This window comes from Telopea speciosissima, chromosome 8 (assembly GCF_018873765.1).
Source record: "Telopea speciosissima isolate NSW1024214 ecotype Mountain lineage chromosome 8, Tspe_v1, whole genome shotgun sequence".
Taxonomy (NCBI): Eukaryota; Viridiplantae; Streptophyta; class Magnoliopsida; order Proteales; family Proteaceae; genus Telopea; species Telopea speciosissima.
The window spans coordinates 25,103,734-25,168,567 of NC_057923.1; the positions used below are offsets into that span (position 1 = coordinate 25,103,734).

Sequence of the window (64,834 nt, forward strand, 5' to 3'; positions counted from 1 at the left end):
TAAACTACAAATTTTATTCTAAGGCTCATTGATGACCAAACATATATTCAAGAAAATAAAATCTGTCAATCTCAGAGATTTCAAAATTATGAAAAGCAACAATTCATTCTTGTTCTCTCCAAATCTATGTATGTATCCTATAAAAGTACGTACTCAACTTTTTTTGTAAAATTTTTTCAACTCCCAAAATACCCTGAGTCCTCTTTCCAATTCCTATAATGACCCTGAGACCCCTTTCTTGAAATGCCCCTGAGATCCCTTCCACGAGTTTTTTTTTTCCCATGCGAACAGACACATCTTTCCGCTAACGCAAAGTACCTCCCCTCCTCTCGCAAATAAATCACGAACCGCTCTTTCTTACCATTCTCAGACATGTCCCGTGTACTGTTCCATTTTTCTCTCTTACGTTAAGAGCTTGGAAGCTCTCCCTATTCCCACCAATCGAGACCATCTCTCACCTCTCCCTTTTTTTCCTCTGCCCCGGGTGGGGTGAGGTCGTCATTTTTGCCCTCCTATGAGAGGAACCTACGAAGCTGACCGGACAGGGAACCCGAGAGGAGAAAAATTCCTACTTCTTCTTAATAGAATGGAATGATATCCTTAATTGATAAGATAATCCCAATGGGATATATATACAGATGTACAATGTAAATCATAAATCTTTGTGAAGATGGTAACCCAATATTGGGTAATATACAAATATATTCAATTAGGATTGATTGCTTGGAGTTGCCATAGCTGGACAGATCCTCAAATATTCTGTTGTAAGTGATTGTCTGGACTTGCCATAGATGGATGACTGATTGCTTGGAGTTGCCATGGATGAATGGATTCTTATCACATGTGATAATATCCGAGAAAGGAAGGTAAGTGAGATTCTTTCTCTCATTACACCCCCTCAAGGTGGAGAATCGGGCAACCGAATCTGCAGCTTGTCACGAAGAGTTTCAAACCGGGAATGAGCCAGTGGCTTGGTCAATGTGTCAGCAATCTGGTCTTGAGAAGAAATGAACTGAACCTGTAGCTGTTTCTTTACAACCCGGTCTCGAACAAAATGGAAGTAGACCTCAACATGCTTTGTCCGAGCATGAAAAATCGGGTTCGCGGAGAGGTAGGTGGCACTGAGATTGTCACACCAAAGGATTGGAGGACCAGACATTGTATAACCAAGTTCATTCAATAATAACTCTAGCCAAACCAATTCCGCAGATGTGTCGACCAAAGCCTTATATTCGGCTTCTATGCTGGAGCGTGCCACTGTGCGTTGCTTCCTAGAGATCCAAGAGACCGGATTTGGCCCTAGATAAATTGCAAAACCTCCTGTGGATTTGCGATCCGATCCATCACCTGCCCAGTCAGCATCAGTGAATGCCTGCAGGCTGTTGGATTTGGAGCGTCCAATTAATAAACCTGCAGTTTGTGTGCTTTTCAAGTATCGAATAATTCTCTTGACCAATTGCCAATGTTCCTCTGTGGGAGCGTGCGTAAACTGGCATGCACGATTAACAGCAAATGATACATCGGGCTGTTTAAGAGTAACATATTGTAGTGCCCCCATGGCCGATTTGTACTTTGTTGGGTCTGACATTGGTACACCCCCTGACTCAGAGATTTTTGTAGTTGCTGCCATGGGGGTTTTCACAGGTTTGCAATCCACCATGCCTGTACGCTCTAACAGATCAGATATGTATCTAGACTGAGATAGAAACAGCCCATTCTTGCTGCGACGCACTTCAATGCGTAAGAAAAAGTAAAGATCCCCCAGATCTTTGATGGAAAATTCCTTTGAAAGCTGGTGCAATAAATCAGAGACCATGGACGGGTCACTACCCGTGACTATGATATCATCACATATATTAGAGTGTAACAGGTAAGCCCACCCATCTTGCAAATAAATAATGATGTATCAGTCTTCGAACCAAAGAACCCCAGATTGAGCAAAAATTCTGACAATCGATGGAACCAGGCCCTTGGAGCCTATTTGAGTCCATATTGGGACCGGTGTAGGCAACAGACATGATTAGGAAAGTCTGGATTAATGAACCCCTGTGGTTGGGCCATGTAAACTTCTTCATCTAGAAGCCCATGAAGAAAGGCATTTTGGACATCCAACTGCCGGATGGGCCAATCATTGGAAATTGCAATAGACAACACACATCTGATGGTGGTGGGTTTAACCACTGGGCTGAAAGTTTCACCATAGTCCAAGCCCTACTGTTGATGGTAACCTTTGGCAACAAGTCACGCTTTGTAGCACTCAAGAGACCCATCGGCCTTGCGCTTTACTCTATACACCCATTTATTTCCAACCAAGTTCATCTGATCCTTTCGAGGTACAAGAGTCCAAGTACCATTTCTTATCAAGGCATTGTATTCCTCGGCCATAGCTGTCCGCCATTCCAACACCTTATTGGCCAGCGAAAAAGAGGTTGGTTCAGTAATAATTGTAGTGGCATTAAGTACCTGTGGGGGATGCCCATGAGAGCGTAGTCGCATGTGGTGGTTGGGAACAGACTGGTTGGGTAAAGGGTCATTTGCAGGCTCCGCTAGAGGTTGTAATGGTGGTGGTGGTGAGGTTCTATAGAGGTCAGTCACGGCCTTAGTTCGCAAGGGTGGGGAGGTTGATGAGGTTATAGAAGGGGTTTGGTTGGATGTGGGTGATGGTTGGGCCAAATGTGGTGGTGATGTTAATGGAGTGATGGGTGATGGTGGAGATGCTTGTAATGGGGAGAGTGGTATTGGGGGGGGATCTTACAGAGGTTGGGCTGGGCTTGCAAGGAATGGCACAGAGGCCCATGGTTGGGAGAATGTGGGCTGCACATTTTGTGGGTTAAGTGGTAGAGATGTGGAGAAAGGAAAGCCCATCTCGTCAAACCGGACATGACGAGCAATAATGAATTTGTGAGATTGAAGGTCAAGGCACCTGTAGCCCATGTGTGAAGGGCTGTAACCAAGGAAGACACACGCCGAAGATCTATAGTCCATTTTGTGGTGATTAAAGGGACGGAGATATGGGAAACAAAGACACCCAAATACTTTTAGAAAATTGTAGTCTAGGCGTTTATGGAAGACTAATTGAAAAGGGGAGATGCCATATGAAACTGAGGAAGGCATTCTATTTATTAAAAAAATGGTGGTTTCAAAGGCAAATGTCCAGTAGATTTGAGGGACAGACGCATGGGCAAGAATGGAGAGTCCCGTCTCCACAATATGACGATGTCGTCTTTCAACTGCCCCTTGTTGCTCATGCATATGTGGAGCAGACAAGCGATGGGTAATGCCCAATTTGGCGAAATAGGCAGGTAGAGTACAAACTTCACCCCCCAGTCTATTTGTAATGATTTTATTTTTCTACCAAATAGACGTTCCACATGGGATTGGAACTGTTGAAAAATAGTAAAGACCTCTGATTTTCGAACCATGGGGTAGAACCACATAAATTTTGTGTGGTCATCAACGAAGACCACAAGGTACTGATGGTTAGAGATTGAAGCAATAGGGGAGGGTCCCCAAACATCACTGTAAAGTAAATCCAAGGGATATAAACTACGACTAGGGGAAGCATTCAAAGTAAGCCGGTGGGCCTTGCCCATCTGACAAGCCTTACAAACTTTATTATAACTAGAAGAAGTACTTGATAAATTATTTTCTTGGACCATTATTTTTAAAAGCCGCTCATGCGGATGTCCAAGACGTTGATGCCATAGAGTTAAGGAACCATGAACAGCAGAGAAAGCAGAAGGTGACTTTGGGGAATCTAGGACATATAGACCATCCCTACTCGGGCCGGGCAGTAGCGTTTCCTTGGTTACCTGGTCCTTCACAAGAAAAGCGGATGGGTGAAATTCAAAGAATACATTGTTATCTTTACAAAATTGCTGAACAGAAAGTAAGGATTTCGAAATGCTTGGAACATGTAAAACATTGTGCAAATAAAATGAACGGGAAGATAGAGAGGGTAAAGATGTAGATCCAACATGCAAGATTTTTAACCCCTTACCATTACCTACGTGAACTTGCTCTTGGCCATTATAGTCATCGTATTGGGAGAGAGATTGGATATCTGGGGTTACATGATGCGAAGCCCCAGTATCCGGGTACCAAGTGAGTGTGGTGGATGGGTGTGGAGTGGGTAGAAGTGGCGGGTTATAGGTACTAGTTTGGTTTGGGTATGTGTAATGTACTGCAGGGTTGGGAAGGGACTGCATACGGTATGGGTTATGGGTGGGATATTGGTTTCGGTAAAAACACCTATCAGCAGAATAGTTCGTCCATTTACAAATTGAACACCAAAAGCGTCCATATCCAGCAGGTTGATAGCCACGACCACGGCCAAAGCCACAACCACCACGTCCACCATGGCCACCACGGCCCCCACGGTTTGGAGATGTGGAGGAGCCAGGGATGCCGGATGGAGTGGTACGGTGAATAGTATTAGCAGTAATAGGAATGGTGCTTGGTGTGTCTGCAACTGTGAGTTTCTTCAATAAGGTGCCATGAATGAACTCATGGCTAAGGAGCATCGAATGAAGGTCATCATAGCCTATGGGATCCGTCCGTGTGAGAAGAGAGGACACCATGGACTGGAATTCGGATTTCAGTCCTCAAAAAACATGGAGATTAAATGAACTTGGGCGCAATGGGTGCCTGGCAGCGGAGAGTGCATCAGCAATGGTCTTTGCACGTTGCAAGAACTTTGAAACTGGTTCATCTGGTTTCTGCTCAAGATCAGTCAGGGCCATATTGAGTGCCATCAATCGGCTTTCAGATGTAGAAGAGAAGGTCGTGGACAGTGTGTCCCAAATTGCTTTACTAGATTTCTTTACAACCACTAATGGAAGCACCTCCTCAGAGAGAGAGAGGAGATAAGAAGGCTGCGAATCAATGAATCCTGGCGTCTCCATGTAGAAGCTGCAGTTGGATTGGCTAGACAAAGAGTGGACCCATCGACATGTCCAAGTAAGCCTTGGCCATCCAGAAATGGCTCAACTTGAGTCTTCCAGAAAATGTAGTTTTTAGTATTAAGTTTTAAAGAGATAAAGTGGTGTGCATGGTGTAGGGAAGAAGCAGGAAGGGGACTTGCAGTCTCAGCCGTGGCAAGAGGGCCAATGGAAAAGTTGTTTGAGATATCATCACCCGCCATGGAGAAGAGAGAAAAAAAAAATTAGAGAAAGCTTGTTGGAGCTAGTGTGGCTCGTGATACCATAATAGAATGGAATGATATCCTTAATTGATAAGATAATCCCAATGGGATATATATACAGATGTACAATGTAAATCATAAATCTTTGTGAAGATGGTAACCCAATATTGGGTAATATACAAATATATTCAATTAGGATTGATTGCTTGGAGTTGCCATAGCTGGACGGATCCTCAAATATTCTGTTGTAAGTGATTGTCTGGACTTGCCATAGATGGATGACTGATTGCTTGGAGTTTCCATGGATGAATGGATTTTTATCACATGTATATCACATGTGATAATATCCGAGAAAGGAAGGTAGGTGAGATTCTTTCTCTCATTACTTCTCCATTAAAACAATACCCACCCTCCCTTCACGACACATGGACCTCCTTGCTGCTGTGCACACAACTCCAACTCAAACGTGGCCTCAATACTACACTCATGGATGTCTCCCTCTCCCATGTAAAAAGGTAAGAATAAGAAGCCCCCACTCTCTCTTTCTCTCTCTCTAACATCGCTTATTAACTAAGATATATCCTATGCACATGTACCTTGCCCTGGTCAAAGCTACATTAGTACATTGAAATTGGAAAGGAAACCCACTAATCCTTTCCCATTAGATCTGATAGTAGAGATTATTATTACATCCTCCTCGCCACCTTGAAACCCATCAACAGTCCAAACACTCACAGAGAAGTCCTTCTGAGTATCATATGTGCCCCTAAGTTTTTCTTTAATCGCAAAAACTTGAGCCATGTATGTGGATATTACACCAACACTAAGCTTCTTCGTTTAAGCAACCGATGCTGTAACAGTGAAACATGGGTCATGTACATGTGCGTTCACATAGTATGTCGATATAAAAGAATGAGCTTTTCTAATCATTAGGTAAAAAAGAAAAAAAAAAAAAAAAAACAGTTCAAAGGAAAGTATTCAAAGAATTAATGGTGAAATATACCTTCGAAGAGGCTTTCCACAATCTCAGAAACCACTGCTACCTCCACAGTGTTTTTCTTGCCATGGCCACCATGTTCCCATACATATTACCTTGTAGGAAGTGTCTTTCATGGCTTCTTTCTTTCACCTTTGGAGCATCCAAAATCTGTTTTCAATCTCTACGTTCTTTCTTCCCCCAGCCCTTTTTACTCTGTTTTGTTTTCTCTCACTTCCTCCCTTCTCACCCTCTATCGGTTTCGGTTAAAAAAACCAAACTTTGCTTTTTTACCTTTTCTCTCGTTGAGCATAGGTAGATGAAGCAGGGTCACAAAATATTATAAGGGTATTTATGTAATATCCCTTCATATGCTCTAATATAATCCTACTTGTATTAATGCCCAGGCTGTGAGGGGCAATCTAGTAATTAGCCCATCTGACCTAAACCCTAGTTTCCTATAAATACTAGCGGGAGGCAGCAGTTTGGGTATTCCAAACTAGATACTCAGGGTGTAATGCTTTAAGCAACCTTGTGCTTAAACCCTAAACCCTAACAATCTTAAAGCATTAGATTAATTTTGTTTCCCTCTTTGATCGGTTTTAGAGTTTGTGTGATCAGCTTTTGGTGATCGAATTCACGGAATCGGCTTCACGGTTGCGGTTCTTATATAATCGACCTTGGAGATTGAAATCACAGTGGCGATTCTTGTACGATTGACTTTGGAGATCAGATTTGGCGCCGCTCACCATTCAAGTTTGTAGGATTTATTCCTCTTTATCCAGAAGCTTTGGTAACCAAAAGTTTTCTGGTTGTTCGTTTGTTTTTTTTTTTGGAAAAAAAAAAAAAAAAAAACAACTAAAGTGTGGCGGGCTCCACCCACAAAGAAGAACTTCTCCCCTCTGATAGCAATCGTCGTTGCCAACTATGGCGGCTCTATAGCGCTGTCATCAGCTGTGGTGGGAGGAGGGTTATTCCTATTTCAACCGAATACAAGCAGTGACTTATTCGGGGTTTTGGTCTTGGTAGCGTTGGAATTCCTTAATTTTGAAGTTTCAGTTTCAGTTGCAGAGAGGAATCCCTCTTTTGGCCGAAAGCCTTCTTTGTCCAAACCTTTGTCAAGAGAAATTACTCTTTTGACCATAAGGTTTATTCAAACCTTCTCTTGATTTGACAGTTTGATTGAAGAAAAAAAAAAAGCATTGTTGATTTGATAAAAAAGAAGAGAGAGAAAGGAGATTTTACAGAATAAAAATTTTGCAAAATTCGTTGGCAGAAAGTTTGCTATTTTCTATTTCCTTTGATTTGACCATTTAAAAAAAAAAAAAACAAAGGAAAAGTAGAAAAAGACAAAACAGAAGAAGACAAAAGACAGAAGTTAAAAGAACTTGTGAGAATCTTATTTCCTCTTGATTTCGGCTGCACAAAATCGAATCGGATCTACACCACTAGAGTCAGCACCAGCGCCGACGTCGTCGCACTGTCGTGATCTTTTCTTTCGCCGTCTAAATCCAGGGTTCTTCATTCCAGGTGTGATTGTTCTTTGAAGCATTTATTTTTATTTGAATTTTTTCTTGGGATATAAACAAATCACTTAACAATAGAGAAACATGTTGTTCCAATTGAGATGATCAAATTGGAAAGCTTTAGTGGCTCTGAGTTCAGTTCTTGGAAAAGGAGGACTCAGTTTGGACTGAAGTACCTCAATATTTTCTACACTGTAATAAATTCTTTTTTTGATTGTACGGACCTAACTGAAGCCCAATGGATAAGTGATGAAGACTTTTGCAAAGACTACCTATTGAACTGCCTGTCAGATAGGCTGGCAGAGACCTATAGTAAATATGAGACTGCAAAATAGATTTGGAAAAACCTAGAAGCCCAATTCAAAAAGGAGGAGGACCTATCAAAGACTCACTTGGTTGACAAGTTTATGAATTTCAAGTTTCAAGAAGACAATGAAATACTTCCACAAGTAACAAACTTTGAGAACTTGAGAACAAAACTGAACCAAGAAAACATCATTGTTGTTGATGCATTCTTAGTGGGTGCAATTATCTTTAAGTTACCCTCTACCTGACATTCCTTTAAAACTGAGATGCATAGGAAGAAAACACAAGTGGGGCTAGATGATCTCAAACGGTTCATTAGAATCGAAAATGAGAACAGAGCTAGGAATAACTTGGAGATGGTGAAACAACAACAGGTATCTGCCAATTTCGTTTCACAACCCAAGAAAAATCCTAAGCAGATTAAGCCACCTAAGAAAGAACCCCAACAGTTGGAGGCCAAAAAGACTAACTTTAAAAAGAAGGCAAGTGCCGCAACCGTGGAAAATGGGATCACTATGCATCTGAGTGTAGGGGTCCTAAGAAAAGGAACACTGACACACCACAGAAGGAAGTTCACATGCTGGTGGACAAGACTGAGCCTACTAATTTTGTTGCCATGGTTGGCAAGGGTAAGGGGTTGGCCAGTACATCTTCAGATTGGTGGTTAGACTCTGGAGCGACTTGTCATGTTTGCAATAGCAAGAACCTGCTCATTGATGTTGTTCAAGTAGCAGAGACTGTCACTGTTGCAAATGGAGACATCGTGAAAGTGATTCAACAAGGGACAGTGAACCTGGTTCTTTCATCAGGTAAAATACTTACTTTGAAAAATGTTAAAATCTTTCCTGGTTTTGAAAAAAATTTAATTTCTATTGGAATTTTGTTTGATGCTGGCATGTCTATTACTTTTAGTAGTGGTAGAGTAACACTGTCTGTTAACTCTTTTTATTTTGGATGTGCTTACAATTTGAATGGTATGTTTAGGTTGAGTTTAGCTAATGAGACAATAAACCAGGTTAACCATACTTCACTTGATCCAAAAATACTACACTGTAGGTTAGGACATGTGAACTATAGAAAAATGCTCAAATTAGCTAAAATTCTTAATTTACCATTAGACACTTCAATTAGATTTAACAGATATGAAGTGTGTGCTCAAACCAAAATAACTAGAAAACCTTTCAGACCGATTTCTAGGAGCCCTCAACTTCTTGAACTTATACATTCTGACATTTGTGACTTTAAAAGTTACACAACTAGAGGTGGTCGGAAATATTTGATAACATTTATAGACGATTTTTCTAGATATTGTCATTTATACCTGTTAAAATCTAAAGATGAAGCATTTTAAAATTTTAAAATTTTTAAGAATAGGGTAGAAAATCAGTTAAAACTTGAAAATTAAAAGATTTAGAAGTGAAAGAGGAGGAGAATACAAATTGACAGAGTTCAAGAAATTCTGTGCCTCTGTAGGCATAATCCTTGAAACTACTGCTCCTTACTCACCTCAATCAAATGGCATCACTGAAAAAAAGAACAGGACATTAACAGAGATGTTAAACTCCATGTTATTGACAGCAGTCATGCCCTCTTACTATTGGGGGGAAGCAGTGTTGACTGCAAATCACATTCTAAATAGACTACCACATTCAAAACTGACTTCTACACCTTATGAACTATGGCATAACCATCCCTGTAGTTATGACACTCTTAAAGTTTGGGGCTGTATAGCTTATGTTAGGATACAAGACCCTAGGAGACCTAAGGTGGAACCTAGAATAAGCACTTGTGTGTATTTAGGCTGTGTAGAAGATAGTGCTCCAGACCGATTTTTGGATCTATCAACCAATGTGGTGATAGAATCTAGGGATGCCATATTCTTTGAAGATAAATTCCTCAGAGATAAAGGCTTGACCTTGCCTAGTTTGACTGAAATGGTTACAGGATCACCTTTGGAATCTGAACCAATTGTTTTTGACACTACTCCCATAATGCTCCCTGAATCAGAACCTAGAAGAGTATCTACTAGAGATTGGGTATCCAAAGATTTTGGTGAGGATTTTGTGACCTACCATTTAGAGGTTGATCCATTCACCTATAAGGAAGCGATGAGATCTAGGGACTCACTGCTATAGAAAGAAGCCATTGATGAGGAAATGAGCTCTTTAATGCAGAATGAGACCTGGCACCTTGTTGATCTACCTAAAGGGGCCAAGACAATAAGGTGTAAGTGGATACTGAAGAAGAAACTTAATCCGGATGGGTTTATAGCCAGGTATAAAATACGGTTAGTAGCTAAGGGTTATACCCAGGTGAGAGGGATAGATTATTTTGACATCTACTCCCCCGTCTGCCATTAGAAAACGATAAGGATTCTTCTTGCCATAGCATCTATTGAGCATTATGTCGTCCATCAAATGGATGTAAAAATAGCTTTCCTAAATGGAAACCTAACAGAAAAAATCTACATGAACCAACCTGAAGGGTTTGTCATGGAAGGTTCTGAAAAAAGGATTTTGTAAATTAAACAAATCTCTCTATGATCTTAAACAATCACCTAAATTCTGGCATGAGAAGTTTGACAAGACAGTAAAGAGCCTTGGTTTTTGGACCAACAACTCGGATAAGTGCCTTTATTTTTTGTCTAAGTCAAACAAAGTCGCGATTATTTGTTTGTATGTAGACGACATATTGATTCTTGGTTCTGATCTCTCTATAGTGAGTGACATTAAAGAAACCTTGTCTAAAGAATTCGACATGAAAGATCTTGGTGTGGTAGACACCATTCTTGGAATGAGAGTAAACTTCAGTGAGCAAGGGATCACCCTTAGTCAGTCTCATTACATTGAGAGACTACTTTTTAGTTGGGGATACAATGATTGTAAACCGATTGAGACACCCTATGACTATAACAAATGGTTGAAACCTAATACAGGTGACACCATGAATCAATTAGAATATTCTAAACTGATTGGTAGCCTCATGTATGCAATGAGTTGCACTAGGCCAGACATAGCCTTTACAGTAGGCATGCTGAGTTGTTTCACTAGTAATCCTGAAAAAGAGCATTGGGATGCCCTGATGAGGCTGATGAGATACCTTAAGGGTACTCTAGATTATGCTCTATGTTATTCTGGGCATCCTCTAACTTTGAAAGGATATTTTGATATATGCAATAAGTTGCACTAGGCCAGACCATTTAGTCAGGTCTTAACTTAACCCAGTATTATTTTGAATTATTCGAATCTCATCTAGCCTTGGAAAGCATTCGGGATAGTTTACATGTTTCAGATAACTTAGTTAGGTTACTAAGTAAGGGGGTTTGTGAAACCATTCCAAACTTGATGGTGTAGCAAATTTTCATGTGAAGTTTCCTTACTTTGTTATTCCACAAAGGAATATGAAAAATGTCTGATATGTTTCAATGATATTGTGCTAGTCTTTATGTCATTCCATATTTGATGACATGTCTTTCATAGTATGGTGTACCATTCCAAATTTGATGATACAACATAAATCTATGACTGATATGACGAACACAGTATTCCAAATGGAAACATGGTATGGTCCTTGTAATAGAGACTATATAGGATTGAGTTCTTGTAAAGAAACTTGATGATGATGTTTATTGTTTTTTATTTACCTTCAGCCTTATATGAAATGTACTAAGTTTTTATTGTTGAACTAGATACTATTGTGCAAATGATTGAATTCATATTATCTTATGAAATTCATATTTGACAAATTACAAAGAATGGCGAAGATGGAGGAGAACGGTTGAACCTGGATCTCGATGAGGATGACTTACTTGATTAGTGAAGTCACATGGATTGCAAGGACTTTTCCTTTTGATTACTTCTTTTGGTTTAGCCACTTGCATGTGGAACTTCGGATTTATTGTTGAGTTTAGTTTTGATCTAAAACCCTAGTTTTATTTCTTGAAGTTTACTTATTGCTTACTTGATTTTTTGGATTATTGATATTCAATGTATTCAATTTATATTGATTCAATTACTGATTGAACAATGGTTTTCTATACATGTGTGGTGGATATATGTAGAACATAGGAGGAGATTGTAAGGGTATTTATGTAATATCCCTTCATATGTTCTAATATAATCGTACTTGTATTAATGCCCAGGCTGTGAGGGGCAATCTAGTAATTAGCCCATCTGACCTAAACCCTAGTTTCTTATAAATACTAGCTGGAGGCAGCAGTCTGGGTATTCCAAACTAGATACTCAAGGTGTAATGCTTTAAGCAACCTTGTGCTTAAACCCTAAACCCTAACAAATATCTATGGGGTATTTAATCTCTGTGTTCTTTCTTGTCCCACCCCTCTTTTCTCTATTTTGGTTTCTCTCTCTCCTTCCCTCTACACCCACAATCAGTTTTGGTTGAAAATGAGAAGTTGATTGATTGCAGAATGGATCATCTGCACGTACCAACATGTGAACGTACATCATAAAGACAATCACATTTTATTGTTGTTTCCATAAAAACCCCTCCTCCCCTTGTAAATGGCAAAAATAGGACAGGTGGTTGGCTCTCCATGTACGTTCACCTGTTGGTACAAGCGGTGGAATCGATCTCGATTGATTGGGCTATAGTGGGTGTTTTTTTTAGGCCTACAAAAAGCTTTTCTCCCTTTTTTTAATTTCATTTTTTGAACCCTATTGCTTTAAGAATTGAAATTTCAAGGAAAATGCTAATCGAACTTGAGACGGGTTCATCTCTATTTTCTATCATTGAGTGCAAACAAAACTCAGACTTGCAGAGTTGTGGAATTTTTGCCCTTTTTTCCCCTCTTTCAAAGATTTTAGGTATGACTTTTCAATTTTTTATTATTTCTGTTGCAGCCATGGGTTATGCATATTGGCTTTCTCTATTTTTGGGACTTCTTTTGATCTTTTTCTTTCTCATTTTCAGAGGTTCTAAGCCGGAAATTCAGTTCTTTTGGAGTGTTTACTTCGTTTCTTCTAATTTGAAGTAAGATATGAGAAAGCGATTGGCTTATGTCCAAACTTATTGTTTTCTTAATCATTACATTTGTTCCGATTTCGCTCCATGTTTTGGAAACTTAGTTGTCTTTGCTTTTGGCACGACTAGCTTTAATGGATTTCAAATAGAGATTTGTATTTGTGGCCTTCTCTAAATTGCACTGGATTTTTTTCTCCCCTTCCTCGGTGGTTTAGCTCAGAGGCTGGTAAACTTCTATGGGGTTAAACAGATACAAGGAAATTGGGTGCAGAAAGTGAATGGGTTTACCGAATGGTAAGCATATGAGATTCTCTGATCACATATGAACTCTATGGGTTGCAAATTCATCTCTATTGTGTTTATAGCTCTTGTTTACAAACCTTTTCTGTTTCCTACTTTCCGTTAATTTGGATTACAACAGAACAACTTATATCTGCTCCGCAACTTTTCTTTTCTTATTGGATTATGAACTTGGAGTCAGCAAAGATATTTTCTTGTAGTCTCTTTAATTTTTTCTGTGGATAAATAATAAAAATAATGTTTTTTTGCAAGGGCTTGTCTCTTTGAAATGTTGCACATCTTCAGGTCCTCAACCAATACAACCCTTCAAATGCCCCACTTCGACATGATTTTCCAAATCTTAACCCTCCATCGTATAAATCCACACTCCTTGTATCTATATCTCTCTCTCACAAGCCAATGCATCCATCAACTGTTCCAGTGCAGAACGATTTTGAATTTTCTGCAGAAGTGGTGAATACCGGTGCAATCTTTGATTTAGCGAGGCATCTTGAAATGCAATTTGGGTCCTCTACTACCGCCATCTTTGAGCGATAAAGGATATAAGCAAAAGCTGTTCAAGAGCATGAGGTCGAAAACTGGGTACTCTTTTCCTTGACTTTGCTTCATTCCATTCTCAGTAAGATTCTACCCAAAAAAAATTCTCAATAAGAATGATCTTCTTTATGAAAGTAAATTGAAATTTTTTTTAGTCTTTTAAAAGTGAAGTGTGTTCAATAATAGTGTGCAACTTTATTTTTTGACACATGAGATATGGAACCATGTTTCACCCTGCCTCTATTAGCAATACATTACAAAGGATATTTTGAATATTTTGTTTTTTTTATTACGCTAATCTTTTCACTCTTGGTTTCATCCACTGGGGTTTTCATCAGGTATAGAAAAAGAAACCCTAGATCAGAAAGTGAAGGTTGTATTGAGAAGAAGAGAGGCTGAGGGACAGAGAACTGATCAAAATAATGGCAGAGCATTTGGGATCTATATTCGAGATATAAGGATCAGGTGAATTGCCTTTTACTTCAAGATCAAAAATAGTTATATATTTTTTTTTTATAAATAATGATCCTTACTGTTAGAACCAACGAAACAAATTACTGAGAGATGAAATAAAGGCTGATGAATTAGTGTGGGATCCAAACTTTTAAACTGTTCAACTTACTATCGTCCACAAGAAGGAATGATCAACCTTAATGCCACACTTTCACTCAAGCCTATTAACTTGTTTAACGGACCTTCCATCAAGGATGCATGGTCGAACCGATGGCCTATAAAGATGGATTATTAAAACAATGGGCATCTGGAATATGCGTACTTTGTACATTGTAACTTGCTATTAGCAAGTTTTGAACATATCTAACCCATTACAACCTGAATACAGATCAAAAAGCAACAACACTTTTATTTGTGTTACACATTTACCTTTATTATTAGACATATCTCTCAATATTTGTACATTTAATTTTTTTAGCTTTAAGGGTCAAAGCCATCTTGACCTGCCACCAGTCCAACTGGTTGAACAGGGGGGGCCAATGAGTGAATACTAGATCAGAAGTGTTGGTATGTCTTCTTTGCAAGATCAGTGTTCTTAACAACATAAGCCAGTCAACATGGTTTCTTGGCTGAACTTTATTTGTGTTCTCACTCAAGAGCAACTGCCTTGGTGAACGTGTGGGTGATAACCCATGATGAAGCTATTCGGTCAAAGCCTAATGAGTTCAAGCCTAAGCAATTCATGGATGAAGGGGTAACCATTATGGGTTCGAATATGAGTTTGGCACCTTTTTCCTCCTAAAATTTGATCAAAATGCTATGCAACTGCAGACAAGGTTTTCCTTCTCATGCCATCTCAAATTCTCAATAAGCGACTGATAGAATGACTTCAGATCCTTGATATCATCACTACCCTAGACAGACCATGGGGGTAAAACAAAAGAAAAAGAAAACAGTTGATGAAGAACAACAACGAATATTGCAGGTCCGGGTCAAAAAATCGTGAACAAAAGCATGGTTTTCTTTAGGTTTTATTGATTATACAGTCAAAAATAGATAATCAAATACTTACAACAAAATATGTTTTTCATAGATGTTCTCTTATATGTAAAATGAACTGTATTATTTAAAGAATGTGAAAAGTTACAAATAATGGCAACTTAAAATGTCTTCTATCCTTGTTTGTTTAGCATCTTTAATATCTAGAGCAAATACCATTCCTTGCCATACCATTTGCCCTGTGGGTATGAAACAAAAGGTTTCCTTGACCTGTAGACATTAAGTTGGCTAATAAATCTGCTACTTTGTCCTTGTAATAATATCAAAATTTTGAGGATCAGCAGTAAAGAGAAGAGAAGAAAAGGAATTGAAGAGAAGAGAACAAGAGGAATCAAAAAGAGAAGAGAAAGAATATACTCTTAGAATAGTACATAACACTCAACAATCCTCCCTATAGAGCAAATTCAAAAGCTTAACTAAGACCTCATACATTGCTTAATGTATTACAACTTTACCTAGAATTCTCTACTTATACACTCTTAGAATAGTACATAACACTTAACAATCCTCCCTATAGAGCAAATTCAAATGCAATGTTTCATTATATAGGATTACAAGACAGCTTAATTTGCAATGATATCACTGGGTATTCCAAAGGGTTTAAGTTGTTATTTCAATCTGGATTCACCTTTAATGTTTGTGCATAGTCATTCACCTCCTCACTCCAAGAGCAACTTCACATTGAGAAAGTAGCAAGAACTTTCTTCACACCATGCTAAGAAAATGTAGGGATTTTGAATTATAATGAGTAATATGATATTATTTGCATTTGCATGAGAGAGAGAGAGGGAATGAACCCCTATTGATAGCACACAATTGTGGAACAAATTATCTTCTTATCATTTTCAGCTCATACAATATGAATACAAGAATAATGATAAAAATGCAACATCTGTTGGCTTTTTCCCTTTCATGTAGAGAAGATATAAAAAAAAATAGTGCAAGGATAAAATGCTAATGATATGAGCCTAGACAACATGCTTTCTCTCTCTCTTTCCCTCTCCCTCTCCAACATATGGAAATGCACGTGTGAGTTTACTAGTACCATTAAAGAACCAAACTGCTTAATAAAATTTTTACATTAGAAACATGACGAAATTCCCATCTTATCATTCTCCCATTAGGACTATTTAATGGACATGCAGAGAGTACTGAAATCCAGTCTGAGGAAGAATAACTGGTTGTTCTCCTATAACCCTAATTCCCCTGCTAGAAAGAAATTTTAAGTTAAAAATATTTGGGAAAATTACATTGTGACCCCTTGAGGTTTGTCTTAAATACAATGCAACCCCCTGTGTTTCTACATTAGACACCTAGACCCCCTAAGTTTAGGTTAGTTGTTACAGTCGGGCCCACTCCCTTAGACAATTCCAGTTAAGTGTTATGGTGTTTGTGATTGATGCCTTGAAATGACTAAAATAACCCTAATGGGCATGAGCTGATGAAACGCTAATTTCATGAGGAGTTAGGGTTCTGGCGATCTATTCAGCTGATGAAACACCACCGTCGCCTTCATGAGCTCAGAGATGCAGAGAGTTGGACGGTGGTGTTCTGTGAAGAAGAAGAAGAGTGGGGGCGGTGGTGTTCAGCAAACCTTTGAAGCGGTGAAGCGGAATTGAAACTGAAAGGTGCAGAACAATACCAACACCTGAGACTGAAACACCTGAGACTGAAAATAGGGGAGGAAAAGAAATGTCCCCAAAGAACTTTCCTTTCCATTCTATATTGATATAACTTGGAAAAAAAAACTTCCATAAGGTTTTTAGGTCTCAGACTAAGGTCTCAGATGCTCTCGAACTTGCCCCAAATCGTTTAGGGTTTGAAAGTACGATTCAAATATTTACAATCCATTATTTCTAGATTCATTTTTTTCAGACTTCTGATTCTTCCAATGAAGATCTCATGGTCCAAGACTATGATTAGAAATGGTTCAATATAAAGAGTAAAACTGAAAACTTCCACGCTGATGATATTGTTTACGAAGGTGGGTCCTTGATTCTATTTGTTTTTTCTCAAATATCTGAATCTCATTCAACTTCAGGATCTTTCTGAGTTGGGTTCTTTTGGTTGTTGGAAATTACGGTTTCTGATTTAAACAATATTTGATTTGGAGTTGGAGTGTTACCTTGGTGTTTGGTGATGGATTTTAGCCAGCTGTGTTTCTCCTTGTTCTTCCCCTCTCTATCTCACTTCTCTCTTCTTTTCTTCTTCTCCCTCTTAGGTCCGTTTCCCCCTTAACTCCTCTGTTTCTTTAATATATTACTTTTCTTATGTTACTATTACAACTATCTTGTTGTACCCAACCTATGCTTTTTTCTGGTTGACACTTGCAGCCAGAAAAGAGTGGATTGATCTCCTTTCAATCTGCTCTAATCAATCTGAAACTTTGTATGTTGGTTACCCTCCAATGGGCGAACCTACCTGCACGGTTCCATCAGAGACCCCTTCTGGAATCAAGAGGTTATGAACTGAAGTTTCACCCAGTGTTCCCTATCATCTGTCAAGACTAGTTGTGGAATAAAGTTAGGGTTTTAGTGCTGGGAATCGTACCCTTAATACCAGAATGGAAAATTAGTTTTTTCTCTGCAACAGAATTTTTGTTTGCTTCTCAGGTATTTGCGTCAATCAATCTCTTCCACCTCAGGGTACACAAGGGTTTGTAAGATTCAATTTCTGATTACAAATTTTCCGAAATGCTAATCCCAAATTTGACATCTAAAATTCCAGCGCTCTTTCTCTCACTTAGGTTTGGATCCATTTTAATATTTCGAGTTTGAATTTTTCATGTTCCGACGATGGACAAACTGATGCTACGCGAGGAAGAAGCATTTGGGTTTGTTGAAACTTTTAGGGTTAATGGCGATAAGGGAGAGGCGTGAGAGAAAAAAAAAAAAACGAAATACGACAGATAATAGAATGGAAATACGAGATAGAAGAAAGGGTGAAGAGATGGGTAGTTGAGATGAGGGAGAGAAGAGAGAGATAATGGCAGGTGGAGTCGTAGGTCCTGCGACTTCAGTCTTGGGGAAGAAGGCAATGGTAAAGAGGTTTGAATAGGTTTTTGGTTTATGATCTTAGAATAGGGCAAAGTTGGTATTTTAGATTGTATTATTTAATACTGCCAACTCCACGAAACACAGGGGGTCGCTCGTATTTAAGAAAAATCTCAGGGGGTTGCAATGTAATTTTTCTTGAATTAATTTACTATTCCTCATTAGATTCTACTTCTTCACCAAAAAGAAGTCCATCATGTTTAAATAAGTTTAAGTCAAAGATGAGCGAGAGAAACAAACTCTTACTGGGTTTATTCAAAATAGGATTTTAAATAATAAAAAAGAATAATTTACACATACCACCCCTGAGGTTTAACGAAAGGATAATTTTACCCCCCTGAGGTTTGTAAATAGTAACAAATAAGTCCATTCCGTCAGTTTAAGACAAACAGTGTTAAAAATAAGAGGTGAACTGACAAAATTACCTTTGCAAAAAAGAAAAAATGATTGAGGAAGATGAGTTGCAGGTACAACACCATGGATGTGGATCCGATGGGATCAAAGTTGACACCATAAGAACCAAGCCGCTTATGAGATCCGTTTGCTTGCAAGAATTGCAGAGTACTGGAAACTGAACATGAGTTCTCGGCATTAATGGCGGAAGAAGAGAAAACTCCAAAATCTAGTGGAGAGAGAGAGAGTGTGTGAAGCTCTTTGTCGGTGAGGTCCCAAAGCACATGACCGAAGCCTCAGCTTCTCGCAATGTTCAAGGAAGTTGCTCTGGTGGATGAGGTCAACATCCTCAAAGACAAGTCTACTCGTGATTCCAGAGGTTGAGAAAACTCTGCCTTCAACTCTTGTTCTTCAAATTGTTTTTGCATTTTGTTATCATATCTTGACTCTGGACGAATTACGAATGCCTGTTTTGAGCGATTTAAGCGTGTGTGATTTTGAATGGGTACTCGCGGTTGTTTAAACCCTATATTGACATTTTAGTTTATTTCTATGTTTTTATATCTGGTTTTCGTTTTACAGGTTGTTGTTTCTTGACATGTCCGTCCAAGCAGGAAGCAGATAAGGCAGTCGATGCGTGTCATAACAAGCGAGCGCTTCCAGGGGTGAGTTGAAGTCTCATCTAACCTATCTTTGCGCACCTGCAACTCTGCGGAAGCTTATCCAGCAGTATTGTTCCGATAATGGGATTTCAATGGCGGAACATGGCATTCAATCGTGACATAACAAGAACAATTCTTGCCGGCAGTAACGCAACAGCAAGCCATGAATCAGCTCGCCAACTATCTTGCTCACACGCTTGTGGTCAGAACAGGGGAAGAGAAGAACCAAGCCGCTTATGAGATCCGTTTGCTTGCAAATCCAGTATTTTCAACAGTTCTTGCTTCGCCGAAGTTGATACAATCCCTCCTCTATTGATGCTTCTTTCTTTTGTGAACATTAGATGCAGCAATCAATTGAATGTGTAGCTGGTTTTGCGTAGGGTAGGGTTTCATTTTTCAGATTGGCCGAATTTATAGGTTTCCATTTATTTTCAAAACTTTCCCCTTTATAACCAGCTTTCGATGCTGCCAATCCTTATTCTAAATCATCCCATTACGGTTTGTTATGGTGTCAGTTTTGATCCCATCGGATCCACATCCATGGTGTTGTACCTGTAACCCATCTTACCAATCGATTTGGGGAAGATGAGTTGTGGGTTTTTTTTATTTTATTCTTTTCTTGCAAGGGTAATTTTATCAGTTCACCTCTTATTTTAAACACTGCTAGTCATGAACTGACGGAATGGGCTTATTTGTTACTGTTTGCAAACCTCAAAGGGGTACGTAGAATTTTTTTAAACAAAAAAGGTAAAATTATCCTTTCATCAAACCTCAGGGGTGGTATGTGTAAATTACCCTAAAAAAAATACTAGAAAAACAACATAAAACGTGGAGGGGGGGGGGGGGGGCTTAGTTTTTAAGTTTTGGACGGTTTTGGGTGCTCCCCTCTCTCCCATGTTTTAGGCTCCCTCTCTCTCTCTCCTTTTTGCTCTCTCTGGCTTTTGACAGTTAGGGTTTTGAAAACCTAAATCTGTACTTGAAAATTTGAAAAAGATCTAATTTTGACTTGAAAAACCTTAGCTACATCATTGGAGGTTTAGATCTATTTACCTGATGTACTCGTTGGACGAAGAACCACTGTCTATTGGAGAAGCAACACTTGAGACTCATTAGTTTAGTAAGTTTCTATTAATTCATCTTATTTTAATTATATGATTATTCATGGGATGTGAAAAAAATCTGAATCGATCTATTTCCGCCGCGCATTTGGGTATGGGATAAATCCCTCTTTGCATTGAATGAAAAAGAAGTGAATTTTCTCTCTTATAAATCCCATAATTTTATGGGACATGAAAGAGAAGAATTGGGTTTTGATTTTGCATGCCAAACCCTAACAGGGTTACAGTAGGACACCCATGGGCAACCCTAAAATTAAAATAAAACGCCCTAGACCAACCTGACTTTCCAATTCTTATGAACATGTTTATCGATGTTGGTTTCCCAAGGGAACCAAGGATATGATCCCATAGACTGTTATTTGACTAAGAGGGTACACCCTCTCTCACACACATATGAAATGACCTCACTACCTTCCTATGTATGAAATTGTTCTGCAACACCTCATTGGTGCACTCCTCTGCAACTTGCTCAGAGAACCCACTTGTTTGTTTTCATTACTTAACCTTTTTTTCCTTTTCAACGCAACGGCCCAGTGAGTGGATAATGATAACATTTCATGACAGGTTAAGACACCAAAAAAAAAATCATTATTATCTTTACAATACAACAAATGATTATCAACACAAACAATATAGCTAAAAGATATATAAACAAGGGTTAGGGATAGGCACGCTGCCCGCTCCAGGTATGCCAGCGGGTGGCAAGCACAAGGGAGGGCTGGACAAGGGAGGGCAGGGGGTTTTTTCACTAGGAGTAGGGAGAGAGGTAGATACAGGCTGGTCGCCCTGGCAGCATGCCCAGCCTTGACCTTGTACCAATCACCAATCATCAGATAGACCTTATGGACCCCTGGAGAAACAACCAATTGAACTGAACATTTCTCAAATTCTATGCTGATCCAAACTCTGAAAACCACTTTTCATGGCGTTCAATGTCTGCAGTAGAAACGCTTCGCTGGACCTTGGTTATAGCTTCTTCAAAGTCACACATGGCAACTGGGTCCTTCGAGATCTCATCCTTTGACATGTTCTTGATCTCATCACGAGTCTTACCAGCTATCTTACGCCTCATGCCATTCAAGGAAGCATCACGGCAAACATTCGTGAGATCATCCCCACTGTATCCCTTCGTTCGACGGGCCACTTCATCAATGTCAACATTAGGAGCCACCTGATAGGAGAATAAAGAGTTTGTATAAAAACATGGTACAACAGTCTGTTTTATTAGAAATTCTCATCCAGCAGAGGAAGGTTAGTAGTAGGGAATGAAGAAGACTACTTCCAAAATAATATGGATTGGCCAGATAAAGTAGTAATCTTCAGAACTTAAATTGAAGATATTTCCAACCCTCATTTAGTAACTTAATAGTGGTGGTAGAATGAAGACATCCCTGTCACAGGAGCAAATGCATCTCAGGATATGGATTACCAGGTAAACCAATCCTAGATATGGATTCTCCTTCCCCCATCTCCGAAGTAGCTAAATAGAATTTTTTTCAAAAAAAAATAGATGCCAAGGAGGTATTTTTTAGAAATAAGAGATTGATTTTGCTGAGTTGGGAATGTAAGGAGAACAGAACATGACATGCAATGGCTGTGGGCTGAACCATTATATAAGTTCCAAGATGGAAGTTATCTAAGAAATATAACACAATTTGAACTGAAGCATAAACAACTTGTGATACAAACAAGACATACAGAGCATGAACAAAGTGGTTAGGAAAAGTAATTTTTACCTCAACAGTTTTAAGGTTAATCCTTATAAGCTCCTTCCGACTGTCAAAATTTGGAAGAGGAATATATATTCTCTTTTCCAGCCGCCTCCTGTGTTAATCATGTAAACATCAAATCACAAAAAACACTAACATATAAAACAAAATTTGACTTCAATGATGATAAGTTGCTTGTTTTGTGCATCATTGAAAACAAGTACTAGAAATTAGAAACAATATTTCACTAGTGATTCAAAGATTTAAATCTTCAGAAGAGTTGAAATGATGCTCAACCTAAGTGCCTCGTCTATATCCCATGGAAAGTTGGTGGCTGCCAAGACCATCACAATTTTGCGACTACCATCTTCACCAATGGAGCTGTTATTAACACCATCTACTTGTACTAGAAGTTCAGACTTCACCCTTCTGGATGATTCATGCTCTCCTGAAGCCCTGAAAAATCAATGCATATTTCATCATTATTTCCATGAAATTTGACATCAAAATTAGGAAGTACATCTAACCAAAGATGTTATTGTTAATTCACATTTAGAAGATAGAAATTCAAAGGCAGCTTTGGAGAGCACATTCACAAGAAATTCTTTTGACAAGAAAAAAAAAGTATCAATGTTGAAATAAGTAGTTATAGAGGCAGAAGAGTCTTTGTGTTTTTAGTTACTTGCTCTTTTATTATGTCGTTTAAAAAAGGGCATACTTGTCCTTTTTTCCCTCTTTGACTAAATTATAAATATATTGGAGCAGACCTGCGGCAGATTATTCTATTTTGTCTGTAGGTCCTCTCCTCTCTTTTGGGACTTGTGTGTTTCTTCCTTCTTTTTCTTTATTCTCTGATCTGGTTACTAAGTTCTGGTTAACTAACATGGTATCAGAGCTTTTTTAATCAGATTAGAGCCCACCTCCACGATCTTCTTCTGATTTCACTCTATCGTTTTTAGCCTGTGGTGTGCAGCCACCTACAGCGGCCTTTACTATAGTGTAAATCCACTCCTATAGAAGAATTAATGGAGTGATTTCTACTACTATCTACCATATTTGATGATTGAGTAGATTTCTCCTTTACCTACTCTTGAAGGCTGCTACAATCGATGTCTGGATAAAACCCTGACAATTATCGATTTGTCCCTAGGAAGGCTGTTGTTGAAGTCCTGCGGTTCAAGGCTGCTTCTACATATTATTTATTGCTCCTGGAAGTTGTTGCAACCTGGTTTGATTGATGAGGCTGTTTATTTGAAGGTCTACCTCTCCTTCCCAGAAACCCTGAGATCGACTCTGTTTTTTGTTCTTGGCTGTCTTCATTGAGTGTGGTATTGCTTCTGTTCTTTGCTTCTCTTATTGCTGCCGATTAGTTATCTTCTTATTGGTTGCTGCTGCCATCTTTCTCTTACTGCTGGATCGACTACCATTGTTGTTTGTCCTTATTGGTTCCTAAAGTATACTTATCATGGCTTATTCGAAGACACCTCATGACAATGTTAATGTTCAGATTACCTCCATTAAATTGAAGGGGAATTCCAACTACCTACTGTGGGCACAAGCTGTCCGGGTTTACATTATAGTTAAGGACAAGCTTAGCTACATTACCTCTCCTCCTCCAGAACCTGACTCTAAGGATTACAGCACATGGAATAAGGAGAATGCTATTATTTTAATTTGGTTATGGAATAGCATGGAGCCGGACATCGCTGCGAATGTTATGTTTCACACCACAACAAAGGTAGTTTGAGACGACCTCAAGGAGACATACTCTCAAGAAAAGAGTATGACATGTATCTTCGACCAGTGTGAGAAATTGTTTCAATTTCAGTAGGGAGACAAGTCTCTCCAAGACTATTATAGTTCTTTCAAGGGCATGGTTGAAGAGTTAAATGTCTTCCAGTCTCTTACTACTGACATTGAAAAGTTGAAGGCCTAAAGGAATGAGTTTTTTTGTTTATAAGTTTTTGGCTGGTTTAAGTCCTAGTCTCAACACTGTTAAAGGACATCTATTGGCTGGTGAAACTGTCCCTACTTTGAATGACACCTTTTCTAGGCTGCAACGTATTGTCTCTCCTAGCTCCAAGCCTGAAACAAACCCCAAAGAAAATTCTGTTTTCACTACTACTAGAGGCCGTGGCTTTGGTGGTCGCAATTCTGGTAGGCAGCATATTGATAAAGCAGCCCGATTGTGTTCTTATTGTGGGAAGACTAATCACACAGTTGACACACCGTCCAAGCATGGGAAACCCGAATGGGCTCAAAACTTGGCCAATCATGCAGCTTCTGAAGATGGTACTGATTTTGTTACGCCTAGTGATACTAAGGCTGGTTCTACTGTGGGAGATTCGTCTACCAACATCCGTGATGAGATGCAACAACTCATGCGTCGCATCAAGAGTTTGGAATCATCCACTTCCACTTCTGGGGCATCCACCACTGCTGCCACTCTCGCTCATGCAGGTACACCTGCTGCTCTCTTTTCCACTACTTCCACACCTGGATTATTGATTCGGGGGCTTCCATTCACATGACTGGTAAGTCATCTGTTTTTGGTACTATTACTTCTAGTTCTCACACCCCTCCTGTTGTTGTGGCCAATGGTTCCTCTACTCCTGTCACCGGACATGGTACTATTTCTCTCATAGTTGTCACAGTGCCAAGGCAAACCAAGGCGGTGGAGGGTTGTCTAAGCGCTTAGGCGACAAGTCGCCCACCTAGGTGTTGCCAAGGCGCTCAAGGCGAGGCTAGTATTTTTAATATATCTATTATATCTAGTATAACAATAATATAATTTTTACATCGTTTATCAAGAATCAACACTTTAAGCTATATCACAAAATACAAGAATCAATATTTTAAGCAACATCATGGGAAAAAACATCAAGTGACAAGAATCAACATTTATATTTTTTCTAAAATGAGAAACACAACAACAATTGAACAAAATATATGACATAAAATATATTCATAAAAAGAACAAAGCTAGAAAATAAAAAATGCATACTAACATATAATTCCTAATGCAAATTATAAAGAATATAATATTTAATTATTTAAGTATGTAGTTAAATATAATTACCTCTATGCTGTCCAAAGTCCAAATGAGCTATTTGAATTCCACCATAGACCATGATATTTCAATTTTAAACCCCCTTGTCATTCAATACATAGAAGTTAGTGACACTAAGCAACAATCTCATTGTTCCTTAGTACACATCTCCATACCCACCAACTAAATGTTGCTTAAGCCTTTTGATCCCTCCTTTGACATCTCTTCCACAAAGTGTGTATCGCACTAAGTTCTTATCTGCAAGATCTGGCCAATATCCATACTTCCACCCGGGGTCTTTTGATTTGGCCTTCCTACTTGGATCTTTGCTTGGATCAGTATTTGATGCACCAGTGCTAGCAATGGGTCCTCCACTACCACTAGCATCCATTATCTACTTCGATAAACTACACAAACACATACAAACCAGAAATAACTTTAAATACATTATATTAAGTATAAACATAATATAAAGAGCAGAGGACAGCGAGAGCAACAGCAGGAAAAAAAAAGAAAAAGAAAACCATTAGTCCACTCCATTACCGTGAGGAGCAGAGGACAGAGAGAGCAACAGCAGGAAAAAAAAAACCACTAGTCCATTACTCCATTACCGTGAGGACTGAGGAGCAGAGGACACTAGGACAGAAAGAGCAACAGGGAAATACTGCATACAAAGAAGAGTCAAGTGACTGTGTGAAGTGAGACTGTGAGAGAAGAAGAAGGAAAAAAAACCACATACATAATTACATACCGTAGAAGAAGAAGAAAAAAACACAGATATACGGTAGAAGAAGAAGAAGAAGAAAAAAACACAGAAATACTGTAGAAGAAGAAGAAGAAAAAAAAACACAGATATACGGTAGAAGAAGAAGAAAAAAAAAACATACATACCTTGAGCTTCAATGAGTTCAATCACTGCCGTGAGTCCTTGAGAGTTGAACTTGAGACTTGAGAGGTCGCGGTTGAGGGTTTCTCAACTTCTCGTGGAACAGCTGAAGACGAAGAGTTGAAACTTGAAAGGTCCTTTCACAATTAGGTTAATAGAATACTAGTTTATGTTTTGACTTAGTTTCACTTTTTGGTTTTTTTTTTTTAACTTAAAGAGTTGATCCCATGCATCTCACACACTTAAAAACCTATGAGAGTTGAACTTGAGACTTGAGAGGTCATGGTTGAGGGTTTCTCGACTTCTCGTGGAAGAGCTGAAGACGAAGAGTTGAAACTTGAAAGGTGCTTTCACGATTAGGTTAATAGAATACTAGTTTATGTTTTGACTTAGTTTCACTTTTTGGTTTTTACTTAAAGAGTTGATCCCATGCATCTCACACACTTAAAAACCTATACATCATCAAATAGGAATGTTAAAATAAGAATAAACCAAAAAACAAAAAAGTAGCTATTTTAAAAAATAAAAAATAACAAAAAGGGCATAAGGCAATCGACTTGGACACTAAATCGTCCTAGGCGCCCAAGGTGACGCCCTACCAACCAAGGTGTACGCCTTACCAACCAAGGTGTACGCCTTATGAAGTTAAGATAAAACGTCGACCGCCTGGCTTAGGGAAAACCGCCTGGACGCCTAGTCATCGCCTAGGCGACGCCTTGACAACTATGGTTTCTCTTAATTCTAACCTTTCTCTTTCTTCTGCCTTACATGTTCCCCAATTTCCTTAAAGTCTTCTTTCCATTAGTCAACTTACTAAAAATCTGAATTGTTCAATAACCTTCTTTCCTTCTTACTGTGTTTTTCAAGTTCTTCACACGAGGAAGAAGATTGGTGGAGGGTGTGAGAAAGATGGACTATATTATCTGAATGGTGCTACCCCGTCTGCTTCAGATGCAACTACTTCTGTTGGTGGAGAGTCTCGATTTCGATGGCATTGTAGGCTAGGCCATTTATCTTTGTCTAGGTTAAAAGTTGTTTTCCCCCGGTTTAAGGCTTTAACTAAAGTGTGAGGGTTGCGAGTTGGGAAGGCATCATCGTGCTACTTTTCCTTCTTGTCCTATGCCCCGTAGTGATTCTTTATTTTCCTTAGTGCATTCAGATGTGTGGGGTCCTTGTCGTGCAAGCAATAGACATGGTTTTCATTATTTTGTCACTTATGTGGATGATTATTCCCGAACTACTTGGTTGTACCTCTTAAAGGATAGATCAGAATTTTTATCTGTGTTTCAAAATTTTTGCAATGAAATAAAGACTCAGTTTAATGCCTCTGTTAAAATTTTTCGGTTTGATAATGCTTTAGAATTTGTTCAAATTGAGATCTCATCTTTTTGTATTGCTAACAGAATGATTCATCAAACTAGTTGTTCTTATACTCCTCAACAGAATGGAGTAGCGTAACGAAAGAATAGGCACTTACTTGAAGTTGTCAGGGCCTTCGTGTTGCATATGCAGGTGCCCAAACATTTTTTGTGTGATGTAGTTCTTACTGCATGTTTTTTTATTAACCGAATGCCATCTTCTGTTCTTGGTGACAAGTCACTATTTTCTATTTTATTTCCCGATGTTTCGATTTTTAGTTTGTCTTCTCGAGTTTTTGGTTGTGTTTGCTTTAATCATAATCTCCATCTCCATGGTGATAAATTGGACCCTCGGTCAACCAAATGTATCTTCTTGGGTTACTCTAGGATCCAGAAGGGTTATTGGTGCTATGACCCTCTCACTAGAAGGCAATTTGTGAGTGCGGATGTCACATTTTTCGAAGGTACATCCTATTGTTCTGCTCAGCCCATCGTCTCCACTAATCCATTAGCTGTGTCCGACCCTCCTCTCATCCCTGCCATCGTTCCTTTGTCTACTTCTCTACTACAGGTGTATCGGCGCAAGAGGCATTTTGGGCAGCTCCATAAAGATCAGCCTGGCCCTTCTGCATCACTTCCTGTACCTTCCTCGACCTCTGGTGGAGATCCAGTCTTACATATTCTTCCTGACTTATCAGCTGATCCGGATCCTGATGACTTACCCATTGCCACTCGGAAAGGTAAACGTTCATGTACTCAGAAATCCTTAATTAACTATCCTATTGACAAGTTTGTCTCTTTATCCCATCTTCCGGCTTCTCCTCATAGTCTTGCTACCTCTTTGTCTTCTTATTCTATTCGTCAGACTCACACTGAGGCTCTTAAAAATCCTACTTGGAAAAAACCATGGATGTGGAAATGGATGCTTACTGACTCGACATACATGGGAGTTGGTAGATATACCTCCTGGTAAAGAACTGGTTAACTGTCGTTGGGTGTACACTATTAAGTATCATTCTGATGGGTCTGTTGAGCGACTAAAAGCCCGCCTGGTTGCTAAGGGGTACACCCAGACTTATGGTGTAGATTATTGAGACTTTCTTTCCTGTGGATAGGCTGAATTCTGTTCGCCTCATTATTTCTCTGGCTGTGAACTTTGATTGGTCCTTATACCAATTAGACATTAAAAATGCCTTTCTTTATGGTGACCTGCTCGAAGAGGTCTATATGGAGCAACCTCTGGGGTATGTTGCTCAGGGGGAAAATAGTAGACATGTCTGTAGGCTGCACAAAGCCATTTATGGGCTGAAACAGTCTCCATGTGCTTGGTTTGAGAAGTTTAGTTCTGTTGTGACTGGTTTTGGGTTTACTCAGTGCTTAGACCATTCTGTGTTTGTTCGCCGCCAAGGAGAGAGATTGGTGGTTCTTGTGGTTTATGTTGATGACATTATCGTATCAAGAAATGATGAGAGTGGGATCAAGGAGGTGAAGAGTTTTTACAGTAGCATTTTCAAACTAAAGATTTGGGCCAGCTGCACTACTTCCTTGGGATTGAGGTTATTCGAAGTAAAAAGGGAATCAACTTGTCTCAAAGAAAGTATGTGTTAGACCTCTTGACCGAAACTAGTACACTTGCTGCCAAACCAGTAGATATTTTGATGGATCCTAATCACAAGTTTGGCTCTAATGATGGTGAGGGTCTTAAGGATGTTCACTCTTACAAAAGCTTGGTTGGAAAGTTGTTATATTTGACAATCACTAGGCCAGACATTTCCTATGGTGTTGGGGTTCTCAGCCAGTTTATGCAATCCCCTTGCAAGTCACATTGGGATGCAGCTATTTGGGTTCTTCGGTATTTGAAGGGAGCCCCTGGAGAGGGGCTGATTTATTGGCCAAATAAACACATGGAGCTTGTTGCCTACTTTGATACAAATTGGGCAGGTTCAGCTAGTGACCGTCGATCTACTACAGAATATTGCACCTTTGTGGGAGGAAATCTGGTTGCATGGTGAAGCAAGAAACAGATCACGATTGCGAGATCCAGTGCTGAAGCAGAGTATAGAGCCATGGCTCATACCACTGCAGAGTTAATGTGGATTAGATCTCTCTTGCTTGAGATGGGTTTTCCTGTTCCAACCCCTATGAAGATGTTTTGTGACAACTAGGCTGCTATCTATATTGCTAGTAATCCGATCTTTCTTGAGAGGACCAAGCATACAGAGGTAGATTGTCACTTTGTTCGCAACGCCGTCTTGAAGAAACTGGTTGAGACACCGTTTGCCTCTTTGTTTGATCAGGTTGCTGATGTGTTCACAAAGTCCTTGTTTGCTCCTGGTTTTAAGTCCTGTTGTAACAAGCTGAGCATGGGTGATGTATATGCTCCAGCTTGAGGGGGAGTGTTGAAATAAGTAATTATAGGGGCAAAAGAGTCTTTGTGTTTTTAGTTATTTGCTCTTTTATTATGTCGTTTTTGTATAAGGGCATACTTGTCCTTTTTTCCCTCTTTGACTTATTTATAAATATATTGGAGCAGACCTGAAGCAAATTATTCTATTCTGTCTGCAGGTCCTCTCCTCTCTTTTGGGACTTGTGTGTTTCTTCCTTCTTCTTCTCTCTTTTCTTCTGCTTTTTCTTCATTCTCTGATCTGGTTACTAAGTTCTGGTTAACTAACAATCAAGATTTACCTCAAAGACATAGGAATCAGTAGGTACATGCACACATATATCACTTAGAGACTATGCATCAGAAAATATATCAACTAGAAGCTAATGCAATAGAAAAGAAATCAGAGCTTTTGAAATCTCTTGAAAACAGGTGATTGCAAACAGAAACATATCTCAGAACTTCAGAGTAGAGAAAGTTAAAATAATAGTAATAATAATAAGAAGAATCAAGCCCGGCTGGTGGCTGGGTGGCTCATTCAGCTAAGCCTGGTTGGCGAGTGCTTTTCTGACCACTGGATCTGGCTCATGCTTAGACATTACTGCACATTTGGAATTTTTCTTTCAGATGAATTAAAAGGCGTTTGATGTGCTAAAACTTATATAGGAATGGAAAAGAGGCTTCATTCATATTCGTGTTCATCTTCTTCCCCATGAAATTGTTGCCTCCTACAGATTTCTTGATGAGTATCTAGAAAAGCCTAAAGTGATAGATTCTGAAATCCAATGATAAACCAGAATCGCAGTAGGTTAAGAAACCAGAATTCAAGAGATTTACAATAACAGACAACCCAAGATTCTGCTTTAGTCCAAAAGCTGGTTGAAGGTCAGAAATATGGAGGAGAATAACTCCTCAAAGTCTGACTGAGATCTGATGGTCCGATCTGGAGTTATAGACATATCCTATTAGCAATAAGATTCCAATTCTAGGGTTTCCAGAACAGTAAAAGAAAACAGATTCTTAAAGAGTCAAACCACTAATAAACAGATGATCAGAATAGCAATAGAACTCAACAACAGTAACAGAATATCAATCTGAACAGCATCTAATTTCTCTTTTGTCCTTGTAGAACAGTCAATTTGCACCATATTGTTCCTTCTCATTGTGTGACCAATCTCATTTGACGTCTCCTCGTCTTCGTCACCTTTTAATGTTATCTTATGTTCCGACAGATGAATCGGTTTCTAGTTTATCCTTTCTAGTTTTGTCACTGATCCATATGCACCTTTTCTTTCTGTTTATTTTTTTTTTAAATCAGATTTGGAAACCTGAATAGGTTAAGAACTTAATCCGATTGATAGATCTGAAAAAGATTCTTTGAAATCGAGGTAAAAATAGTCTTGATTACCGATTTTGAAAACAGATCCTATCACTGATCAATTGAACTTAGATCAGAAGTTTCAGAATTAGAAACACAATCAGCTGTATAAAATGATCTGAGAACAGATATAGAAAGTATGCACATGAACAGAAAATTCCAGAATATTAACCTGATAAAAAATTAAAAAAATAGGGCGTACCCAGTGCACAAGGCTCCCGCCACTGCGGGGTCTGGGAAGGGTCATATTGTACACAGCCTTACCCCTGCTTTCGCAAAGAAGCTGTTTCCAGACTTAAACCCATGACCACTTGGTCACAATGGAGCAACCTTTACCGTTGCAACAAGGCCTGCCCTCTTCCAGAATACTAACCTGATCCGATAGAGAAATAATGAAAAGAAAAAGAATAGGGAAGAAGGATATGAATCAAGCTTCTCACTTGATCCTGGACTGGAATTTCACCAGCCTTACCTCAACATCTCACCAAGGGCCTGCTGCATCTCACAACAGAACTCTGAATCTCATAGTACATAGGGGCAAAATCCATATTCATTTAACTACTAAATCATGGGGAGGCTCTTTGGCCTTTACATTATTACATAGAATTGTCTTAGGAAAGAAAATAAATTGAAACAAACTAGGAAACACCCTCCATGCATGAGAGTGTTGAAGATGTGTCTATCGGCTCCTAGGGTTAGTGTATCTCGGTTAGGGTGCTCCTAGTCCTAATCAAGATACCTTGCTTCTAGGTGTCTCATAATATGGCTGTAATAGTAAGTCCTAGTTCTAGTTGGTTAGTCTTAATCCTAGTCCTAGTAGGTTTCCTAGTTCTATTATGATTTCTGTTATTTCCTAGTTCTTGTAATTCCTAGTAGGATTAGGAATGATTCCTAGTTAGACTAGGAGTCTTATTTGGTATGCTGGTTTCAGATATAAATAAAGGTTATGAGAGGGGACTGGACTCGATCACTTCAATCTCCAGTCCCCTTCTCTCTTCTCCACTCTCTCTCGGCCTTGGTTTTCTGTTGTTTACTCTGTTACAGGGAGAAAGAAGGTATCCTAAGCAGGCTAGGACTCTATCTTATCTAAATAGAAACCAACGCTTACAAAGAAAGAATATAAAATAAAACCAATAAAACTCGAATACTAATAACCCACAACTGGATTTGAGTGAACCAGCTAACACCTAAGCCGTATGGCTTGGCCTGAACCAGAATCTGGTTCAGTTGAACCAAAACTGGTTCTATGGAACTGCAGGCTTATTTTTAGCCACTGCAGGCCTGTTTTAAGCCCTGTTCCTGCGCTGGTACTTCAAGGAGTACCTAATCTGATCTGGATCATTTCCTGGGTTTTGTTGGTTGCAGCGGAAGGGTGGGGGGGGGGGGGGGGGGGATAGGAATGGTGTGTGCGTTTTAATGGCATTCCTTTGAACCCAGATTTGCAATCCTGCAATTTCACTCCTTTGATGGGTGATGATGGTGGCAGGGATGAGTCGGGCCTTGAATAGAAGTGTGACTAAATCAGTGGAAATTGTGTACGATGCCAGCTGTAGGACCGTTAGAGTGGAATACCCTGATTCTCTTTTCTTTTATGCTCATCCATCTGGTTTCTCGGCAACATTGTTTTCCAAAATGGCAGAGTTCTACCCTTCAATGACACCTCCAGACAACAAAACTGTGCGGCGTGTACGATCACTCTCTCTTCTCAAGAACCAAGGGCTTAAGAAATTCTTTTATGTCAAGTGCAGATGAAGAAGGTAGTGATGACTGGAATTCCTATTTCTAAACTTACGAAGATTATAAACACCATGGTTCATTCTTCACTACAACACGAAACATCAACCAAGTGACAAAATTAAGTAATGCAATCTGAAAATCCAGATTCTGGATCTCAGATGCATGCAGGCCCAAGGATCAAATCTGTTATCAGATCTGAAATAAAGGAAGCAACTACGTTGTTAAGGGAAGAAATCAGATCGATAAGGGGAGGGAAAGTCTTAGGAGGAAGAAGAGAGAAGAAATCAGGTTTTGGATACCAATCTGTAAGCACTGCTCATTAGCACCAAAACTCTTTAAAAAAACACATATTCTTTAGTTAAATCATTTCTCTAATTAATTAGGGTGAATTACATATATAATGACCTAAAATTCCTAATTTGACTCATAAAAGAACTACAAATCACTATCATACACTCAATAAAATAAATAAACTCAAAACAACATTCTATCTAACTATTAAGTATCCTAATCTAACTCAAACACTTAACTACTAATCCCCTGTACTAACTTTATCATCACTTTATTAGTTTATAAATTAGCAAATTACAATGAAATCCAAATAAATGAATAAATAAATAAAGGCCCAACATATAATCTAACTACCAAATGTCAATTTCAGCCCATTGGACTGCCACCAACACCTTATTGGCCACCCAGGCTTGCGCGTAGGCCTCCATATGGGATTAATGTCTAATACAACTGGATCATTAACCATGCAATGATAGACACGTAAATCCTTCACGCCTTAATGTAGAGCTAAGTCACAAGTGACCTAACCCCATGTCAGATCTCTTATACCAACCAATCAGAACATTTAACACCCAATTCCAGCAACAATACATACAAGAATCACCCAACAGTCTCTTATGAAGAGGTCTAATCACAATAGGAGATAAAACAGTACAATGTTAAGGGCTATTAGCTGGGCTGTTTTAGATTAAAATCCAGAAAAACTCAACTGATCTCAGAATTAGCAACTAGGCTATTCTGATGGACTTCGTTTTTCAGTCAAAGGCAAGGTAGCACTACATTAGGCACAACTCCTCAAAATTATAACCAATTCTAATGGCCAGATGCTAAGATAACAAGGTGTCTCAGAAATAGAAACTAAAGATCAGAATTAGAAACTCACTGGTTTAGACCAACCTAGCCACTGGATGTTCCTCAGATTACAATCGAAGGTAGGACCCTAGATGGGTATTCAACCAAAGATTGGGCTGGATTGGTTGGCTGGATCTGAGGTTGCAAGCCTTCAAAGTTCTCAGCATAAATCTCCAGCAACAGTGAGCCTCAAGGATAGTCTCCTCCTGAACTGAAACTCGATGACTGGTCTTCCAAGGTCTGAACAGCACTACCAGTATGTTCCAAGGCTTCAACAATCACTCAAGAACAGAAAATAGTACTGAAGAATCGAAGGAAAGAAGACGAAGAAATAGAAGAAGGGATAGGATACTGGCTCGAGTCTCTCACTCTCACCTAGGCATCTCACCTCACTGTTTCACACAAACATTACTCCATTAGTAAAAAGCTATAATCTCAAGCTTCACTAAATCAAACAAAACAAATTAGAAAGGCTCTTACAAAGCAATATTGAAACTTGTACAAAAAGCTAACTAATATCTTAGCTATTAACCAAGATAGAAGGTAATAAAATTTAAAAATTAAAAAAAAAAGAAACTAAGCTAATAGCAGCCCCCACTATCTGGTTTTGAGGGTTGGCCCAAGGCCCATCGAACTGAGGCTCCTATTAAGTGTGAGGGGCCTGGTTCTTAAGGCTCCTGCGGCTGTACTTCCCCAGGAACATATCGACATCACGCCTGCAGGTCCAACCGTCAAGAACTTGAATGAGAGTGCGGGATTAAGTGGGAATGTGGGATCTTCACAACCACAGGTCCAACCGTTGAAAACTGGAATGAATGAGGAAGACAAGGAATACATCACAGCTGCAGGTCCGACCATGCAAAACTATAAATTGCTCATCCTATGGTTTCGATAACACATTTGAACAAGACGCCAGAGGTTGAAGACGAACTTTACTTTTGTTGTCTTGCTTGGGGTTACTTTAACATATTATGTAACCACATGCTTATAAGGGATTTTAAGTTCCCAGGTGCATGTACACCAATACCTTCTTCTACCACCCAAGGTTTGCGGCGATTTCCTCCTCTCCAATCCAACGGTTTTCATTTTCACGTCCAACTATGTCTAGCTTGGTTGCACACCTTGCCAACCTTTTGCCTAATAATATAATAATACTAACAATGATAATAATAATAATAATAATAATAATAATAATAATAATAATAATAATAATAATAACAATGATAATAATAATAATAATAGCAATAATAATAACAACAATTAAAATAATAACAATAAAAAAAATAATAATAATAATAACAATAAAACCTTACCCCCGAGAATTGCAAAGAGAATCAATCTCATCAATGAAAATTGTACTTGGAGCATAAGCTCTCGCAAGATCAAACAAGCACCGAACCATGCGCTCACTCTCACCACGCCACTTCGAAGCTAAGGTAGCAGAAGAAACATTGAAAAATGTTGTCCCACATTCTGTAGCAACTGCCTTGGCCAAAAGAGTCTTCCCAGTACCAGGGGGGCCAAACATAAGAACACCTTTCCATGGTCTCCGAATTCCCTGAAAGTTAAAGGCAGTATGTATCAGCATGGCCATCATATATATATATATATATATATATATATATATATATATATATGGGATTGTCTGAATGACATCTCGATAGGTGAATTTAGAACATGTAACCTTCTTTTGATTGCCACTTGTCTTATTCCCATAAGTTCTTTAAGTCAAGGACACGTGTTTCGAGTACACATTATCCCTCACTGGAAGAAGTGTGATATATTAAAAGAGCAAACAAAAATAAGGTTAAGGAGTGTCAATAAGAATATATATATATAGGGAGAAAGTTCTCTATCCGGGAGTGTGGCCTACACTAGCATTCCCATGAGTCTATCTCTCTCCTCCCCATAAGAAAAGACACCTCTGACCCCTTGTTTTGAGGAGAGAGATAGACCCATGGGAGTGCTGGCATAGGCCACACTTGACAAGGTTCACCAAGTCTAACCTGGTAAATACCTTTAATTGGTTGTTCAACCAAGTGGAATTTGAAGATTTAATACTCGATAGACTCAAATCTTCCTCACCTATAGTACTATTTGTTTCAGTTTCAAAATTCTATAACACTGCTCCTCTCCTCCTTCAACTCAGTCAAAGTATAGAGGCTCATCCGGTCCAGGTTACCCAAAATAATGCATTGGAACACACCCTAGATGCTCATTGTTAATCACAATTAATATGGTTTAAGCCAGCCAATATACTTGAGAGTTGACAATACATTGTTCACCAAGCACACAGTGTTTCTCTGACACACTGGCACTTAAGAAATAGGAATACTTGTCGATATCACTGAATAATCTCAAGAGGCTTCCAAAGAATATGTATACCTGGAAATACTCAGGCATCCACAAGGGTAGGACAACAGCTTCTTCCAAAAGTCTTTTGGCTTCACTCAGCCCTGCAACATCATCCCATCTAACTCCAGGGCTCGTCTCCAAGACATCCCTTTCCAACATTTCGGCCAAGTCTGGATCAGGTCCTTCATATTGTGCCCTTCTTGATTTTCCATCTTCAGTGTCTCCATTCTAACAATTGAACATACAAATCAGTAACCAGAAAACAGATGTTCGGGATATAGCATTATCATTTAATACAATTGCAAAGCAAAAAGCAACAGAAAGGTAAGTTAATATACTGCTTTAAAAACATTAATATGAAGAGAGTTTATTTCAGTAGTAACATACTAACACTACTGCAATAAGAGCAGAGCTGACATTAGATATTCCAAAAACATTGTCATAAGCATTTAATCGCATCTGTTTGAAAGACATTCAAAATAACCATTCATCGTGATGGAACTTGCCAGTCTAACAACCTTGGCCAGTTCATCACCCAACAAGTGAAATAATGTAGTAAAGCCAAAATAAAAGTATTGTTCTGCTTAACATATCTTACTGTAGTTTTAATAAGTAATGATTTTATCAAAACAGTAAATAGACACTGAAAAAGCTATCGTACAAAAAGCCAGCATATGCCTAATCTCTTTAGAATCTTTATCGTGGATAACTCTTTAGAATCCAATTTAATGCCCAAAGTCAAAAGTTCTATATTCTTGTCCTTTTTTATGCAAGCCTAGATATATGTCACGACTACAACCTAAACCATGTGGACTAGGCCTACAACCAAATGTTACATTTGGTTGCAAGTCTGAATCATCTCAGAATTTCTGATCCATAATTTCTTCTCACTTAAGTATCTCCTCATATTTGATTAAAGACAACAACATTCCACTACCTCTCACTCATGAAATGTTCCTCCCTTCAACACCATCAATGAAAATCCCATCCAAGGACTTTAGACTCTGATTCCTCCAGTATACCAAACACATTCATTCCACCACTTTGCATTTGATCCCTTATATATTTTCATCATGTTGTACCCTTCCCTACCCTCAAAATGAGGCTTGGATCACTACCCTAGAAAATGCTTCAAGTTTCCCTCAATTGAGTCTGAGTGGATAAAAGTATTAAACAACCAAACCAGGGGTGAAATATTTGCAGTTCTAGAACAATTTCTTTTTTTTTTTTAAGCATAGCTTTACTTTGTACTTTGTCTAGGCATGGTTAACCAGCTATTCATCTACTTTCCCAGAACCTAAATTTTTAACATAAGAAGTTCTTACGATTGTTACTTAACATCATATTAATCAGGCAGTTAGTATATATGATAAAATTCCATTAACCTTAAATTGATACCCATATGGTACAATAACAAAATTCACTATCTTCGGACTTGAATTGACCAAGAGAACAGCTGAGTAGTTACATAGATGTGGAATTTGAGATTTAACGATAGAAGGAACTGCCATGTTGAGATAAGTAGTTGATACAACCAAACTCATCAACTCCATGCCAATTACTAACATTTCACACTAGAGCAAATTGTTCGTCCTCAGCTCCTGCTAGCAGAAATAACTTTAATCCCAATAATAGAATGACTCACATGTTTTGGGAAGCTGTTCATTCCTACGGTTGTAGGATATTTTGTATGAGGAAGAAAAACAACTCAATAAGCCTCATCTTTGCAACCAACATAAAATCAAAGGCTGAATATTTGCGGCTGTACAAAGATCTGAACATCTCAAACACAGATAAATGAAAATAAAATCTCAGGAATAAACTTACAGCTGACTCTGTCTTGCTGGAGTTGGACTTGCCAGATGCGTTGCCTTTTTTCCCAGGTCCGGAAGCGCCGGAAGCTCTGACTCCTGAACCAGTTCTACCTGAAGAACTAGTCTTTGCTCCACGACTACTTGCACCTGCTTTTGTTGAACCACCACGAGCCCAAGCACCATCTTGTGGAGACTTCCTCATACCCACTTGGCCAGCCCTGGTAGGCCTTCTGCCTGCTGGATCTCGGCTTGGAGGTCTCCAAACATCAGGATCATCCATCGGAGCACCTGAGGAAGTAGGGTACTCTTCTAACGGTTGAAAAATAAATGATGAGTTAGTATTAATAGGAGGTGAGGAAGAGCGTATAGTCCCCGGAACCTCCTTGAAGGCCCTTCTCTCCGCATCCAACTGTTTAACTATATCTATTTCTTCAGATAGACTTTTCTTCACATTCATCCATTTCGCTCGGATTAAAGGGTCATCAAGCGTGCTCATGTGCCTGTAAAGAGTAAACAAAGAAAGCTGAGAACTTGCCCCTCAGTAACGGCCATATAAATTACAGCCTAATTTGAAAAGTAAGCTTAAACAACTCACAATAGTTAATCAAAACCCCACTCATTTGCAAACATACTGCAGGAAACATGACTTTTCAAAATCCTTCACCAATTAAAAATCTGTAAAAGGAAATGTTCAGACGATAGACCAAGATCATAAACCCAAATCTGCTTTAAAAAGTCCTTTTTTTATTTTTGTGCCCTTTTCTGGAAAATTTCTTCCGGGCAGAAAGATCTACATGTGACACGGCTTCGTTCCTCCCGAAAAGAGAGAGAGAGTCTCCGATTCACAAATCAGGAATAGCAAAAATTCTTAAATTTTCTTCTAAAAGGGAGAGAAAAAAAAAACAGAAATTCAAAAGCAACGTCAGAAACAAAAGCCAGAATTATAACTAAAACGATATGGGTAAAAGAAGTAAGTACTTGTTGATCTGAGCAATGGCGCCATCGAAGAATATGATTGCCGTGTCGTAGAGGCCTTCCAGGGCGTATTCCTTAGCCAATTTAACATGTTCATGCAATCCTGCAACAGCTCCCACCATCCTCAAAATCTAGGGATTCAAAAAGCTGTGAAGATCGCAATCCAGGATTATGAACGTTGAAATGCTTTGAGTAAAAGCAGCTCTTCAAAGTTTTCTGCTTTCCACTTTGTTCTTTCACGGTCTCTGCCGGTTCAAAACTTGAATTAAAATCGCAGTTGCAAATTTTTTAAGTGAAGTAGCTTCTCCCTCCCACCCTCTCCTTCTCTTCTCAACAGTTGAGATGACGGAGACGTTTTAACGCTCGACAGGAACGGGGAGAGAAGAATAAATTTACTCTACCAAATTTATCCTTAAACTTTTTAAAAATAACCCAATCCTACTATTTGACTCGAGTGTTGGGACCTGGAGCTGGCGGGTATTTCATATGAATATAAACTTTAATGAAATATTTTTTTTTATTTTTTTTTTTTAGTAAGTACTTTAATGAACTTTAATGAAATATTACCGCTCAAGTTACGTTTTTTTATTTTTTGGGTGATAACTCAAGGTACGTCAACGTCTAACTAATCGTTACGGAAAAAAAAAAGTTTATACACGCGCCATTGTAGGAACCTTTTTTATATTTCTGCTACGGTTTTTTTTTTTTTTGGGTAAGATATTCCTGCAAGTGGTTTTTTTGTTTTTGGTCTGTGTTTACTTTATGGGAAAATGACACTGCGATCCCCTGAGGTTTATCTCCTAAATATAGAGTGACTCCCTGTATTTTGAAAATATACAATCAGCACCTGAGTTTAGGGTACTTGTTACACTCAGCCCCATCCGTTAAAGCATTCTCGTTAGTTGTTGATGTGTTGGCCTTTGATACCTTAAAATGACAAATATACCCCTAATGGGGTGTGAGCTTACCATTTTACCCTTAGGGAAGTCTGAACTTCACACCCCCTTCCCCTTCCCTTTCCCTTCCCCTTCCCCTTCCCCTGCTACTCGAAATTACCTATGACAGAGAGGCCACAGCAGGAAGGGACAACATTTGGGCGCAACAACAATAGAAGGTAGTGACCAGGGGGTCACGTTTGAGTGCAATGGAGGTAGTGCAGGCGACAGGGAGTCGTTGCGGTGAGTTGCAGTTACCATGGGAGTTGCAGCAGTAGGCGGTAACAAAGGGTAATGGCCAGCGACCTTGTTTGAGTCATTTCTCAAATCAAAACACTACTACTGTCGGCATCAGAAAATCGAGCTTCATGGCCGAACCCACCAGCTACTTAATAAAGTTAAATGGAAAAATTTGTAGTCCTCGTTTGGAACGAAATATCATAACCGTGTCTTGTTCCTCTCTCTCGGAGGAAAAGGAAAAGAAAAAGTAAAAAGGAGAGAACGAAGGAAGATCTCAGACATGGATGCGCTAGATTCCGTCGTCGATCCATTGAGAGAGTTCGCTAAGGACAAGTATCGCCTTGTCAAGCACTGCCACAAGCCAGATGGAAAAGAATTCACGAAGGTCACATTTTGTATGGCTGCCGGCTTCATCGTGATGGGATTCGTTGGGTTCTTCATGAACCTAATCCTCATCCCCATCAACAACATCATCGTCGGATCTATTTAGGTAAACGTGGAGTTGTAAAGGAAGAATGCAGGGAGTATTCCATTCACATGGATGATTACGTAGGGGAAGGATGCTGAACACTTCAGGCACTTGGTCTATCTATGCATCTCATTTTCTTAGCTAGACAGAGTTTGAGTTTTATGGATTAGGGATTGGTTTCTCTTAAAGCTTTATTTTTTGTTCTTAATGAAGATCTGCAACCTTGCGTAGAAGTTGCCTTCAGTTGTATTTTGTGCAAGGTCAGTCCACTAGTTTTTGTTACTATTTTAACCAGTTGGTTTTGATAACCTACTTTAAGCTAAAAAAAAAAAGTTAAATGAAGGAAGAAGAAGAACCCAATTCAGATCTCACTCTCTTAATTTAATGAAGAAGAACCCACTTCAGATCTCACTCTCTTAATCCCCAAATGCTCATTAAATGATAAAGCAATGGAGAAACTGAACATTTCCCTTTCCCCTCTCTTGTACAAACCTTGCAAATCTCAGATCTGCTCTTGAGGATTATTAAGAAAGATATGAGGAGTGATTCTTCTTCTTCAACATCGCCCTGTGCTCATATTAGATGTGTTCTTGGGTTCAAGCAGTTCCACTCTCTGTACTTGGAAGAAGCCTGGAGCTGCTAGGTTGGCTGGAATGGCGGCCATGGAAGCAACGACGGCAACACGAAGGAGGAGAAGAAGTCAAAAAATCAAGAAAATCAAGAAGAAGAAAGAAAAAGGTTAGAGAGGAAAGAGGATTTGAAGAGGGCAAAGTTGGCATTTTACATTGTATTATTTAACACCGTTCACTCAAGGGGTGCGGCTGTATATTTTCAAAACACAAAGGGTCGCTCTGTATTTAGGACAAACCTCAGGGGGTCATAGTGTAATTTTCCCTTACTTTATTTGGCAACTTCAAAACAAGGTGGTTTTCAATTCTGTAAAACCTAACCCTAGATGGGTTCTATAGAACAACTCTCATTGGTTCTTAAGATTTCTCCCCATCCCCCATTTTACCCGATGAAGTAACTAATCAGGATAGTTCTTATAGACTTCCTCTGTCTATTATGCAATCTTTACCTATGTTAAGTTATCCTATTTTGATTTGTGCAAGATAGGCGGAGCAGGGTGGACATACTACATTCTGTTGAGAGGACAAATTGCTTTGGTCGCTGCAGGACTTGGATCTGATGGAAGGAGATCTAACATGTTGTCTTTGACCCCTTGGGAGATTGGCTGGATGGAGATCTCCAACGAGCTCATTAATGCTATTGGGAGATGGTCGCCTTGAATTGGTTGAGTTTGTCCTGCTATAGTTTCCCCTAGAGTTACGAGCAATATGCCTTGAATGAACAAACAGCTCTGGAGCTAGTGGAGGCTATAGAAGTTCTTGTATCTGAGTAATCTGCTTGATGACATTGCAGAGTAAGTTCTCCATGTTCAAGATCTGCAACTGCATTGCATCTAAGCAAGCTTTGGTTGCTACAAGTTGAGTATCAAGATGGATAGCAGTTAGAGGATCATGATTTTTGGGGTTATTTGTCCCCCCAGATATATGGTCGCATTCCTATTTCCTTCGTTGTTTGCAGATTGAGCCCCCACAAAAGATCTCGTCAGCCACAATGAGTGTGGCCCTCTGAACGAATTGTTCCTCTTCAAGAGGTGGTGCAGCGGGTGAACGGATCTGCACCATGTTGATTGCTATGAGTGTTGTAGCATCACTCTGCGGTCGTTTCCCATAGACAACGCCAACTATTGTGGTAAAAAAACTACACGGACGGTGTTCCAACCTGCAAACAATTACAAACCTACAAAATCCACAGGGAAAACATCATATATGACTGGAGCGGACTCCAGGGGTGACTCTCTGATGCCTAAGCCATTTTTTTGGTAGTAGTAAAGAATGGTAGATTGAATTCACATAGCTTAGAGTTTGATCCATACCTGCTCGAGTGTCTAGGTCTTTTATTTGCATCATGTATAATGTTTTCTTTTACATAATCAAGACACCTCATCCAAAAGTGGGATCTCCTTGACTTTGCTACATGGTTTGCTAGAGAGTTAGCAACTTGATTCACCTCTCTATAACAATGGGAGATTCTACCTGATTGATGATAGAAAAGCACTTGAGTTCCTCCAATGTTCTTGTAATTCCCCAAGGATGGATGCATTTGAAACAGAAGATATAAATGCTTGAGAATCACTTTCAAACAAAATGCGAATATGACCAACCACTTCATTATTTTATCAAATAAATATTATTTGGAAAGTGATTCAAATGTTTTTAGGTCCAATCACGGGTCTTGACTGTAGACACCTTATTTTGTCACCCCAGAGGTCGCCCTGACGATGATGAGTATCCCTTGAGGCTGAGAGACTTTGTATCTATGTATTTAGGAGGTTTTTCATGCTCTCTGACAAGTCCACCAAATCGTCCATACAGAATGATCAAAATACCCTTGAAGAGGAAAACATAAAATTAAGTGGTTATTAATCCTAGAAATGTACTAAGATGTCCGAATAATAAATTATTTCACCATAATCAAATTGGTATGAAACTGAACTCATTTGCCCCTTTATTGGGAGAAGATTCTATTTTTGCAAGTGGTATCCACACTGGAGGCAGTCCATACTAACTAGTACTATCCCCTATTTTCATACCAAAATGTAGTATGGGAAATAAGGAGAAATGTGGTTTTTGAATCCCTTGGATCGGACATACAAATCAAAAGTCATGAGCATTTAGACGTTCCAATATTACACTAGATGGGCTAGACCCAGCCCAGTTCACTTTAGAACTAACCCGATAAAAATATAACCATAGAAAGAGGCACAAAATGCACAATCAACATCCAGACTAGAGGTTGACAGTCAAACGGCCCGAACAGACATCGAGTTGACCTAGTGTCAACATCGATGAGCCATTTGATTTTGTTGAACAAAACCTCTGAATATCAACATGCAATCGACAATGAAAATTATTTCTTTGATAGTTAAGCCCCTCCACTCGATGTCAAATGATGTTCTTCGACACCAATTCGATGTCGTCTAACCTTGGATCGATGTTGGAAGAAGCTAAGAAAGTGCATTTAAGGTTGTCAGTTTATGTTTGTGGAGTAACTTCATGACCATTTTGAGTTATATTTCAATTGGGATTTTGGGAAGCTTAAAACATAAGAAAAGTAATTATTTGAGTTATCTTCCATATTCAATTTGAATCATATCAGTACGATATCATGGCTTGAAATTATGACTTGATCTTCAAGACTGGCGTGTGTACTGCAAAGAAAAGTTGTGTCTACATATTAGTCAGATTCAAGATCTATTTTGGGGTACATACACTAATATTTAACTCAAAGTCAAAACATAAAAGTTGTAGCCCTTTGAGTCTTCTATACGTTAAAAAAAGAATCGGGACAAATGAAGGTTGGACAAGAAAGTTATGGCCATTTTTGTGAAGGTGCATAGCAGCCAATGTCGATGTCGAGCTGCTATCGACTGACACTATGTCGATGTCAAATCGAGGCATGTAAATGTCTAACAGAACCATTTTAATATCAATTTCTGCAAATACGAAGTGCATCTAACCTTCCATATTTGAGTGGTTTTGATTCCTATCATGCATGAGAACTTATTTGGAAGCTATGAACTCGTTTATGGACATTTTTAGGCCCAAAAAAACACATCTTTGATAACAATACACTTGCTTGAACCTAATTGACCAAGATCATTGGAAAAACCTACACCATTGATGCCAAACCACTTGGAAAATTCTTCATGGATGATTTGGATCGAAGCAATAATCCATGGACTTGTTTAAGAGCATGTACACCCCACTAAATCTATAAATACACGGTCTCCCATGTTGAGGGGGATCCTTCTCTAATTTCTCCATACAAAATCTGGGTTTTCAAACTTGGAATGTGATAGAGAGAAGGGTGTGCAACCCTAATACTTGGGTGATTATTGTGAACGAATTTGAGCCTTCTTACTGAGTCAAGGGCGATCCACAACCTCTCATCTTTGAAGTTCTTCAATTAGGTGAGACCTCCTTCTCCTCCTCTATTTATTTTATTTATATTTTCTTAGTTTTTCTTTTCTTCTTTTTATCTTGTGCATTCTAAAAGAGGATGTGTAATCCTACCTCTTTAGGTAGTGGTCACACACTCCATCATTTATTTTTTTAATTCTCATTTTACTTGTAGATTTTAGGCCTTCCAATTATGAATGGCTTCACTCTTCTCTTTATAGGATAGGTTCCTTATTTTTATATCTACTATATTTATGTTATATGTTTGGATCTGTGTAAATTCTCTTTATTTTTCATGGTGATTCTATAATAATGACCATCTTCAATGCTCTATTTTGGTGCATTATGATCACCTTGTGAATGAATCTTCATTATCCTTTAGAATAGATTTTCTTCTTCTTCATATATTCTATGCTATTATAGTCTATGCTATCTTATGTGGTGTTTTGTATTCATATCTCACTTCTCTCTTTTAATCTTATGATAATCTCCATATTGATTGAAGACTCTTGATGATGTGATACAATGTATGTGCTGATCTTATGGATTTGTTTTATATGTCATCTTCTACTATTTTTTTTTATACCTCATGCATCCATGCATTTTTTAGTTCTTATCTTACGTATTTTCTTATGATTTTAGATCACACTTTCTATGTACCATTGATTCATATCTGGCTAGCATGTCCATGTTTGGTTTCTTCATTATCCTCATGACGATTTGCATGCTTGTTGATTTCTCCCACTGTCATGATGTGATGATAATCTATGGATAGTTGTTTACATCTTTATATTTGGTGTTATCATAGCCTCTTGCATACATGTATGTACTTTAGACCTTCTCTGTAACTTTCATTTATGTTTTCTCTTGTTCAGATCTAGGTTCTTTTTGTATCTCTTCAATCTGTCAATAGCATATTCTCATGTTTCCATGCATCATATGCATCTTTACATTCTCAAGGTTTCCCCTTCATTTACCATTTTCTCATGTTTCCATGCATCATATGCATCTTTACATTCTCAAGGTTTCCCCTTCGTTTATCATTCATTAATGCATCCTAGTTTAGGTCTTGGATATTTAGGATTTGCTTTCTTATGCATTGTTCATTCCTACTTTGTATATTATTTGATTACATTATGTGTCAGTCTGTGTACTAACCACGCAACCAAACATTTTATGTATGTTTTTTGTCAACTCTTATTTTTTATTTTATTTTTCATGTATACTAACCCCTACAATGCAGCCAAGCTTCCAGGTATATTTTTTTTTACCTTTCCTTGTATTTTATTCACCTTCCTTCTACTTTATTTTTTACCTAAAAACATATTATACCATTGCCTAGCCAAGTAATAGGAAGATCGACTTGACCGAGCAGACTAAGGTGCTTAATACCTTCCCCAGACCGTAACTTGAGCCATACCCAGACTAATGGACCGATCAGTCCCCAATGGGCATTATAGGAGTTAACTTTACATTATAGGTCCTAGACCCTCCTCTAGATGACGACTCCAACATTCAATTCACCTCTCCCTTCACCCCAAAGAGGGATGAGGTGGAAGACACATGACGATCCCCCATTATGTCATTGTCCTCACATTGACACTCTCTTATTGATGAACAATGTATTAGTTTTTAGGGCGGTGATTTTGTTCCATGCGTGCAAAGTCCATTATGGATGTCAATAGTATAGGGGAGAGAGTGTAATTGAAATTTCTACAACCGAAGGTTTACAGGTTACGTCTTGTTTAGTGTCGTCCTTAAGTTTTAATAAGGACAACTTAAAAGCTACCTTGTAGGATCACACTACTTGGGTTGATCATGTCTATAAGATTGTAATCTTTGTACTTAGAATTCTTATAAATAGAAGCTATAGCTCAAATCATACTGAGCATAAACACAATATACAATTATCTTTCTAAACTTGAGATATAGCAAGAGAGAGTCTCTTCATCTTCAAGCTTTGGATTCAGCCATTGAAGAAGGTGCATTCGATAGAGATCATCATCGAGTGCTACATTCATTTGAAGGAACACTCTATTTGTGTGTTTTAGGTAACCCCAAATCCTCAATTATTAGCTTTATTGGATGTATTCATTGAGATCCTTTGCTAAAAATTTATTTTTTTATGTATACTATGTCGATTCGCTTCTGCCGCAACCATTATAAACAACCTTCGAGTCTCTGCCGATTTGCTTCTTCCACAGCCATCATAAACAACCTTTGAGTCTCTCTCTCTCTCTCTCTCTCTCTCTCTCTCTCTCTCTCTCTCTCTCTCTCTCTGTGTGTGTTTGTGTGTCACACACACACAAACACACATACACACAACTACAAGGATAGAAACTTATTCCTTCTTCATTCAACAATAACTAGGATGATTGTGATTATTAAAACCCTAACTCCCTTCTTGTGGGTTTTTTTTTTTTTTTGGGGGGGGGGGGGGAGAAGGGGGTGTTGTAGGAATTCTTCCCTCGTGAATTCTTTTTCTTTCTTGGGGGTGTAAGGATCTAATTTTGATTTTCATTATTTTTTAAAGGGGAGAGGGTTCCCTCCAAGCCCTAGTATTAATTTGAGCGAATGGAAGGATAGGGTTACAAATCCATAAATAGGGGGTTTTAAGGAGAGAGTATGTGGCCCCACCATTTTTGTTTGTCTTAGCTTGCAGATTACTTCACACATGGGTGCTGTGGAAATATTTTTCTTTTTAAAATCAGTTCATTAAGGGTTTTAAGATATAAGGTGTTTGGCAGCAACTCAAACTTATGCTTAAACCACAATGAAAGCACCCCTTGGTGTTTAAAGCCTCAAACATTATTTCCCATTCTCAATTCATCAGTCACGTATGGTTTGTCTCATATCTTAAAGAAATGGAACATTGAGTTCTTTGGGAACCTTTTTGAATTCAAGGAATTCCTTTTTTCTCATATCAAATTTCTTGAAGGTTTAGACCCCACCTTGGATGTTCTCTCTAGGATCTCTGATGCTTCTAACACTCTAAATTGGTTGTTAGAGGCTGAAAATATATTTTGGTTTCAAATATCTTGGCACCTCTATGGGTCGGATGGGGTAGGAATACTCATTTCTATCATGCGGTGACTAATGTAAACCATCTTACTAGGACTATGGATTGTGTGAAACATCCAAAGGGGAACCTTGTTTATGACCCTTCCTTGGTAGCGCAAGTTTTTGTGTCACATTATTTTGGGATTTTTTTTGTACTTCTAATCCCCATAACCCCTACTTTGTGGAACCTCTTTTTAGACCTTCCATTTCATCTGATGAGAATGTTTTTTTGTCTTCTCTCCCTTCTGTGGATGAGATTCATGACATTGTTTTCACGTGGGTGCATATAAAGCGCCAGGACATGATGGCATGTCGACATTATTTTATAAAAAAATGTTGAGATTTTGTCCAAGATGATGTTGTCAGCTTTGTCCATGCTTTCTTCTCTATCCTTGTACTTCTTCCTGGGATAAATTATATTCTTATTACTTTGATCCCTAAAAGAGAGAAAGCTATCCTCCCTGAAGATTTCAGACCTATCAGTCTCTGTACTGTGGCCTCAAAATTATTTCTAAGCTTCTTGCTAAAAAGACTGCAATGTTACATTCATAGATTCATATCCCTGTTTCAAGAAGCATTTATTAAGGGTAGACAGATTTCAGATAACATCATCATTGCTCAGAGGATCATTCATTTTATGCGTCATTGCAAGGGTAGGCAGGGTGGGTTGTTATTAAGTTAGACATGTTAAAATCCTAAGATTGTCTTGAGTGTGGTTATGTTCATGCTCTCTTCCAATTTTTAGGTTTTTTTTAGCATTAGTGTGATATGATAAGTGTTTTGATGTCCTTAGTCTCTTACTCGATTAAAATTAAAGGAACAACTTTAAAATTCTTTGAACCTTCTAGGGGTATTCAGCAGTGATATCCTCTCTAAGTCCGTTTTTGTTCATTTTATCTATGGAAGGTTTTCCAAGACTTATGTCCATTTATAAGGAGCTTAATATGTTTAGGGGGATTAAAATTGCTAGATCTACCTCTGAGGTCTCTCGCTTGTTATTTGTATATGATAATTTTGTGTTTTGAAGAGCTAATTTAGATGATATCCTTTCTAATTAGGCTATTCTTCATCATTTCATGACCTCTCAGGCCATCATATTAATACTAGTAAGAGTGAGATATTTTTAGTAAGAATACTCCATCTTCTCTTAGAGATCAAATTTATCGTCAACTTGGCATGAATAGAGATGTCCTCTCTCTCTCTCTCTCTCTCTCTCTCTCTCTCTAGGCTCTCCCATTTTGGTTTCAAGAGCTAAAAGTAAACACTTGAGTTGTATTATTCAAAGAGTTCAATCAAAACTTGTGATTTAGAAAATGACTTTATTATCCCAAGCTAGACGATATGTGCTTTGCTCGGTTCCAACTTATATAATGTCTTGTTTTTTTATTTCCTAAGGGTGTTTGTGCCAAACTTGATACAATTAACATTAGGATTTGGAGAGGTGAATATGAGGATAGGAGAAAGATCTCTCTAATTCCATGGACTAAGGGTTGCAAGGTCAAGAGTAAAGGGGGTCTTGGATTTAGGTTGAGTTCCACTCATAATGAGGCCCTTTTAATTCATCTTAGGTGGAGGCTCTTATAGTCTCCCTCTAGTTTGTGGAGTAGGATTTTAAAGGCCAAATATTTTCCCAATAAAAGTACCATTTCCTCTGATTTCCCAAGGAAAGGGTCATGGGTTTAAAATAGTATTGCCCATGTAGTTTCAAAGTTGAAAGAACTTGTGTGTTGAAAAGTTAGGGATGGAGAATCAATTAATGTTTGGAAAGACCCAGGGATGCCTCGGTGGAATCATGTTTATCATGGTGTGAATAGATCTAATATCCCATCTGCCTCTAAAGTTTCTAATCTTTTGTTTGGGAGGTCTTGGCATTTACCTTTGCTTAGTTATTTATTCCCTAGTGATGTTAATGCATCATCTGTGCATGATGATTTTCTTTTCTATCCTTTTCAAAAATGGAGTTTTGACAACTAAGATCTTGACAAGATTTTTGTTTAGTGTTGACTCATCTGTTTCACAAGAATTTGTTCAAAAGTCTTCTGGCCTATCACATTCTTTGAAAGTATGGTCTCTGCTGTGGAAATAAAATTGCATCCTAAATTTTGAGTTTCTTATGGAAATTATTGAATAAAAGTCTTACAATGAAAGATAAGCTATGCTGATTCTTAAACATAGACGATAGTGCATGTTTTGTCATTTGAAAAAAGACTTTGACTGGTATCTTTTTCTCTCCTGTTCTTTTTCGAAAAGGATTTGAGCAGTAGGAATAGTAGGATTATGGTTTGAATTTATACATAGCTCTTCCTTAGTTGAGGCCTCTTGAAGTTACGTGTGATTCCTTTATATGGACCAAAAAAGGATTTATATTTTTCTTATTTGTTTTCGCTATTACATATTATTTCCTGTGGATTTCAAGGAACCAATGTATTGTAACAAAGTCCCCACACAATCCAATGACGATCATGAAGAGCATTGATGGATGGGTTGCTGATTTGAATTGTTTGTCTTTGGATTGTGATTATGTTGTTCCCATATCCTTATTGTCATCCATATCTGATTACCATGAGCTTCTTTTTGTGAATTATAATGTCATTTGTGATGGGAGCTTTGTTAAAGAGACTAACGAGGTTGGGTGGGCATCAGTTATTGCTTGTCATAAGATGTTTGTTGGTATTGTGATGGAATTTGGTTTTGCAGGAAGTGCACAGGAATCCAAAGCAAGGGTCATTTACCAAAGTTTGCAAAGAACAAGGGATTTAGTTGCCACAACATTAGACGTTTGGACTGATTGCCAAAGTCTGATTGGATGTCTTGAGGAAGAAAATGAGAATTGACAATAGGATATTTATACTCTCCTTTTAGACATTAAGTTTGTAATGTTTCTCTAAAGTGAGTATTCTAAAACAAGACAGGGATCAAATTTCTATAACCCATAACCTAGCTCTAAAGGCTCAAACTGAAAAACTAAACTTCAACATTCTTCTACAAAAAAAAAACCACCAAAAAAAAATCTCAATGTTTAGATTATATTCTTTTTGTTTAGTTTAATAAAGTTTTTTCTCATAAAAAATTCATCAGTACCTCAATGTTACGTCTTTAATCAAAATATAACCCCCCAAAATTTTTTTTGAACGTTATGTGCCAATGGGGCCCACTCTAGTGTATGATCGCTAGATTTGGCCAGCCTAGTATGGGATAAGTTAAAGGACTTGATTTAACACGTTCCATCAACTCTGGAGCTTTTGGCGAATCGATCAGGTACCTAAAATTTGGTATCAGAATCGATCATTACGTTACGGATTCGAGTCACGGAAAGGACTATATAGGAGAAGGACTACCTGCTGCTAGGCAAACCTATAGCAAAGTGGAGCCACTGGAAAGGGCTACCTACCGCCAGAGTGAGAGCTGCCTAGACTGAGTGCCACCAAAGACAATGACTATGGAGGCATGGTGATCTGTTATGTGCCTAATGAGGCCCACTCAAGTGTATGGACACTAGATTAGGTTATGTGATCGGTTAAAGGACTTGATTTAATGCGTTCCATCGACTTTGGAGCTTTTGATGTATCGGTCAAATACCTAACAATATCATCCTAATCTGACGGGTGGAAAAAACCATGGTCCTTAGTCTTCGTTGAGGTGGGTAATTGTAACCATCACCATGGTTTGGTGAACCACACTAGCTATCTAATAGGTAATGGTAGACTTGGGTGGATTCTTGCACCCATTTCATGGATCCAGATCCTCTAGTGCCAAAGTCTTGGCTGCCACTCTCCCATGGTGTGTCACGTGTATATATATGCACATCTAATGGTTCTTTTTAGAAAATTTCAAATTTTAAAATCCTTACTTCATTATCTCCACAATCAACCCCAACCGGTTCGGTTGATCAAACCCAACCAAAACAAATGGGTTTAAAAAAACCCTAAGAGAGGAACCATGAAGATCCTCGTCTTCTTCCTCTCCTTTCCTCGCCCTGCCGCTGCAGTTCCTCTCCTCACCCTGCTTCTGTGGTTTCTCTCCTCACCGTGTGCGACGGTCAACTGAAACTCAACCATTTCGGTCCTCTACTGCCTCTCTTTAGCGCATTAGCTCCCTGAAACACAACCATTTTAGTCGTCTTCTTTCTCTTCTTACCTTGCATCTCTTGGGAGCAAAGGGCTTTGCAAAATCGTCTGCTTCCTCTTCCTTCATCGTGAAAGGGCTTTGCAACTGTGTTTTCTTCCTTTGAAAAACTCAAAGTAAGTATTTCAAATCTGTTAATGGATATTTTTTTTGGAAATTTTAGACGAAATGAGATAGATTGGTTAGGGTATGTAATGATCATATAGGCCAATGCATATCAGTGTTGTGTCAGTATCGTCTCTATCATATACTAATACCTAAATATATTTGTGCAAGTGATGTATTCATAAAATATGTATTAAACTAGTGCTTGCCCCGCCTCGTGGTTGGTTAGGGTATGAAATGATCTTTTATTGGTTAGTTGGACCTGCCTCATAACACTTTTGTTTCTGGCAAGGTCTCTATACCAAAAATGAAAAGCATTCAAAACTCTAATTTCCATTGATTTCAAGAGTCTTTGCCTTGGAAATATTGTTTAAAATTTTCAAAATTTCATATATGATTTCAAGGAAGATAAAAAAAATTGAAAGTTATGAGCTTTCTCTGGTAGCATGTTATTGAGCCATTTTGTTGAAAACAGTGTTAAATTCTGTTTAAGTTCTCCAGGTTTATCTGATTAGTTCTTCACTTGTTCCAAAAAATCTCATGTAGGACCAACAGGGACCAAATCTACTTGCACATCTCTGTTAATTTCCAATAAGGACAAATATTAGCAATTTACTAAAGTACTGTTTTTCCCCCTTTTTTTTGTTGTTTTGGATCAATTTCTCAGTTAATGCTGAAAGTGCTGAAATAATACTAAATGTTGGAAATGGTGATTGTGAACTTCACATGGGACCTCCCAAATCTGATGATAACATTTTCAAGCGGTTTTACTTTCATGTCTCTCGTCTTAATTATACTCCCATCTATGGTGCCTACATTTTGTTGTTGACAACTTTGATTATTGGAGGAACATGGGCCTGTTGCAAGTTGGGAAGGAAGAGTAGGCAGTAGGGTGATGGGGTCCCATATCAGGAGCTTGAATTGGCACTGCTTGAGGCTGTTTCCGATGTCCATGTGCATACACCATATAGTTGGGATCAGGGTTGGAATGATGACTAGGATGAGGAAAAGGCAGAGAAACCTGAAGTGGGACGTAATGTTGGTAATGTCTCTGCAAATGGTCTTACTTGCAGGTCTTTTAACAAGGATGGATGGGAAAATGATTGGGATGATTAGAATTTTGTAGAAGAAAAAAGGTGTATTTTCTTTCTTATGAAAAAAAAGAATGCATTAAAAAGAGGGGTTGGGGGGGGGGGAGGTAGGGGTGGAAGACAGGAATACAGGGAAAAGGAAAAGCTATATTTTGTTTAACTTGTCGATAAAAAGGAGTTTGGTCTTGAAAAAGTGAACTGAAAGCAGTTTTGGTGACACAAATTTTGATAACAAGTTTCCTGTGTTGTGAGTTTGGATTAAGAAATGTGATATGGTAGGTGAAGATTAGATCTCTCTCTTCCCCCCCCCCCCTTTCCAAATGATCCTTTGAGATTTTATTGCTGAGTGGAACAGAATGGGATGAACCGAGTTATAAGGTCATAGTGGAGCCCATTGTAATGGAAAATTATCCTCTCCAATTCCCTATAGCTCATTAGTGCTAGTGTGTCCGACATGTGGCAGCTCGGACATCCAACGGTTCGAGCTCATTGACTATGTTGAGCTCAAATCGTTGGATGTCCAAGTACGGGTCAATCGTAGTTACGGGTCAAACACAGGGAGGTGATTAATCCAATTTCCACATAGACCATGGTTCTAAAATTCGGGTTTCGACTAGGTTTCGACCAACCAGAAATCGAGTTCGTCTCGGTTTCGACCATATCTTGGTTGAAACCTGTGACTTTCTCTAGGCTAACTCGAACCTTAGTTTTGAGGCCCAAAAGTTGTCACACACCAAACCACCCCCTGGGAGGATTAGGTAGGTGGCCCGAATTGCATGACAGCAATCCGCCAAATCCCACAGATCTAAAAACAGTTAATCCATTCACAGACACACATCCACCATAATACAACATGTAAAACTCAGAGTGCTATGGAGAACTATATTTACATTAAAACATAAGAGAAGTGTAGCAGTACAGGAAATGATAATATGTACAATAATGTGTCTGATCATTCCCTCACTCACTCCCACAGAAAGAACAATAGTAACTACCATATACAACTTCTAAAACAAAAGAAAATATATATACAGGGCAAGGTACCTCGAGCCCCAAAAAAAAGAAGAAAAGCTAAGAGCATAAATGGGGAGAAACTCCTATAAAAAACAAAAAGGAGTCCCTAAGACAAAAGCATCAACCACAACACCCTTCACGGGTCATCTTCAATAATCACTGAGAACACTCGCACCAACGGTATGACCTCCATCGGGGTCCACACCAATATAGTCATAACCACCATGGCTCTCCTCCGGGTAGTAAGCCTCCCCGCCACAGTGACATCCACCTGCAAAATCATCTAACAGAAAGCATGTATAACAGAGTGTGAGCTCCACCAAGTCCGTGACTGAAACATATCATCATGCATGCACATGCAATCATAACCATATGAATCCTACATGAGGTGCAGTTCAGTTAATTATTAGCCACCTAACATCACAACTAAGGCATGTTAGTGCTACTACAATCCCCAATACATGTATCCCTGGTGCGGGCTTTTGACCCCTTCCTGCGATACACCCATTGAGTTGTTGGAGAGGACCAGTCAGCTCCTGCAACAGTCACCAAGGTCAGCCCGACCAGCCCTCTGTGATTAACATGTGAGGCATCCCTCCTTTCTCATCACTTTTTCTTTTCTCTGGCTTATAACCCATAATTCACCTTTTCGGTGTCATAATATTCCTTTTCTTTTCTTTTCTCATATATATGGTCACTCCCATAGGCATCCAACACCTTAACCCCTGTTGGCAAGGGTGCGTAGCACGGGTGATGAAACTCTAGCCCCATATCTATATGGCATCGTATGAGTTGGGCGGTGTCAACCATATCCCATTCTACGGGCTACCACATGCCTCATTTCCAAGCCGGCTACGACATTTAGTCTAGCAATCACATACAACATTCGATGTCCATTTATAGAATCCAGCAGTCAAACATATCTTTGTTTCAGATTTCAATGTTTATGCAATAAGTAAACAGCATAATTTTCATTATATTATAATTCATTTTAGCATATTAATTATGTTACATTTACATATATGATGACATTCCACTCACCTTGGTCTGGTCCTACAGGTTCTGTTGCTAGTTCAGTTCCGGCAGGTGTCTGGCAGTGCACCTCGAGCGAGGGATCAAATCCTAAAGTAATAAATCAGAAATGTATTATTTAATTAATCAAAATTGTTTTGGATAACCTAGTGTTGGTCTAGGCTCACTGGTCTGACTCGGTGCTCAGTCTGGTGTCACTTGGAATTCTTCGAGTCTTGCACTGGGCCTTCGGGTCCATGTCCCGGTGTATCATCCGAAGATGTGGATCAAGGTCAAATCTAGTATTTACCAGTGTAATCATCTGTACATAGTCCCGAAAGCTATACAAATCAGTCCTCAGGTCAGCAGTTCAGCTGGACCATCACTGGCAGGGTTGCCAGGCCCTGTGGGGCCCACATGGGTACCCAAGGTATGAATATCATTGAATAGATGTGAAGAGGGGTATTTTGGTCATTTATCACCTCCTCACACTATATATGGCCCACTGGTGAAGGCCTACAGAGACAGGTCAGTAGTACAACTCACTTTCATTCTCTGGGTGATTCACTGGGTGATAGGGCAATCGCCCAGATCCTGTTTGAGGTATGAACAGGCTCCAAATCTTGGATTTTCTGCATGGGCAGTGCCAAGGTCGATCCTCAATGCATGTGGGGTTGTTGTGGACCTCATGAAGAGTGGATTCCAATGGTCCACATGGATCATGGCCTGGGCCCACCATTTGGAAGCTAAGAGTTGTCCAGCCAGCTCAAAGAATAGTAGCCCAGCTGTGTTTCAGCTCAAGGTCATGCTTTGAGCTACATGCAAGGATAGATTTACGTATGAAATCATGGTAGTAGGTTGTCCCTACAAAAATCCAGGCAAGGTCTAGCTTGTATACACAGATCCAAGCCCAGACTGCCTGTTCTAGGTGTAACTAGGCAGTGCAGTCTGGCACAAAGACTGGTCTCAGTCTCAGAAACAAAACAGTAGGTAAAACATATGAAAAATACTTAGATCTTCCATATAACAGGTTTGCATGTTAGATCTGAGGTAGCACAAGGCAACCCCCAGGTGTTCTAGGCTGTCCTTGGCCAGTTTCATCTCCATAGAGCAGAGATCCAAAGGAGAAAACAGGGAACAGCAGTAGCAGCATATAGGGGTATAGATATATACCTGAGTTGGACTGAGTTGCAGGGACAGAGCTGGATGCAAGGCAGCCCAGTGTTCTCCTTCCCTTCTTCTTTCCTTCTCCTTTCTCTACTTTCTATTTAGAGTTGGGGGCAGTAAACGAAATTTGATACTGCCCCCCTCCTATTTATAGTGCTGGCCCTACTGGGGTCAGTTTGGCTGCCAAGTCCCTCCTCCAGAATGCATTCTTCAAACTGATTCTGGGCAATTCTGGCAACTCAGGTGGGGTCCACAGCGGTCCAAGAGTAGGTAATGATCCCCATTTGTCTGGAGTCCAAAATAACCATTTTAACCACTCTGGGCGATTCACTGGGTGATAGGTCCAATTGCCCAGTGCATCACCCAGAGAATACAACAAAGATGTAATTTCACTGTGTTTGCACAGGGGCTTGGCCCAAGGCTTGGGCCTTGCACCAACATCTCACCCAGGGTCCAATACACATCTTTTCAGGTGTGGGCCCCACATTTTTGGATAGGAGAGAGAATACCTGGGATTTATGTTGTACATTATGCAGTGTGCAGTACAACTGCATGGTGCTGAAATCCATCTTCTAGCAGGTATGTAGGAGGCCATTCTCAGTGGTTCAGTTACTGGAGTGATACTCCACAGGGTGCTTGGATGATTGGCCAGGGGTCCCTGTCCTTCATTCAAAATTTCCAGCCAATTAGGGGCAGGCTTGACATTTCTCCCCACCTTACAAAAATTTCGTTCTCGAAATTTGGCTTACCTTGTAGCTTAAAAAGTCGGGGATACTTTTTTTGTATTTCCTCTTCGCGTTCCCACAATGCTTCCTCTATGGGACAGTTTCCCCATCGAACCTTGACGAATGCGACCATGCGGTTACGGAGGTTATGTTCTTTTCTATCCAATATCTCTGTAGGCTGTTCTTTATAGGTCATACCCGCATCAAACTATTCAGGTTCAACTAAGAGTACATGTATCAGGTTGTTGATGTACTTCCTTAGCATTGACTCATGGAAAATATCATGGACGCCCTGCAGACCGACTCTATTGAGGATTTCATAGGGACCAATAAATCTTGGGCTTAGTTTACCCTTTTTGTTGAAGCGTAGTAATCCCTTCGTTGGAGACATTCAGAGGAATACCTTCTCTCCGACTCTAAATTCAATATTCTTCCTCCGATTATCGGCATAACTCTTTTGTCTTGATTGGGCCGCTTTAATCTTCTCTCTAATGATATCCACCTTCTCACAGGTTGCTTGTATCATTTTGGGACCAAGATACTTCCATTCTTCGACTTCATCCCAATACAACAGGGTCCGACACTTTTGACCATAAAGAGCTTCGTACGGTGCCATGCCAATGGTGGAGTGGTAGCTACTGTTGTATGTAAATTCCACCAAGGGTATGTGGGCATCCCAACTATCGTTCATTTCCAGTATACAGGCTCTGAGCATGTCCTCCAGAGTCTGGATTGTTCTTTCGGACTGTCCATCCGTCTGAGGATGAAAAGCTGTGCTGAGATTTAGTTGAGATCCCAGTGCCTTCTGCAGACTTCTCCAAAATCTTGAGGTAAATCGGGGATCCCTATCAGATACAATGCTAACAGGCACGCCATGTAAGTGGACTATATTCTCCATGTATAGTTGGGCAAGCTTTTCCATCGAATAGTTTATTCTGATGGGAATGAGGTGAGCCACTTTCGTCACTCCGTCCACAAGCACCCAAATTGCATTCATCCCTTTCCTGGTGTTGGGTAAATTGGTTACAAAATCCATGGTAATTCTTTCCCATTTCCACTCAGGTATAGGGAGTGGCTGCAACAATCCATACGATCGGTGTCTCTCCGCCTTTATTTGTTGGCATGTGAGGCATTTGGACACGTATATAGCTATGGTTTGCTTCATTCCAATCCACCAATAGTACTTCTTCAGATCCTTGTACATCTTTGTGCTCCCAGGATGGATCGAATAGGGTGAGTTATGTGCCTCTTTAAGGATTCGGTCCTATACCTCAAAATTATCAGGCACGCACAATCTATCTCTGAACTTTAATGCCCAGTGGCCAGTGAAAAGTCTGGGTCCTTGTGGACACCAAGCTGCACTTCCTAGATTATCTTGGCCAGTTTGGGGTCATAAGGCTGCTTTTCGAGTATCTCTTCTCGGATCGATGGTTGTATGTCCATGGCTGCTAGCTGCGTAGCCGTTCCTTCAATCATAAGCTCCAGATCAAACTTCCGAGCTTCTTCTATCAGTTGCTCGCTTACAACCAAGGAAGCGAGGGATGCGGATTTGGATTTCCTTCTTAACGCATTAGCTACTACGTTAGCTTTGCCAGGGTAATACTGGATTTCACAATCATAGTCCTTCACCAATTCTAACCATCGCCTCTGCCTCATGTTCAGCTCCTTCTGGGTGAAGAAATACTTCAGACTCTTGTGATCGCTGAAGATCTCACTCTTTTCATCATAGAGATAATGTCTCCATATTTTCAATGCGAAGACTACCGAGGCCAACTCTAGGTCATGAGCGGGGTAGTTCTTTTCGTGTTCCTTTAGTTGCCTTAAGGCATAGGCGACCACTTTACCTTTTTGCATTAACACGCCACCCAATCCTGTTCGGGATGCGTCGATGTAGACTACCATTCCTCCGGTGCCATCTGGAATGGTCAAAACTGGTGCCGTCACTAATCTGTTCCTTAACTCTTGGAAGCTTCTCTCGCAAGCATTGTTCCACTCGAACTTTGCGCTTTTCTTTGCTAGCTTTATCATGGGCGCCGAGATACGTGAGAAATTTTCAATAAATCGGCGGTAGTATCCGGCTAAACTCAAAAAGCTTCAAATCTCAGTGGTATTTTTTGGAGTCTCCCACTCGAGAACCGCCTTCACCTTATCTGGGTCTACCTTGATGCCGTCTTTGATGACGATGTGCCCCAAGAATCCAATTTGGTGAATCCAAAATTCACACTTGCTGAACTTGGTGTACAGCTGGTGCTCTCACAATTGCTGCAACACAAAGGTAAGGTGTCGAGCATGCTCCTCTTCACTCTTGAAGTACACCAGAATGTCATCGATAAATATGATGATGAACTTATCCAACACATCATGGAATACTCTATTCATCATGTCCATGAACGCTGCCGGGGCGTTGGTTAACCCGAACGATAGCACAAGAAACTCATAATATATGTATCGAGTTCTGAACGTCGTCTTATAGATATCACCGCTCTTGATCTTTAGTTGGTGGTATCCACACCTAAGATCGATCTTGGAGAAAACTCTTGCTCCCTGCAGTTGATCAAATAGGTCATCGATGCACGATAATGTGTATCGATTCTTGATTGTCAGTTTATTTAGTTCCCGGTAGTCGATGCACAGACGCATGCTACCATCCTTCTTCTTTTCGAATAGCACAGGTGCTCCCTAGGGAGACACGCTAGGTCATATGAATCCCTTCTTAAGCAAGTCTTGTAGTTGGACCTGCAGTTCTTTCAACTCAATAGGTGCCATTCGATATGGTGCCTTGGAAACTGGTGCTGCACCAGAAATCAGATCAATCCCGAATTCCATCTCGCAATCAGGCGGTAGCTGGGTTTGATCTTCTGGAAAGACGTCGGGAAATTCTTTAACGACGTCAAGCTCCCCCAAAGGCTTTATCTTTGCCTCGGTATCCATTACCGTGGCCAAATAGCCTTGAGACCCATCATCCAACAACTTCCGTGCCTGGAGAGCGGATAAGGTTATTCTCTTGGTCTTCCTCATTGATTCACTTTGGTAGGTGAAAACCGAGCCATCACTTATCTTGAATGTGATCTTCTTCTCCGCACATATGACGTTCGCTCCATAGGTGGATAGCCAATCCATGCCTAGAATCACGTCAAAGTCCTTCATATCGAACTTGATCAAACGTGCGGCCAGGTTCTTCCCACAAATCCCTATTGGACAAGGGTCGTAGACTTTCTTCAGGCTCACGACACTACCAGTCGATGTATTGACTACTAAATCGTGTCCAATGTCTCTTGGTTGTACAGTCATCCTACTCGCAAAGGTGGTGAAAACAAAAGAGTGGGATGCACCCGAGTTGAATAGTACTCGTGCGGGAACGGATGAGACAATCAGGGTACCTAGGGTTTGTATAGAATTTAAGTTTCGTGCATATACCAGGGTATTTTCTATAATTTAGTAGTGTTCAGTGGACTTACCTGTCATTATATCAGGGTTCGCCTCCGCTTCTTCATTGGTCAATGCGAATACCTTTCCTCGAGTCCGATTGTCCAGTACCTGAAAAGGTCGAGCATGGAACTAGTTCGACGAGTAAGTGTTGTATCCGCGGTGCATGCATTCCCTGGCCATATATCCAGCTTTGTTGCACACGTAGCATCTATTGGACAGCACGACCAGTAATGAGGCTCGGCTCACTTGGCTTGTAGCTGGTCAGGCTGGCGAAGCTGCCATTGTCGCTTGACTCACAGTTGGTTGGGCAAGTCGATTATAAGTGGGGCGAAAAGGATTCTGGCCTACACCTGGCCTACAATACGGAGTCGGATTGGGGCTCAAACTAGCTCCTCGAAAAACCTTGTTCGGCCAATCGAAGTTCTGGTAGTTGCTTGGCCTCTTGCCCAATCCGGGTGACGTTGTAGCTTTCTCTTTCTCTTTCTCCTTCAACCTGTCTTCCATAGTCTTCGCCTTGTCGACCATTTGAGCGTAATCCCGAATATCCATAACTGACAAGACAGACCCGATCTCTGGTTTGAGTTCCTTCTCAAATTTCTTCACCTTAGTGACTTCCCCTTTCAAGTGTTCCGGAGAAAAGTGGAACAGATCTTGAAACTGCTGTTGGTAGTCCAGCACTAACTTGGTTCCTTGCACAAGTGTAGAGAACTCTGCTTCCTTCCTGTCCCTAAAGCTCTCTGGAAGTAGTTCTTGAAGAAAACATCTTTGAATTGTTCCCAGGTAGGATTCAGATGAGCGGCTTCAATATTTGGCTTGGTGGCCTTCTACCATGCTTAAGCCTCGTTCTGTAGCTGATAACCTGCACATATCAGCTTCTACGAATCCATGCATTCAAGTACATCGAATGCCTTCTCCAGGGCACTAATCCACCATTCCAGCTACGTTGCCTATAAAATTAACTTGGAAAACACAGGCGGTTGGAGTTTCTTGAATCTCTCCATCACCTTGGCTGTAGAGTTTTCCGCTAGGTGTTGAGGCACAGGTGGTGGAAACAGTATTGGCCGGTTGGGTGGTAGTAGTGGTACTGCTCGCTCTTGCATCATGGCCGCAAATTATGTAGACATTTGGCCCAGCAGTTCCTGTTGTTGCTGCATGGTCCGCATCATGGTAGTCATGAAGGTATTCACCTCTCCAGCTGCTATACCTGGCTGAAGTGCAGCGGCAGTGGCTTGGGTAGCCATTGGTACCCTCGGCGAGGTAGCCGACACTTTAAAATTCTGAGCTTCGGTTTCGTCCGACAGCTCAACTTTTGGGACATTTCGAAGGCGTCTTCCTCGACATCCACCTCGGTTGGTTCTAGTGTTGACCATGATTGTCCTTCTAGAAGAAGCTACACGTTCAATATTCCAACACTCTTAACAGGGTCAACAAATAATTTCTAACTATCATATGTACATTACCTATTCCACAATTCCATTGAAATCATGTTGTCATCCCAATAAGGTGTGTTATTTATTTAAGGTCTTATTTATTATTATTATTTTTTGTTTTTTGTTTTATGTTCGAGGGGTGTTTTATGCTATGATATGTTATGCATGATATTATGTTGAAAATTTATTTTAAACAGGATTTCTAAATTTTATACCTGCGTCTAGCATGCAAGCCTCTCCAACTTCATCCGGGTGATAAGAGCCTGCACATAAAGGTATCCTATGTCACTTCTAACTTCGTCAGCTAGGGATAGGTAGATGGCACTACCCTCGGGTCCACTAGTATCTGCAAGTGCTAAGTAGACAATCAATTGGTTCTTGGCCCGGGACTGTATCTCTCGTATCCAAGCTAGTCTTTTCCTCAGTCGTCTAATGTAAAGCATGTTGTTGGGGTCTCCAAGCCCGAACAACGCGACAAGGTCCTGTCATGGAGAATTTCTAAGTATCAGGTCACTATGGGTGCTGAATCTTAAAATTAAGTGCAACACTATAGCTAAATTAAGTAACATAGACAGGAAATTTAAATTGGTTAGCTCGAGGTTGCACACAGTAATACAGTACCTATAGGGTTCTTATTTTGCTCGGCAACCTATTAGGTCTAATCCTTGTTGGGCTAGACTATGGATATGGTAGGACCTACTTATAGGCACAATTTTTTTTTTTTGGTAATGCCTAAGTTTCCCAAAATTCTATAACCACACAATTTGATACGCCTATGTATCTATGTTCAAGTTTGCACAGCATCACACATACAGTGGTTCGTACACACGCGTATATAATCATATAATATTTACATAATTAAATGTACAAATTATAAATAAAATCTAATTCCTAAAAATATTTTTATTTACTATTATTTTTTTTATCTTACTTTGTATACCCCTATACAGCCTTACTTAATACTACCTTATTTATTCATGATTGTTTATTATTATTTATATTTAATTTTTTTTATATACATTTATCTTATTTAAAAAAAAATTTCTCATAATTATTTGAATTTTGAAATTACGTTAATCTTACTGTTTTAGGGTGAAATCAACAAGTCCTTAAGTGTTTATCTCAAAATTGCTAAAAATTTCATTCTCTGGGCGATTTTCTGGGCGTTAGGCCCCATTGCCCAAAGAATCGGGGCCTAGGCTATTTCAGTCCGAGAGCTGTCATTTTCACACCATTTTCAAATCTAAGTCTCCCAAACCTCTAGGGTAGAGCTCCAAAGGCTTGCTTGACCATTTCTACACCAAATTCACTTGATTTCATGGGTCCCCCGCGCTCCTACACAAATCTAGGGTAAGTTTCTCACACTTTTCTCCTATTTTGGACTACTGTCCATAGTTTCTCTTATCTTTTTGGTTAAAACTACAGATTTTCATGCCCTAATTTTGTTTTTATTTTCTATTCTTGCTTGCAGCACCATGTCCACAAGTGGTAGACATAGTACGGCAAGGAAAGCAGTGACACGCAAGTGGCTGCGGTCAGATCCCACACCTTCATCACCATCTACAGTACTTGCTGCCACACTAGGAGAGGATTCTTCATCCGAAGAACCAGAGTTCGATCAGTTTTGGTTCTCGAGGTTTGAGCACTCAAAGGACTGGGTAAAATTTAAGTCCAAAAATATTGTGAATGGGAGGATGGTGCAGGTGGATGACTTCCACCAATATGGATTGTATTCTAGGTTTAATGCCCTAGGCTAGGCATCGATGCTGTCACCCACACAGCCATTACCCAAACCTGGTTCGGTACTTTTACTGTAACCTTGTACCAGCCTCTGGGGTGCAAGGGTTTGGACTGGAGAGTAGGGTGAAGGGAGTTGACATGAGGTTCACCCCTGCCATCTTGGCAGAGATATTGGGACTGCCCAATACAGGAGATAGATGCTATTACAAGCCTCGGGTAGATATCTCCGATATGTTTTCTCCGGAGACCAGGTGGATAGTGTTCAAGGCATTGACTGGGACAGAAGGGGTTCCAAAATCGGAGGCTGACTACAAGCCTACGCCTAGGATCATTAGCAGATGAAACTCCTACAACATCTATCCAAAGGGCGGTAACCGGGGTAGTATCTCTATGCTCCGGGCTTATATCACCTACTGTCTGTTGGGGGCTGGTAAGGGGGTCCGGTGATCAACCTCCCATATTTGCTAATGCAGGTGATGCTCTATCATGCACAGAACCCGTCTGATGGGAACCTGCCCTATGGGAAGTTCCTAACTCTAGTGTTTCATTATTTTGGAGTTACTCTAGCTGGAGAGTACACGGATGGGGATAGGTCGAGACCCATTAGCAAGACCTCGATCCAGAAAATGAAGATGCAGGGGGAGCCTGAGAGTGATCCTGAGGGTGGAGAGGAGATGCAGATGGAGCAGGAGCAAGAGCAGGAGTAAGAGCAAGAGTAGGAGGTTGGGTTGGATGAGCAGGGTGGTCCAGAGGTTATTGAAGTACAGTTTACAGATCTACCCTCCTATAAGCCGATCGGTGCTACTGGTTCTCAGGTGCCAAAGTCCTATGGGTGGTCTGACATGATGACACAGTTTCAGGGCCTCCGCACCCAACTTACACAGATGTCGACGCGGATGGATCAGGGCTTCACATCCCTGGAGGGGAGAGTAGGTTCTATGGAGCAGCGCTTAGACTTCTGGGACTCCTATT

At 39.6% G+C, this 64,834-nt stretch overlaps 2 protein-coding genes across 3 annotated transcripts; one reads left to right on the plus strand and one right to left on the minus strand.

Annotated features, from left to right (window-relative positions):
• Nucleotides 1-21,071: 21,071 nt before the first annotated feature.
• Nucleotides 21,072-39,616, minus strand: LOC122671744 (katanin p60 ATPase-containing subunit A1-like). Of its 2 annotated transcripts, XM_043869143.1 has the most exons (9): nucleotides 39,297-39,434; nucleotides 38,910-38,993; nucleotides 38,332-38,817; nucleotides 36,535-36,732; nucleotides 35,463-35,707; nucleotides 22,513-22,671; nucleotides 22,243-22,330; nucleotides 21,325-21,677; nucleotides 21,072-21,161 (listed from the first exon to the last, which is right to left on the minus strand). In XM_043869143.1, the coding sequence occupies exons 3-8, from the start codon at nucleotides 38,812-38,814 to the stop codon at nucleotides 21,396-21,398; spliced, it is 1,455 nt and encodes a 484-aa protein (XP_043725078.1). In that variant the 5' UTR covers nucleotides 38,815-38,817; nucleotides 38,910-38,993; nucleotides 39,297-39,434; the 3' UTR covers nucleotides 21,072-21,161; nucleotides 21,325-21,395. The 2 variants fall into 2 exon arrangements, with proteins under 2 accessions (XP_043725078.1, XP_043725077.1); XM_043869142.1 differs by lacking the exon at nucleotides 38,910-38,993 and having other exon boundaries at nucleotides 38,332-38,818; nucleotides 39,297-39,616.
• A 1,022-nt stretch (nucleotides 39,617-40,638) lies between these two features.
• On the plus strand, nucleotides 40,639-41,169 carry LOC122671963 (protein transport protein Sec61 subunit gamma-like). The gene has a single exon (XM_043869457.1). The coding sequence runs from the start codon at nucleotides 40,749-40,751 to the stop codon at nucleotides 40,956-40,958; it is 210 nt and encodes a 69-aa protein (XP_043725392.1). The 5' UTR covers nucleotides 40,639-40,748; the 3' UTR covers nucleotides 40,959-41,169.
• Nucleotides 41,170-64,834: the final 23,665 nt, after the last annotated feature.

Bases quoted from the DNA above. Each gene is read 5' to 3' on its own strand.
- LOC122671963 (XM_043869457.1), top strand. From the start codon at position 40,749: ATGGATGCGCTAGATTCCGTCGTCGATCCATTGAGAGAGTTCGCTAAG.
- LOC122671744 (XM_043869142.1), bottom strand. From the start codon at position 39,415: ATGGTGGGAGCTGTTGCAGGATTGCATGAACATGTTAAATTGGCTAAG. The intron at 22,672-35,462 runs GTAAGGTTTTAT...TTGATTTTTCAG, and splicing joins TCTCTTTGCAATTCTCGGGG to GGCTTCAGGAGAGCATGAAT. The intron at 21,678-22,242 runs GTAAAAATTACT...TTCTCCTATCAG, and splicing joins TTAACCTTAAAACTGTTGAG to GTGGCTCCTAATGTTGACAT.